At 46.4% G+C, this 72,089-nt stretch overlaps 1 protein-coding gene across 1 annotated transcript; it reads right to left on the bottom strand.

Annotated features, from left to right (window-relative positions):
• Positions 1-43,516: 43,516 nt before the first annotated feature.
• On the bottom strand, positions 43,517-44,716 carry LOC119316957 (FCS-Like Zinc finger 3-like). Its single transcript, XM_037591349.1, has 2 exons — positions 44,414-44,716; positions 43,517-44,292 (listed from the first exon to the last, which is right to left on the bottom strand). The coding sequence occupies exons 1-2, from the start codon at positions 44,620-44,622 to the stop codon at positions 44,133-44,135; spliced, it is 369 nt and encodes a 122-aa protein (XP_037447246.1). The 5' UTR covers positions 44,623-44,716; the 3' UTR covers positions 43,517-44,132.
• Between the last annotated feature and the right edge of the window lie 27,373 nt (positions 44,717-72,089).

Here is a 72,089-nt window from a genome sequence, read left to right as displayed (position 1 = left end):
TGCTAGAGTTCCAATCATAAGAGCATATGATCCAAGTAGAGAAAGTATGTTAGCTTATGCCTCTCCCTCATATAAAATTGCAATAATGATTACCGGTCTAGTTATCGATTGCCTAGGGACAAATAACTTTCTCGTAACAAAAAGCTCTTTACTAAAACTAACTTAGTTGTGTACTTACCTAAACAGCCCCTAATTTTTATTTACTTGCTCTTTATTATCTTGCAAACCTATCCAAAAACACCTACAAAGTACTTCTAGTTCCATACTTGTTCTAGGTAAAGCGAACATCAAGCGTGCGTAGAGTTGTATCGGTGGTCGATAGAACTTGAGGGAATATTTGTTCTACCTTTAGCTCCTCGTTGGGTTCGACACTCTTACTTATCGAAAACTGTTGCAATCCCCTATACTTGTGGGTTATCACAAGGCTTAAGTGATGTGTATTACCGAGTGGGCCCAGAGATACCTCTCCGACAATCGGAGTGACAAATCCTAATCTTGAAATACGCCAACCCAACAAGTACCTTAGAAGACACCTATAGAGAACCTTTATAATCACCCAGTTACATTGTGACATTTGGTAGCACACAAAGTGTTCCTCCGGTAAACGGGAGTTGCATAATCTCATAGTCATAGGAACATGTATAAGTCATGAAGAAAGCAATGGCAACATACCAAACGATCAAGTGCTAAGCTAACGAAATGGGTCAAGCCAATCACATCATTCTCCTAATGATGTGATCCCGTTAATCAAATGACAACTCTTTGTCTATGGCTAGGAAACATAACCATCTTTGATCAACGAGCTAGTCAAGTAGAGGCATACTAGTGACATAATGTTTGTCTATGTATTCACACATGTATCATGTTTCCGGTAAATACAATTCTAGCATGAATAATAAACTTTTATCATGATATAAGGAAATAAATAATAACTTTATTATTGCCTCTAGGGCATATTTCCTTCAGTCTCCCAGTTGCACTAGAGTCAATAATCTAGATTACACAGTAATGATTCTAACACCCATGGAGCCTTGGTGCTGATCATGTTTTGCTCGTGGAAGAGGCTTAGTCAACGGGTCTGCAACATTCAGATCCGTATGTATTTTGCAAATCTCTATGTCTCCTAGCTGGACTTGATCCCGGATGGAGTTGAAGCATCTCTTGATGTGCTTGGTTCTCTTGTGAAATCTGGATTCGTTTGCCAAAGCAATTGCACCAGTATTGACACAAAAGATTTTCATTGGACCCGATGCACTAGGTATGACACCTAGATCGGATATGAACTCCTTCATCCAGACTCCTTCATTTGCTGCTTCTGAAGCAACTATGTACTCCGCTTCACATGTAGATCCTGCTACGATGCTTTGTTTAGAATTGCACCAACTGACAGCTCCTCGTTCAATAAAAACACGTATCCGGTTTGCGATTTAGAATCGTCCGGATCAGTGTCCAAGCTTGCATCGACGTAACCATTTGCGACGAGCTCTTTGTCACCTCCATAAAAGAGAAACATATCCTTCGTCCTTTTCAGGTATTTCAGGATGTTCTTGACCGCTGTCTAGTGATCCACTCCTGGATTACTTTGGTACCTCCCTGCTAAACTAATAGCAAGGCACACATCAGGTCTGGTACACAACATTGCATACATGATAGAGCCTATGGCTCAAGCATAGGGAACATCTTTCATTTTCTCTCTATCTTCTGTAGTGGTCGGGCATTGAGTCTTACTCAACTTCACACCTTGTAACACAGGCAAGAACCCTTTCTTTGCTTGATCCATTTTTAACTTCTTCAAAAGTTTGTCAAGGTATGTGCTTTGTGAAAGTCCAATTAAGTGTCTCAATCTATCTCTATAGATCTTGATGCCCAATATATTAGCAGCTTCACCGAGGTCCTTCATTGAAAAACTCTTATTCAAATATCCTTTTATGCTATCCAGAAATTCTATATCATTTCCGATCAACAATATGTCATCCACATATAATATCAGAAATGCTACAGAGCTCCTACTCCCTTTCTTGTAAATACAGGCTTCTCCAAAAGTCTGTATAAAACCATATTCTTTGATCACACTATCAAAATGTTTATTCCAACTCCGAGAGGCTTGCACCAGTCCAAAAATGGGTCGCTAGAGCTTGCACACTTTGTTAGCTCCCTTTGGATCGACAAAACCTTCCGGTTGCATCATATACAACTCTTCTTCCACAAATCCATTCAGGAATGCAGTTTTGACATCCATTTGCCAAATTTCATAATCATAAAATGCGGCAATTGCTAAAATGATTCGAATAGACTTATGCATCGCTACGGGTGAGAAGGTCTCATCGTAGTCAATCCCTTGAACTTGTCGAAAACCTTTTGCAACAAGTCGAGCTTTATAGACAGTAACATTACCGTCAGTGTCAGTCTTCTTCTTGAAGATCCATTTATTCTCGATGGCTTGCCGATCATTGGGCAAGTCAACCAAAGTCCACACGTTGTTCTCATACATGGATCCCATTTAAGATTTCATGGCCTCAAGCCATTTTGCGGAATCTAGGCTCACCATCGCTTCTTCATAGTTCGTAGGTTCGTCATGGTCTAGTAACATAACCTCCAGAACAGGATTACCGTACCACTCTGGTGTGGATCTTACTCTGGTTGACCTACGAGGTTCAGAAACAACTTGATCTGAAGTTTCATGATCATCATCATTAAATTTCTCACTAATTGGTGTAGACGTCACAGGAACCGGTTTATGTGATGAAATACTTTCTAATAAGGGAGCAGGTACTGTTACCTCATCAATTTCTACTTTCCTCCCACACACTTCTTTTGAGAGAAACTCCTTCTCTAGAAAGGATCCGTTCTTAGCAATGAATGTCTTGCCTTCGGTTCTGTGATAGAAGGTGTACCCAACAGTTTCCTTTGGGTATCCTATGAAGACACATTTCTCCGATTTGGGTTTGAGCTTATCAGGTTGAAGCTTTTCACATAAGCATCGCAGCCCCAAACTTTAAGAAACGACAACTTTGGTTTCTTGCCAAACCACAGTTCATAAGGTGTCGTCTCAATGGATTTTGATGGTGCCCTATTTAACATGAATGCGGCCGTCTCTAAAGCATAACCCCAAAACGATAGCGGAAAATAAGTAAGAGACATCATAGATCACACCATATCTAGTAAAGTACGATTACGATGTTCGGACACACCATTACGCTGTGGTGTTCCTGGTGGCGTGAGTTGAGAAACTATTCCGCATTGTTTCAAATGTAGACCGAACTTGGAACTCAAATATTCTCCTCCACGATCAGATCGTAGAAACTTTATTTTCTTGTTACGATGATTTTCAACTTCACTCTGAAATTCTTTGAACTTTTCAAATGTTTAAGACTTATGTTTCATTAAGTAGATATACCCATATCTGCTTAAATCATCTATGAAGGTGAGAAAATAACGATACCCGCCGCGAGCCTCAACATTCATTGGACCACTTACATCAGTATGTATGATCTCCAACAAATCAGTTGCTCGCTCCATAGTTCCGGAGAACGGCGTTTTAGTCATCTTGCCCATGAGGCATGGTTCACAAGTACCAAGTGATTCATAATCAAGTGATTCCAAAAGTCCATCAGTATGGAGTTTCTTCATGCGCTTTACACCAATATGACCCAAACGGCAGTGCCACAAATAAGTTGCACTATCATTATCAATTCTGCATCTTTTGGCTTCAACATTATGAATATGTGCATCACTACTATCGAGATTCATCAAAAATAGACCACTCTTCAAGGGTGCATGACCATAAAAGATATTACTCATATAAATAGAACAACCATTATTCTCAGATTTAAATGAATAACCGTCTCGCATCAAACAAGATCCAGATATAATGTTCATGCTCAACGTTGGCACCAAATAACAATTATTTAGGTCTAAAATTGATCCCGAAGGTAGATGTAGAGGTAGCGTGCTGACGGCGATCACATCGACTTTGGAACCATTTCCCACGCGCATCGTCACCTCGTCCTTAGCCAGTGCTTGCTTAATCCATAGTCCCTGTTTTGAGTTGCAAATATTAGCAACAGAACCAGTATCAAATTCCCAGGTCCTACTGCGAGCTCTGGTAAGGTACACATCAATAACATGTATATCACATATACCTTTGTTCACCTTGCCATCCTTCTTATCCGCCAAATACTTGGGGCAGTTCCGCTTCAAGTGACCAGTCTGCTTGCAGTAGAAGCACTCAGTCTCAGGCTTAGGTCTAGACTTGGGTTTCTTCTCTTGAGAAGAAACTTGTTTTCTATTCTTCTTGAAGTTCAAGTTCCCTTTCTTCTTCCCTTTGCCCTTTTTCTTTAAACTGGTGGTCTTATTGACCATCAACACTAGATGCTCCTTCTTGATTTCTACCTCCGCAGCCTTTAGCATTGCGAAGAGCTCTGGAATCATCTTATCCATCCCTTGCATGTTATAGTTCATGACGAAGCTCTTGTAGCTTGGTGGCAGTGATTGAAGAATTATGTCAATGAAGCTATCATCTGGAAGATTAACTCCCAGTTGAATCAAGTGATTGTTATACCCAGACATTCTGAGTATATGCTCACTGACAGAACTATTCTCCTCCATCTTGCAGATGTAGAACTTATTGGAGACTTCATCCTCTCAATCCAGGCATTTGCTTGAAATATTAACTTCAACTCTTGGAACATCTCATATGCTCCATGACGTTCAAAACGTCGTTGAAGTCCCGGTTCTAAGCCGTAAAGCATGGCACACTAAACTATCAAGTAGTCATCAGCTTTGCTCTGCCAAATGTTCATAACATCTGGTGTTGCTCCTACAGTAGGTTTGGCACCTAGCGGTGCTTCTAGGACGTAATTCTTCTATGCAGCAATGAGGATAATCCTCAAGTTACGGACCCTGTCCGTGTAAGTGCTACCATCATCTTTCAACTTTGCTTTCTCAAGGAACGCATTAAAATTCAATGGAACAACAACACGAGCCATCTATCTGCAACAAACATGGACAAGCAAAATACTATCAGGTACTAAGTTCATGATAAATTTAAGTTCAATTAATCATATTACTTAAGAACTCCCACTTAGATAGACATCCCTCTAATCATCTAAGTGATCATGTGATCCAAATCAACTAAACCATAACCGATCATCACGTGAAATGGAGTAGTTTTCAATGGTGAACATCATTATGTTGATCATATCTACTATATGATTCACGCTCGACATTTCGGTCTCAGTGTTCCGAGGCCATATCTGCATACGCTAGGCTCATCAAGTTTAACCTGAGTATTCTGTGTGTGCAAAACTGGCTTGCACCCGTTGTAGATGGACGTAGAGCTTATCACACCCGATCATCATGTGGTCTCTGGGCACGACGAACTTTGGCAACGGTGCATACTCAGGGAGAACACTTTTATCTTGAAATTTAGTGAGAGATCATCTTATAATGCTACCATCAATCAAAGTAGAATAAGATGCATAAAAGATAAACATCACATGAGAGTTTCGTCTCGAAGCCCTCTTTCTGTTTAACCAACTTAAACAAGTTTTTGCTACTGTAAAATTTGACTTTAGTCCAAGTTAGTAAACGAAGCTTGTTTCTTTCATCGTTTGAGTTTTGTTGCTTTGTTTGATTTGATTCTTTTTGCAAACCGGAGTTCTTAAGTTGAACTTTCTGGTTAGATCTCTTATTTGAGTTTTACCCGTGCCCTTGCTTGATTGCTTATTGTATGCTTGTTTGTTTGTGATAGAGTACACGGAGTGCGAAGCGTGTTACTACGAGTCTCTAGCTTTCGCGGATCATCAGCAAGGCAAGTGACACTTTGATCATACCTCTTTACTACCCTGTTTTATTGCATTAGATCAATCCTCACACAATTGCATGGTTAGGATCTGATTTAAATTGTGGGTTTGGGAAGTAGATTAGGTAGTACCTATTCACCTGTTTATAATCAAACCCTAGGAGTTACTTCTACGTTGCTTATTTTGCTATGTTATGCACGTAGATGTGGATTGGGTTTGAGTGTATTCATGACATATGTGAGTATTCTTAATTAATGGTTAACTTAAGGTGGCAACTTAAATACACATCTGGGTGGATTGAGGCACCTGGGGAAACCAGTGATTGCCTATATTTTTTTGGAAATCCCGGGGTACCGTGTGATTCTCCTATGGACTGCCACCCAGGCTCAAAGGGATCATGAGATTATTCATGCTAGAACCTTTAGTGTGCAGCCACAAGCTATTATGGGCTCTAGCATAGTTGATTAAGTAGTGTGAACTCTTACAGTGGTAGACTAGCAGATGTAGGGGGTGTAGGTGGTACTGTCTACCCATCGTAAGGTGCTAACGCTTCTGAAAGACTGTGTCTCGGTCGTTCATTTCTCAAACACCATGTAGTGTGAGAAAACGAACGGAGGAGATCGAGTCTTGTGGGGAAAAGTGTGCAAACCTCTGCGGAGTGTACAAACTAATCATGGTTTGCCGTGTCCCCGGTTATGGACATCTTGAGTATCTGGTGTTTGGATTATCATGTGGATCTCATCACTCTTAATTATGAAATTTGATTGGGTTATTAATTACTTTTAATTGGGATTAAGATGGGGTTTACCATTCTCAGTGTTTAACAACCACCATGATAGTTAAATAAAGTTTATTCCTTTGTTGTAGGGAAAAGATGGCTTTTCGCAAAAACATATTAACCCTGCAGCCTCCACCAGCCAAATATATATGTAGTGATAGCATTATTCTGTTCATTACTCTCTTGTGTTACATTGCCAGCATATTCCATGTGCTGGCCCGTTTTCAGGATGCAAGGTATCATGTTGCAGACTTTTCAGATGACGAGTAAGGAGCCTTAGGTCGTGGTCTTTCACTCAGTGATGCCGTTGGAGTTGATCGACTCACTTTATCTTCCAAGCCTTCCGCTGTTATCGTATTAGGTGGCCTTAAGACATATTTATTGTAATAATTTCTCTTTTGAGACATTCGATGTAATAAGTGTGTGATTGCTACTATGTTATAAATCCTCAAGTGATGTGCATGTCAGCATTGTCGATCCAGGGATGACACTGATGCACAAAGATCAGACTGTCTGAGGTCTGGTCGCTACAAGATGGTATCAGAGCACACACTAACTATTGGACATGACCACAAAGCTAAAGCCCTATATGACTACTCTCTTCTCCTTTCTAACTCCTCTCCATTCTTCTACTCTTTAGGATGGCGGATGCAAGGATCAAGTTCACGCAACTTGATGAAGACATCCCTTCTGGACGCCACTTGAAGGAAGTTACTAGGTACCTGAACATTGGAATACCAAGCTTCACAGGGACTTACAATGCCACTTTACCAGAAGAGGAGTGCTGGATGATTCAAGTTCAAGTTCCAGGAAGGACATTCACGCCAGTCACTAAGCCCATAGAGTTTTCCTTTGATGCACCAACTTGGAGTCTAGGAAAGAGTATGGCAGACCACATCACCATGGGACGCATTGGAGAAGTTTACCACAAGGATCTCAAGGATACTATCTACCATATTTAAGGGCGCCGAGATGAGCAATGGGAGATGATCAGTACCAGGAAGGATAGATCCATTGCAGCTTTCATCCAGGAGTTAAACCAGCACATTCGTCGCCAGAAGAACCAGATGTGCACAGGCATGATAGATCTGAAGAAGGCGATGACCAGGATCACGGAGATGGAGGAAGAAATCAAGTCTACACGCGATGGATACGAGGAGGAAATGACGATACTAGTGGATATGAATGATGATCTGACAAGGAAGCTTGGAGTATTCATGGGAGACCCCGCGCCAGGAGGAGAAGATGACGGTTCCACTTGCCCAGAGAACTACATCATCATCGACGACACTGACTCGGACCCTGATGATAACGATGATGACTATGTTGATGAAGCTGGAGAAGATATCATGGAGTCTTCGACCGATCAATTTTTCTAGTCGATCACCATATCAGTAGTAGTATTCCACCATGTATATAGTATAGTCCGAGCACTTTTGTAACGATAGTTCTAGACCGATTGTATGCCTTTGTTTGATTTGATTGAGTGATATCTTTGTGTTTGTCTCATGTGCATATGGGTAGTGTTTCCCCCCTAGACCTCATTCTACTATGTTTTCTCATCTTTTCTAAACTCAGTAGATGCCTCCAAGACGCGACAATGGATTTGCTTTCCCACCAGAGCTCACTCAGTTGATCCAACATTAGAATGCATTGATGCAGATACTAGTCCAGAATCAGAACCAGGGGAACAACAACAACAACCCACCACCACCACCACTAGTTCATCACTTAGCCCGTTTTCTTAGGCTGAATCCGCCGGTGTTCTCCAGTAGCACCGTGCCGATTGTTGCAGATGATTGGCTCCGCAAGACTGAAAGGGAGTTGACTACTGTAGGATGCACAGATGCGGAGAGAGTGCATTTTGCCGCACATGAGCTTGATGGACCCGCAGCATCATGGTGGGAGAATTTCATAGTCACTTACCCCATTGACACTTTGACATGGGAACAGTTCCAGCAAGCTTTTTGCACTACCCATGTATCAGCAGGAGCTATGGCCATGAAGAAGTGTGAGTTTCATAACTTACGCCAAGGAGGGCGCACCGTTGGCCAGTATGTGGTTGACTTTAGTAAGCTAGCACGTTATGTCCCAGATGATGTCGCTACAAATGCAGCTACGAAGGAGAAGTTTCTGGAAGGACTGAATGATGAGTTGAGCATGCAGTTGATGGTGGAAAATTTCAATAACTACCAGGAATTGGTGGATAGAGCTCTCATGCTTGAAGGGAAGCAGCAACAGATTGACAGCCGCAAGAGGAAGTATGGACAAGGGAAGTATAATTCTGGAGCTCAGCAGAGACCTTGTTTTACCCTAAACTCGGGAGGACTTGTCCATAACCATGGAGGCCACACTCATAATGGAGGAAGTTTGCACAACCATAGTGGCTCCAAGAACGGGAATGGTAATGGAGGAAGCAGCGGATAAAACCGTTCCAACCCAGCAACACCCGCAAAGAAAGATCTAAGCCACGTTACTTGCTACAAGTGCCAGAAGACCGGACATTACGCCAATGAGTGTCCTGAAGCTAAGAATGGAAACGGCAATGGAAGCTCTGGGAAGAAGCCCAACCCTTTCACCAGGGGACAAGTGAACCACGTTAACATGGCGGAGGTTGAAGCCCAGCCAGATGCAGTAATAGGTAAGTTTTTGGTTAAGTCATTTACTGCAGTCGTACTTTTTGATACTGGTGCATCGCATTCATACATATCAAGGGGATTTGTGGATAAGTTTAAACTACCAACCCAAGCCCTTAGGTCACCCATGTTAGTAACCTCGCCAGGAGCAGAGTATATGGCTAGCCTATGGTGTGATCGGTTACCATTAAGGATTGGTAACTACCTGTTCCCCTCAGACCTAATAGTATTGGAGTCACAAGGATTGGATGTGATATTAGGCATGGATTGGTTATCGAAGTATGGAGGGAACATTGACTGCGCCAGTAAGTCGATTTTGCTCACCACCCTAGAAGGAAGAAGGATCAAGTATGTATCTTGGCATGTGCCGAATAGGACTCAAGTAAATTCCTTATCAGGAGTTGTACAGGAGGAAGTACCAGTGGTGAAGGATTTTCCAGATGTATTTCTAAAAGAGTTGCCAGGCATGCCACCGGATAGAGACATTGAGTTTCTAAATTGAGCTTTTGTCAGGCATAGGGCCCATATCTAAGAGACCGTACAGAATGACCGCAAAGGATTTGGAGGAAATTATGAAGCAGATTAAGGAGTTACTGGATAAAGGTTATATCCGCCCAAGTTCGTCACCTTGGGGATCCCCAGTACTTCTAGTGGAGAAGAAGGATGGATCATTAAGGATGGTTGTTGATTATCGAGGATTGAATGAAGTGACGATCAAGAACAAGTACCCACTGCCGATGATCAATGATTTGTTTGACCTGCTGCAAGGAGCTAAGGTATTTTCCAAGATCGATCTGCGATCAGGGTATTACTAGCTGAAGATTCGAGAGCAGGATATACCCAAGACAGCTTTTACCACGAGGTAAGGACTATATGAGTATACCGTTATGTCATTTGGCCTGACTAATGCACCTGCCTATTTTATGAACATGATGAACAAGGTGTTTATGGAGTTTTTGGATAAGTTTGTCGTGGTGTTCATTGATGATATTCTGGTCTACTCGAAGAATGAAGAAGAACATAAAGAGCATTTGCATTTGGTACTTGGGAAACTCAGAGAACATCAGCTATACGCCAAGTTCAACAAGTGTGAGTTTTGGTTGAAGGAAGTTGGATTTCTTGGACATGTTATATCCGGAAAAGGAATAGTGGTATACCCCACCAAAGTTGTCATTGTGACAAATTGGGAGTCACCCACGACAGTTGGAGAGATCCGGAGTTTTCTTGGACTCCCAGGATACTACCGGAGGTTCATTGAGAATTTCTCAAAGATTTCAAAGCCTATGACGGAGTTGTTAAAGAAGGACACTAAGTTCAAACGGACTGAGGAATGTGAGGCCAGTTTTCAGGAGTTGAAGAGACGCTTGGTTACATCACCAGTGTTGATTCTGCCAGATCAACGCAAGGATTACGAAGTGTATTGCGACGCTTCTCGTCGAGGACTTGGAGTCGTACTTATGTAGGAGGGAAGAGTTGTTTCATATGCCTCACGACAGCTTAAACCCCATGAGTTAAATTATGCCACACATGATTTGGAGTTAGCAGCCGTAGTGCATGCATTGAAGACTTGGAGACATTTTCTCATAGGAAACCATTATGAGGTATACACGGATCACAAGAATTTGAAGTATATCTTCACGCCGAAGGAGTTGAATCTCAGGCAGAGGAGATGGTTGGAGCTCATTAAGGATTATGATATGAGATTGCATTATCATCCCGCAAAAGTCATGTCAATACAATCATGACCGGAGAATTACCCAGGGAGTTGGCAGATGACCTTCGCGAGCTATGTTTGGAGATAGTTCCGAGAGGTTATGTAGCAGCTTTGGAGATTCAGTCTACTTTGATGGATAAGATCAGAGAAGCTCAGAAGACGAACAAGGAGATTGCCGAGATAAAGGAAAGAATGAGCAAAGTAAAAACTAAAGGATTTCGTGAGGATGAGCACGATACCTTATGGTTTGTGGACCGCGTATATGTGCCAAATGATCAGGAGATCAGGAAGTTGATTCTACAAGAGGCCCATGATTCGCCATATTCGATTCACCCAGGAAATACCAAGATGTATCTGGATTTGAAGGATAGTTTCTGGTGGACCAGAATGAAGAAGGATATTGTAGAGTATGTAGCAGTTTGTGATGTATGTCAGAGAGTGAAGGCAGAGCATCAGAAGCCAGCAGTATTGCTACAACCATTGCCGATACCCGAATGGAAGTGGGATAAACTAGGCATGGACTTTATCACGGGATTACCTAGGACTCATTCAGGCTATGACTTGATATGGGTTGTAGTCGATCGTTTGACGAAAGTAGCTCATTTCATCCCAGTGAAGACCACTTACACCAGTGCTAAGTTGGCAAAGATATACATGACCAGGATCGTATGTCTGCATGGAGTTCCGAGGACCATTGTATCAGATAGAGGAACCCAGTTTACCTCAAAGTTTTGGAATCAGTTGCATGAAACTTTGGGAACCAGGCTAGAGTTTAGTACAGCTTTTCACCCGCAGACAGATGGACAGACTGAGAGAGTCAATCAGATTCTGGAGGACATGTTGAGAGCTTGTGCACTAGACTATGGATCTAGTTGGGACAAAATTTTGCCTTACACAGAGTTCTCATACAACAACAGCTATCAAGCCAGTTTGAAGATGGCCCCTTTCGAAGCACTGTACAGAAGGAGGTGCAGAACACCGTTGTTGTGGGACGAGGTTGGAGACCGACAGTTGTTTGGACCAGATTTGATTAAAGAGTCTGAGGAGAAGGTTAAGCTGATTCGTGATAGAATCAAGGTAGCCCAGTCTAGGCAGAAGAGCTATGCAGATTCTAAATGCAAGGAGACAGTTTACGAAGTCGAAGACAGAGTGTTTCTTCGTGTATGCCCACTTTGAGGAGTGAAGCGCTTTGGAGTTAAGGGAAAATTAGCACCACGTTTTGTGGAACCATACAAAGTTTTGGAACGTATGGGAGAAGTTGCTTACAAGTTGGAATTACCCGAAGGATTGTCAGGAGTTCACGATGTGTTCCACGTTTCTCAGTTGAAGAAGTGCCACGCAGAGATGGCCGATATTCCTCTGAGAGATACAGTGCTGCTGGAAGCTATACAGTTGGATAGCGATTTGACCTACGAGGAGAAGCCAGTCAGAATTCTCGAGTTTGCTAGCCGAGTCACACGCAGCAAAGTAATCAAGTTCTGCAAAGTTCCGTGGAGTCACCATACTGAAGAGGAAGCCACCTGGGAACGAGAGGAAGACCTACGGAAGGATCACTCTCACCTATTTTCTAGCCAACTCGAATCTCGAGGGCGAGATTCATCTTAAGGGGGGTAGGTTTGTAACATCCCAAATTTTCAATTTGGAATGTTATACATTAGATCATCATTGCATATCATATTTTATTTGCATTTTGATTTGATCCTAGAGATTCTACGCAACTCAAGGACCCACGGAGAGAGTTGGGGATTTCATTATTTTCATATTCGAGTTTGTCTCGAATTTTGAAAAGAGTATCGTTTGATTTTAATTATTTTTCTATGTGAATATTTCTTTTATAAAAATAAAAGAGAGAGAGGATAAAATGACATCCTCAAAATAAGGAAATATCGAAGATTTAATGTTAAAATCAAATAAGATTTTTATTCGGAGTTTATCGCTATTTTATTTGAATTAGGAAAAATATGAATTTCTCAAAATTGCATTTTAGGCCCAAATAAATGTTCACCTTGTCCAGCCTGTTTTTAGAGGATGGGGAAAATATATTTCGGGATTTTTGGAGTCCGTTTAGTATTTCTTTTATTCATTTTGCCGAAGCGGAATTATTTTTTTTAAAAAGGGGACCGACCTACGGGCCGTATCCGGCCCAGACTCCTCCCAGCCCCCCCCCTTATAAGCCGATGCCCCCAGCCCCACAGCCCACCGCCGCCCCAGCCCACCCCGCGCCAAACCCTACCCGACGCCTGCAGCCGCCGCCGGAGACCGCCGCCCACCGTCGCCGGACCCGCCGCCGCCGCGCCGCCGGATCTAGTCGCCGTTGACCGTCGTTTGACCAGTTGGTTTTCTTCGGTAAACCCCGGTTTTTTATTATTTTCTGGTTTATTTCTTTAGATCGGTTTTATTTTTCCGATTTAGTTATTTAGCGGACGTTCGTCCGTACGTTCGTTTTGACAAACGGTTTTCACCATTTAGTCGCAGACAGCGAACGTTCGTTCGTTAGCCTGTTCGTCAGATTTTCTTTTTCTCGGATTTTTCCGCGATTATTTTTAATCGCGATTTCTGATCCGATTTTCATTTTAGTTTATCTTTTCGCTCGTTTATCGGAATCAGGCGATTCAAGCGCCTAGAGTTTCGTCTTGAAGCCCTCTTTCTGCTTAACCAACTTAAACAAGTTTTTGCTACTGTAAAATTTGACTTTAGTCCAAGTTAGTAAACGAAGCTTGTTTCTTTCATTGTTTGAGTTTTGTTGCTTCGTTTGATTTTATTCTTTTTGCAAACCGGAGTTCTTAAGTTGAACTTTCTAGTTAGATCTCTTATTCGAGTTTTACCCGTGCCCTTGCTTGATTGCTTATTGTATGCTTGTTTGTTTGTGATAGAGTACCCGTAGTGCGAAGCGTGTTACTACGAGTCTCTAGCTTTCGCGGATCATCAGCAAGGCAAGTGACACTTTGATCATACCTCTTCACTACCCTGTTTTATTGCATTAGATCAATCCTCACACAATTGCATGGTTAGGATCTGATTTAAATTGTGGGTTTGGGAAGTAGATTAGGTAGTACCTATTCACCTGTTTATAATCAAACCCTAGGAGTTACTTCTACGTTGCTTATTTTGCTATGTTATGCACGTTGACGTGGATTGGGTTTGAGTGTATTCATGACATATGTGAGTATTCTTAATTAATGGTTAACTTAAGGTGGCAACTTAAATACACATCTGGGTGGATTGAGGCACCTGGGGAATCCAGTGATTGCCTGTATTTTTTTGGAAATCTCGGGGTACCGTGTGATTCTCCTATGGACTGCCACCCAGGCTCAAAGGGATCATGAGATTATTCATGCTAGAAACTTTAGTGTGCAGCCACAAGCTATTATGGGCTCTAGCATAGTTGATTAAGTGGTGTGAACTCTTACAGTGGTAGACTAGCAGATGTAGGGGGTGTAGGTGGTACTGTCTACCCATCGTAAGGTGCTAACGCTTCTGAAAGACTGTGTCTCGGTCGTCCGTTTCTCAAACATCATGTAGTATGAGAAATCCAATGGAGGAGATCAAGTCTTGTGCGGAAAAGTGCGCAAACCTCTGCAGAGTGTACAAACTAATCATGGTTAGCCGTGTCCCCGGTTATGGACATTAGTATCTGGTGTTTGGATTATCATGTGGATCTCATCACTCTTAATTATAAAATTTGATTGGGTTATTAATTACTTTTAATTGGGATTGAGATGGGGTTTACAATTCTCAATGTTTAACAACCACCATGATAGTTAAATAAAGTTTATTCCTTTGTTGTAGGGAAAATTTCGCTTTTCGTAAAAACATATTAACCCTACAGCCTCCACCAGCAAAATATGCATGTAGTGATAGCATTATTCTGTTCATTACTCTCTTGTGTTACATTGCCAGCATATTCCATGTGCTGGCCCGTTTTCGGGATGCAAGGTATCATGTTGCAGACTTTTCAGACGACGAGTAAGGAGCCTTAGGTCGTGGTCTTTCACTCAGTGATGCCGTTGGAGTTGATGGACTAACTTTATCTTCCAAGCCTTCCGCTGTTATCGTATTAGATGGCCTTAAGCCATATTTATTGTAATAAGTTCTCTTTTGAGACATTCGATGTAATAAGTGTGTGATTGCTACTATGTTATAAATCCTCAAGTACTGTGCACGTCAGCATTACCGATCCAGGGATGACACTGATGCACAGAGATCAAACTGTTTGAGGTCTGGTCTCTACACCTATATATCGATATTTACATCTCGACCATTTCAAGACTCCTCGTCATGTCCGTGATCACATCCTGGACTCCGAACTACCTTCGGTACATCAAAACACATAAACTCATAATATAACCGTCATCGAACTTTAAGCGTGCGGACCCTACGGGTTCGAGAACTATGTAGACATGACCGAGACACGTCTCTGGTCAATAACCAATAGCGGAACCTGGATGCTCATATTGGCTCCTACATTTTCTATGAAGATCTTTATCGGTCAAACAGCATAACAACATACGTTGTTCCCTTTGTCATCGATATGTTACTTGCCCGAGATTCGATCGTCGGTATCTCAATACCTAGTTCAATCTCGTTACCGGCAAGTCTCTTTACTCGTTCCGTAATACATCATCCCGCAACTAACTCATTAGTTGCAGCGCTTGCAAGGCTTAAGTGATGTGTATTACCGAGTGGGCCCAGAGATATCTCTCCGACAATCGGAGTGACAAATCCTAATATCGAAATACACCAACCCGACAAGTACCTTCAGAGACACCTGTAGAGCACCTTTATAATCACCCAGTTACGTTGTGACATTTGGTAGCACACAAAGTGTTCCTCCGGTAAACGGGAGTTGTGTAATGTCATAGTCATAGGAACATGTATAAGTCATGAAGAAGGCAATAGCAACATAATAAACGATCAAGTGCTAAGCTAACAGAATTGGTCAAGTCAATCACATCATTCTGCTAATGATGTGATCCCGTTAATCAAATGACAACTCTTTGTCTATGGCTAGGAAACATAACCATCTTTGATCAAGGAGCTAGTCAAGTAGAGGCATACTAGTGACACTCTATTTGTCTATGTATTCACACATGTATCATGTTTCTGGTTAATACAATTCTAGCATGAATAATAAACTTTTATCATGATATAAGGAAATAAATAATAACTTTATTATTGCCTCTAGGGCATATTTCCTTCAGATTATTGGCTTGTTGTAATGCTTTCCATGTCTGGAGAAGTTGTATATAAAGGTGGTAATTTCACGCACATTGGAAGCCCGCATATAGTGTAATAGAATTAACTGTTCAGCTGTTACTCTTTCGACACTCTTTTTTTAGACCTTAACTATTTTCAATCTTCATTTCTATTTAGGCAACAGGACAGGGTAAGAAAGTTATAACCAATCGGTGGATTCGTAAGCATCGGGATTTTCTCACTCCTCATGAGATTCGATTGAAGACAATAACGCTAGAACGATATGTAGCCAATCATGCAAACACTAGATTTGTCACATTCTTCCTGCTGAATGCGAGGTTACTATTGTCCATCAGGCTTAAGTTTATCAGTAGCATGGTTTTGACAGATGGGTATGTGGAAGAGCAAAAAAGGATTTTCAGGTGGGCAAAAGAGCTTCTGAACGTGCCAGGCTTCTATTTACAACATATTGTGGTCATAATCCAGTAAATTTTACGACCTAGGATGTTCATTCTATGGACCTGACCGATCCATTTGACTGTGACTGTCGAAAACAGTGCTGGAGTTAGATGTTGTTGCCCTTTTCAACCTGGGTTTTTTTGTAAACCTTATGAAAAATTAACCTCGTGCTTTTGTACAGTTTGTAAGTTGGAGTTAGATGTTCTTTCCCTTTTCAACTCGGCTGTGACTGTCATATTTTCTTTGAAGCTAGGCAAATGGCTTGCCAGTCGTTTATTTTAGAGTGAAATATTGTAACAACTAACAAATCCAAACCAAGGGAAATAATATCACTCTTGTCGGCTGCTTGAGCTCATTGTGCATTACAGAAGCCAAGTGACTAGCCCCCACCAACACCCACAAACTTATTTCGAACTAGCACATCAAATGGGCTGTAAATTTTCATAGGAAAGGCTGCATGACCGTGACAGATTTGGGTTCTGAGATTTGGGACCCGCAAGGAAATAGCCTATCCAAGGTGGTGTCGACTTACTAGCCAGTCAATAAACAATTCTGCCTACCAGTCGTTGGATTAACATCCAACATTTGTCGTGTATCTTCTATCTCTTGTCTTCTTCTTCCTCTAGCCACCCAAACCAAACCACTCTGTTGGCTCCGCCTGCACCCTCCTCCCATGGCTACCTGCGCCTCTACCGCCCCATCATACGTACCCTCCAACGTTGGCCAGCAGCTCCCTCTATTCCCCCACACGAACTGTTATTCTTCGGCGACGTCAGCCCCAACATGCACCCGCACCCGAACCAGTCAACCCTCGTACTCCCCTTCGCCTGTGACTGGACCGGCGCATCTTCCACGGCTCCTGTTCGTTCCATCGAGGCCTCGCCGTCGTCCTCCACCTTGCGGCCTTGGTTCGCTCGCCATGCGCAGTGCGCCGCCCTCTTGCGTTGTCAACGTCGTCAACAACCAAGAGGAACAAGGAGATGACTGTACGTCGAGAGGATGACAGTAGGGACCCACCAGCGTCATGGCAGTACGCAAGCAAGTGCCTCTATATTACAAGCCCAAAAATATGGTTCCTCCTAATGGTTGGACATCTGGGGCTCACGCCATTGTCAACATAGTCAATAAATGAGAGAATTACACTACGAGCGGCTGACAACAGGGACCCAGCAAGTCGCGCAGTTTTTTTAGGAACAAGCAGTTGTTATTTATACTCGTTTTAGCGACGGATCAGGGTAACAACGGGGTTGTGCGGGGGCTATGGCCCGTCTAGCCAGGGTTTTATTTATGTTTACCACATCATGAGCCCAGTTGTGTTTTTTTCTTGCTGAAAATGGCTAGCCCAGTTCTATTTTTTAAAAGAAATACCCAAATGAGGCCTACTTGCTTTATCAGCCCTACTGGGCTGCAAATCTTTCAAGACGAGGAGAGTTTCATTCGGTTTGCCCAGAAATGGGTTGTACATTTTTAAAACACATCAAACCGGGAATTAGTTTCAATTTTTTCTCATTACAAGATTTTAAATTCCATTGATTTTTATGCGTGGACAATTATTGGTATTTTATATTCATATAAATTATTTTTCAAAATAGTTTGAATGTGAATCGATATTTCGGGATTAAAAACAGTTGACCGCACAGAAATATGCAAAGTTTCGTATACTTTTTAACCGTGGCCACAATATGGGGTGTAATGCTAAAAAAATAAGATGGGCTCCAAAAGAATCTTAAGAATTAGCAAATGGGTTGTACCTTATTAGAAATAATGCACACGAGAGCAGTGACTATTGGATGTCCATCCAACGGCTGTCGCGCTTCTTCAATCTCTGCTCTTCCTGCTCCAGCTGCTCACACAAGCGCCGGCGGGACTGCCTGCTCCCTCCTCCCGCGGTCGGCTATGCTGCCGCACAGGCCTCACCGCCCCATCCTACTCCCATCGCTGGCCTAGCCATCCCTCTACTCACCCACACATGTTGTTATTCTCCGGGGACAGCAGACGAACCAGTAAACCCTCGTACTCCTCCGCGTGGGAAACAACTGCCGAGTCTTCCCTAGCTCTGTATCGTTCCCTTCCTAGGCCTCGCCGTCATCCACCGCCCTGGTGCTCTCACCGCGGCCTGGTCAACGTGGTCAATGAATGACATCCATCGAAAGTGGACTGTACGTGGAGAGGCTGACAGCTGGGTCCATGGCTGCACGCAAGGAAATGTCTCCTTATTACGTGCAAAATAATGATTCCTCCACCTAACAGCTAGGACCCATGGGAAGGGCTTCTGTATTTCATGAAAAAACGTTTCCCCCGCTGACAGGTCGGACCCACCAGCTATATCTTCGCACGCAAGGAAGTGCCTCCTTATTACGCACAAAAAAATGAATACCCCCTGCTAGCTACGACCCACCATAGTGGGTGGCGAATTTGTGGGCCTACTAAGTTGAAGGGGATGGAGGGCTTTATCAACTTAGTCAATATGAACGATTCTAGCTCCAGTGACCATACATTGTCCATCCAACGGCCATAGTGCTTCTTCAACCTCTGGTCTTCTTGCTCCAGCCGCCCAAAGTAGCGCCAGTCGTGCCGCCTGCTCCTCCCTCCCGTTGCCGGCTGTGCTACCGCGGAGGCCTCACCGCCCCCATACTACTCCCACCACTGGCCAGGCCATCCCTCCACTCACCCACACCCCCTATTATTCTGCAGCGACGGCAGCCGAACCAGTGAACCCTCGTACTCCTCTCCATGTGGGCACCCACTGCCGCGTATTCCCCTGCTCCACGTCGTCCCCTTCCTAGGCCTCACCGCCGTCCACCGCCTTGGTGCTCTCGACGCGGTGTGGTCAATGTGGTCAACGACCGACTTCCATCGAAAGAGTACTGTACGTGGAGAGGCTGAGAGCAGGGTCCACGGCCGAAGCTGGGTCCACGGCCACAGCCCAGTTTTTTTTTTATTTGCCAAGTAAGTCGCCTTGTCAAGCATGTTGGGTTGCAAATCTTTCAAGACGAGGAGAGCTTCATTCGGCTGGCCGACAAAATGGCCTATCAGTAATGAGAAATGGGTTGTACATTTTAATTAGTTTAAAATTTCTTTTTTTCATTTCGAGATTTTAAATTGCATTGATTTTTACGTGTGGACAATTTGTTGGATTTTATATTGATATACATTTATTTTAAAATCAGTTTTAATGTGACACGAAATTTCGGGATTAAAAACAGTTTGCTCTGCACCGAAATATGCAAAATTTCATATAATTTTTTAACCATAGCCACAATATGGGCTGTAATGCTAACAAAAAGAATATGGGCTCCAAAAAAACCTTAAGAATTAGCAAATGGGTTGTAAATTATTAGAAATAATGGAAGATGGGTTGTATGCTATTTTCCAAAGATTTGAGGCTTTCCTAAAAAAAGGTTGACGCACAAGCAGTGACTGTTGGATGTCCATCCAACGGCCGTCGTGCTTCTTCAATCTCTGCTCTTCCTGCTCCAGCCGCTCAAATTAACAAGCGCCAGCGGGACTGCCTGCTCCCTCCTCCCCACGGCCAGCTGTGCTGCCGCGCAGGCCTCACCGCCCCACCGTACTCCCATCGGTGGCCTAGCCATCCCACTACTCACCCACACCTGCTGTTATTCTCCGGCGAGGGCAGACGAACCAGTAAACCCTCGTACAGTCGTACTCCCCTCCGCGTGGGAAACAACTGCCGAATCTTCCCTGGCTCCGTGTCGTTCCCTTCCTAGGCCTCGCCGTCGTCCACCGCCCTGGTGCTCTCGGCGCAGCCTGGTCAATGTGGTCAACTACCGACATGCATCTGAAGTGGACTGTGCGTGGAAAGGCTGTCAGCTGGGTCCACGACTGCACGCAAGGAAATGTCTGCTTATTACCCGCAAAATAATGATTCCTTCACCTGACATCTGGGACCCACCGAAAGGGCCTCTGTATTTCGCGAAAAAACGTTACCGCCGTTGACAGCTCGGACCCACCAGCTATATCTTCGCACGCAAGGAAGTGCCTCCTTATTACGCACAAAAAAATGAATACTCCCCCTGCTAGCTGGGACCCAGTATAGTGGCAGGCTAACTTGTGGGCCTACTAAGTTGACAGGGACGGAGGGCTTTGTCAACTTAGTCAATATGCACGATTCTAGATCCAGTGACCATACGATGTCCATCCAACAGTCGTAGTGCTTCTTCAACCTCTGGTCTTCTTGCTCCAGCCGCCCAAACCAGCGCCGGTCGTGCCTCGTGCTCCTGCCTCCCATGGCCGGCTGCGATGCGGCGGAGGCCTCACCGCCCCCTACTACTCCCACTGCTGGTCAAGCCCTCCCTCTACTCACCCACACCCCCTGTTACTCTGTGGCGACGGCAGCCTCACACCGCAGTGAACCAGTGAACCCTCATACTCCTCTATGCGTGGGCATCCACTGCCGCATCTCCCCCGGCTCCGCATCGTCCCCTTCCTAGGCCTCGCCGTCTTCCACTGCCCCGGTGCTCTCGGTGCAGCGTGGTCAACATGGTCAAGGAACGGCTTCCATCAGATGTGGATTGTACGTGGAGAGGCTGACAGCTGGGTCCACGACCGCAGCAAGGAAGTGCCTCCTTATTACGTGCAAAATAATTATTCCTCTACCTGACAGTGGGGACCCACCGGACGGACCACCGTTTTTTGTGAAAAAACGTTTCCCCCTGACTACTGGGACACACTAGCAACATCTTCGCACGCAAGGAAGTGCGTCCGGGCAAAAAAAACGATTCGCACCCTGACTGCTAGGACCCACCAGCTACATCTTCGCACGCAAGGAAGTGCCTGACAGTTGGGACCCACCTGGTCGAAGCGTACGTAGCGTTGTCATTCTGGTCACGAACGTGTACGTACATACTGGTCGATGCACTGGCGCACATGTGTCGTAGTAGAGGCGTGCACGTAGCATGTACACGTACGTACAACGGCCAGTGTGCAAGAAAGAAAATACGGCCACGTACGTACATATGGGTGGGGTCTCGAACGCCTACTCACGCATACGTATAGCCAGGACTCGTGTACATGGCTGGGTCAGAACGGAGAAACTGTGTCATCGTCGTGTTCATGGGGAGCCAACCGGCTGGGTCGGAACGGAATGCGTCGTCGTGTTCATCGGGAGGGCTTGGACGGAATAGCCGATGGAAACGAGGCCTGGCGTACCGCAGAACATAGGAAATGGCCTTGTGTTCGACCGGCCACGTTCGAAATGGGATCATGTTCATTGGGAGGGATCTGGCGTACCGCAAAACAAAGGAAACGGACCTCCTACGGTCGAAACGGGGTCCTGTTGATCGGGAGGGGTGTGGCGTACCGCAAAATGGAGGGAACGGACTTGTGTTGGAGTGCTACGGTCGAAACGGGGGTCCTGTTCATCAGGAGGGGTGTGGCGTACTGCAAAACGGGACTCCACGGGATATTGTTCATCTCCACCGTCGACCCCCTCCAGCCTCCACGGGCTACTACTCATCCACCGTCGACCTCCTCCAGCCTCCACATGCGACTGTTCATCCACGGGCTCCTGTTCATCCAGCCTCCACCGCGCGCTACTCCACCGACTACTGTTCAACCAGCCCTCTCTACGGGCTCCTGTCCAACCACCCCTCCACGGGCTACTGTTCATCCAGCCCTCCACCGACTACTGTTCATCCAGCCCTCCACGGGGTGGTCCAGTTCATCCAGCCCTCCACGGGGTCCTTTTCATCCAGCCCCAACCGGCTCGACCGATCGGGGTCCTGTTCATCCAGAGGCAACACCACGGGATCCTGTTCATCCACCCCCACCAGGAACTTTTCATCCAAACCCCCCTAGCAATGCTCACTGTTCATCCAGAGGCAGCATCGATCGGCTTCAGTTAGCAGCAGTAGCGAAGGAATCGCTCGGTCGGGTTCAGTTAAGAGCCATCGAAGGGTTCAGTAACGCGTAGTCTGCAGTGCAATTGCTCGGGTTTAGTAGGCGAACGCCTCGCGCGTGCGTGTATGAGAGAAATGCGCAAACCTCCTTGCATCGCTCGGCCCCGACCACCCACCGTAACTGGGAACACCCCGATATTTTCCTCGCCCTTGCTTCTACCATGATTTTTTCCGTCATGGACGGCCCTAAGAATGTCATGCAGCTGCGTCTCTAGGCAGCCCAGGACGAAAAGCCCATTTTCTGTCATGTTTTTTTGTCATAGAAGTAGGAGCCCACCACATCTATGATGATACTAGCTTTTTCACAATTATCGTCATAGAAGTGTCATAAGTATGATAGAAAAAAAATTCGTTCGTCCTAAAATGTCACGGATGTGTCTTTTTTTGTAGTGACGGTGATGGTGAAGTGATCCGCGTAGGGCTTCACCTAAGCTACGTGAATATAACCGGAGGCATAAACTATGGAGGGGGGCGCCGCACACGGCTTGGAACAATTGATGTGTGTACTAGGCGCCCCCGCCCCACGTATATAAAGGAGGGAGGGGGAGGAGACGGGCCCTAGGCGAGCCCCAAGTAGAAGGAGTCCTACTTGGGCTCCTAGTAGGATTCGTCCCCCCCCCCCTTTACTTTTACCGGAGGGGGGGAAGGGGGAAGGAGAGAGAGGGGAAGAAGGAAAGGGGGCGCCACCCCCTCTCATAGTCCTACTCGGCCTCCTTCCCTGTGAGGGGCGCGCCAACCCTATGTGGGCTGGTGTGCTTCCCTCCTATGGCCCATATATTCCCCCGGGGGGGGGTACCGGTAAACCCCCTGGTACTCCGATATGTACCCAAAACATTCCGAAACACTTCCGGTGTCCGAGTACTATCATCCAATATATAAATCTTTACCTCTTGACCATTTCGAGACTCCTCGTCATGTCCATGATCTCATCCGGGGCTCCGAACAACATTCGGTCACCAAATCACATAACTCATATAATACAAATCATCATCGAACATTAAGCGTGCGGACCCTACGGGTTCGAGAACTATGTAGACATGACCGAGACACCTCTCCGGCCAATAACCAATAGCGGAACCTGGCTGCTCATATTGGTTCCTACATATTCTACGAAGATGTTTATCGGTCAAACTGTAATGATAACATACGTCATTCCCTTTGTCATCAGTATGTTACTTGCCCGGGATTCGATCATCAGTATCTTTATACCTAGTTCAATATCGTTACCGGTGTCGGCATCCTGGGAACGGGAGTCCCCAGACTTGCCTGCCTGTAGCCCACAACATGGCCCACCAGTGGCCTTGTACGGCCCATCTTCACCAGTAAGGACTCAAGACCTTCGCGAGGGGCCAAGCCTTGCGAGGCGGATGACGCAAGACCTCCTCGGGGGCGGCCTCATCAGACTGGCTCATGAGGGGTGAACAGATCAACGCAAGGGGCACCTCGCGAGGTTCCTGTGACACAAGCCATGACGACCAAGGCCAGGCGAGCGCCAAGTGGGCGCCAGAGCGTATAGTGTCCTTGTTTCCTCTTTGGCGCTAAAGAGGCAGGCGCAGGCACGGAGTCCCGAGACGTCAAGCAAAGGTTTCCATATCGGTGCAACATGACCAAGACCAGTAGGTAGACATGACGGAGGTCACCGTGGAGCCCAAGACGGCGTCACCACCAGAGCCTTTGGCAGGCAAAGACCACCTTTAGTCAGGATAACTTGTACTCGTTCTCCCCCTTTGAATTTTGCCGTTGTCGCATCCCTTCCCGCCTAAACACTTGGGAAGAGGACCTGAGCCTCTAGATATAGGACTAGCCACCAAAGTAGGAGGGGGGATTCCAGAACCACACAAGCTCACCAAGCACAAGAACACCTCTCCTCAGGAGGTTGTTCTTCCGTTGTAACTGTCCATCCTCAGCCCAAGAGGCAATCCACCACACCACACTGGAGTAGGGTATTACACCACATCGGTGGCCCGAACCAGTATAAATCTTGTGTCCCTTTGTTCTATGAGTTCGACGCGCTGAGCCTTGAGATCACGGTGAGGGTGAGTGCTTGGGGGAGGAGAGATCTTCGTGTGCACCCCAGTGTTCGAACCTCAAGGGTTTTGCCGGAACCCGAAATCTGACATTTGGCGTGCCAGGTAGGGGTGCGCCGAAGCCCTCCTTTCGTTGATCCGCGCTCCGCCACCTCCGCACCTTGTCCTCATGGCCGGTGTTGCTCCCCATGCTAGGATGGCGAGCGCCCACGGCGGAGCCAGGGGGCTCCGAGCCTTTGCCCCCGCCCTGCGACGAGTACGGTGGCCGCTCAAGTTCAAGTCGGAGATGCCACCGTGTTACGATGGCGCGGCGGACCCGTCAGCCTTCGTGCTGGCATACGAAGAGGCCATCATGAAGGCCGGGGCGACGACAGGGTCATGGCCGACTGGCGCCCTCGTTGGTGCACCGCGCGCCTGGCTACTCACCCTCCCGGAATCCTTGCTGGAGTCTTGGGAGGAGCTGTGAGGGCTCTTCATCGCGCGCTTCGCGGCACCGGCGCCCCTCGCCGTCGTGGCCCTCCTAGGCGGCTCGCGAGCGCCCCCCTCGGACCGTCACACCAAGCAGTTCTTTCGCCGGGTCGGCACCACACCTGTGCAGCAGCCCCCCCCCCCTGGGTTGGGCGGCGCCCAAGGCCGACCTCACCTTCAACTCAGGAGATCACCCCATCACCACCGTCGGCTCAAGGGTGCTCCCAATGCTTTGCACGCCCACCATTTGCAACGTAGCCATCACCAAGACCCTCATCGATGGCGGCACCGGCCTCAACGTGCTCTCCATGGAGGCTTTTAGCCTCCTTCATGTACCGCCCGAATGGCTCCGCCCCAGCAAGCCCTTGTCCGGGGTCGGCGGAGGCTCCACTAACCCCCTGGGGCAAATCCGCCTCCCTGTGACCTTCGGCACCCGCGACAACTACCGCACCGAGCTGATCGACTTCGACATCGCCCGCATTGGCCTCCTATACAACACCATCCCCGGGTACCCGACTCTGGCTTAGTTCATGGCGGCGACCCATCCAGCCTACAACCTCATGAAGATGCCCAGGAGCAAGGATGTCCTCACCATAGTTGGTAATACCAAGGAAGCTCTGGTAGCACTCAGGCTTTCCCTCAAGACCGCCGCGCCAACACGACCGGCCGACGAGGTCATCTCCGGGGTCAAGGAGGATGCGCCAGCTAAGAAGAAGCAGTTGTTCACTCAAAATGGGCAGAAACCAAGCAGGTGCCGGTCGAGGAAGATGGGTCCTCCGGAGCCACCTTCACCTTAGGTGCCAGCCTCGACCCAGACCAAGAGGAGGCATTGGTGAAGTTCTTGCACGCAAACAAGGAAGTATTCGCATGGGAACCCAAACAGCTGGTAGGGGTCCCAAGAGGAGTGATCGAGCATCACTTGAGGGTGTGCCCCAATGTGCGCCCTGTGAGGCAGAAAGCGCGGCAACAATCCACGGAGAAGCAGTCCTTCATCATCCAGGAAACCCGCAAGCTGGAGGCGGCAGGTGTCGTTCGGGAGGTTCGGTACCCCGAGTGGCTGGCGAACCACGTCATCGTGCCAAAGAAAGGTGGGAAGGAGCGCATGTGTGTCGACTTCACCAACCTCAACAAGGCATGACCCCAAGATCCGTTCCCACTTCCACGCATCGACCAGACCGTTGACTCCACCACCGAGTGTGACCTGCTATGCTTCGTGGATGCATTCTCGGGCTATCATCAGATCAAGATGGCGGTAGAGGATGTGGAGAAGACGGCCTTCCTAATCCGTGTGGGGTGTACTTATACACTTGCATGTCATTCGGGTTGCGCAATGCAGGCACAACCTTCCAACGGTTGATGCACATCGCCCTGGGTCACCAGCTCGGGAGGAACGCCGAATCCTACGTTGACGACATTGTGGTAAAGTCTCGGGAGGCAAGAACTTTGATTCAGGACTTGGAGGAGACCTTCGTGAGCCTGCACCAGGTGGACCTGCGGCTCAACCCGGAGAAGTGCGTGTTTGTTGTCCCTTCCGACAAGCTGCTGGGCTTCTGTCGGTGTCAAAACCGGTGGATCTCAGGTAGGGGGTCCCGAACTGTGCGTCTAAGGTCGATGGTAACACGATACAAGGGACATGATGTTTACCCAGGTTCGGGCCCTCTCTATGGAGGTAATACCCTACGTCCTACTTGATTGATATTGATGAATACGAGTATTACAAGAGTTGATCTACCTCGAGATCATAATGGCTAAACCCTAGAGGCCTAGCTTGTATGGCTATGATAATAAGTCTCCTATCCGGACTAAGTCCTCCGGTTTATATAGACACCCGGAGGATCTAGAGTTACACATGTCGGTTACAAAGAAAGCAATCTACATATTCGACGCCAAGCTTGCCTTCCACGCCAAGGAGAGTCCCCATCCGGACACGGGTGCAGTCTTCGGTCTTCGTATCTTCACAACCCATCAGTCCGGCCCATGGCTAACAGGCCAGACGCCCGAGGACCCCTTAGTCCAGGACTCCCTTAGCTTCCTCGTGTCCCACTGGGGGATCGAGGCCAACCCGGAGAAAGTCAAGGCGATCGAAGACATGAGTCCCCCGCAAACCCTCAAGGAGATGCAGAAGCTTGCCGGCTGCGTGACTTCACTAGGGCGCTTCATCTCCAAGATGTGAGAGCGAGCCCTACGATTCTTCAAGCTGATGAAGAAGAAGGGCCCGTTCGAGTGGACCCCGGAGGCTGACCAAGCGTTTCAAGACCTCAAGAGATACCTGACCAGCCCCCGGTGATGGTGGCGCCTCGCCCTCTCGAGCCCCTGGTGCTTTACCTTGCCACCACTCCCTCCTCCGCTAGCGCAGCTCTTGTGTCGGTTCGGGAGGAGCGCCAGGCCAAGGGGCTGCTGCACCGTGCCATGCCCCCAGCCGATGCGATACAGGACCCAAAGGGCACCGCAAAAGTTGTAGTGACACCAGTGAGTGATCAGGCCCAACAAGGCGGTGTTCATGGGCCGGCAGAGGGCCCAGTGGGCGACCAAGCTTTTGGAGTCCCGTCTCCTCAGGAGATGCCCCAACTTCTGGCAGGTGCAGGCTCTGCCGACATTCCCACCCTCGTCGAGCACCCAGTGTATTTCGTCAGCGCGGTACTGCGGGATGCAAGGGCACGGTACCCCATGCCTCAGAAGCTCTTGCTCACGCTTTTGGTGGCCTCGCGTAAACTGCGCCACTACTTCCAAGGTCACCCAATCAAGGTCGTCTCGGCCTACCCGCTGGAGAGGGTACTCAGAAGCCTCAATGCTGCTGGAAGAGTCCCTGAATGGAACATCGAGCTGCAAGCATTCCAACTGGAGTTCAGCACAACTAGTGTCATCAAGGTAGCCGCCCTCGCCGACTTCGTGGTAGAATGGACTGACGCCCCAGGGTTTGAAGCAGGCGAGGACCGATCCCTCTCGCCAGGAAGTGAAGCACCGGATGGCTGGGTCATGTATTTTGATGGCGCGTTCGCACGGCAGGGCGCGGGGGCTGGAGCAGTGCTCATCTCGCCCACTCAGGACAAGCTCTATTACGCCGTACAGCTCTGCTTCCAGCAAGGCGGGAAGGTCTCGAACAACATCGCGGAGTATGAGGGCCTCATCGCTGGCCTCTAGGCCACGGTGGCCCTGGGGGTGAAGCGTCTTACCATCAGGGGTGACTCGCAGCTCCTCGTCAACTTCTCCAATAAGGTATACGAGCCGAAGGACGAGCACATGGAGGCATGCCTCGCGGAGGTACGCAGAATGAAAAGGCATTTCCTGGGTCTAGAGTTGCAGCACGTGCCCCATGGCACCAACAAGGAGGCTGACGACATCGCCAAAAGGGCGCCCAAGCGACAACCTCAACAGCCTGGCGTCTTTGAGGAGCAGCTTTTCAAGCCGTCGGCAGTACCTCCACTTTCGGGGCCGACGCCGCCTTAGGAGGAGCTCCCCCAGCCACCTGCCTCGGGAGCCCTGGCCTGCGGCCCAACCTCAGGAGCGCGCGCACTCCTGGCGCTCGAGCCTCAGGAGGGATGTTGGACCAAGGAGTTCAAGGAATACCTTACGCAAGGGATGCTGCCGGAGAAAGAGGAGGACGCGGAGCGCGTGGCCCGATATGCTACGGCATACTGCATCCAGGACGGTGAGTTATACAGGAAGCGACCAAATGATGTTTCCTTGTGATGCATCTCTAGGGAACAGGGGAACGAGTTGTTGGCTGACATACACGGCGGAGACTGTGGGCACCACTCGCCGTCACGAACCCTCGTCGGCAAGGCATTCTGCAGCGGGTTCTACTGGCCCACGGCGCTCAATGATGCAACTGAGCTAGTGAAGTCCTGCGAGGCCTGCCAATTCCACACCAAGCAAATCCATCAGCCAGCTCAAGGCCTCCAGACTATCCTGCTCTCGTGGCCATTCGCAGTCTGGGGGCTGGATATCTTAGGCCCATTCCCTCGAGCGCCTGGGGGCTATCGCTACCTCTATGTCGCCATCGACAAGTTCACCAAATGGGCGGAGGTGGAAGCTGTCCACACCATCCTGGCTGGATCCGCGGTCAAGTTCATCAAGGGTCTCGTGAGCCGGTTCAGGGTCCCTGATCGCATCATCACCAACAACGGCTCGTAGTTCACTAGCAATCTCTTCAAGACATATTGTGCTAACCTTGGAACGCAAATCTGCTATGCCTCGGTGGAACGCCCTAGGAGCAATGGTCAAGCCGAACGCACCAACGCGGAGGTCCTCAAGGGCCTCAAGACCAGGACCTTCAAGAAGAAGCTTGAAGCCTGCGGCAGGGGTTGGCACGACGAGCTCCAGTCGGTGCTGTGGTCCATCCGCACCACCACCACCAAGCCAACAGGTGAGACCCCGTTCTTCCTCGTCTACGGAGCAGAAGTGGTTCTCCCTCACGAGGTCAAGCATCGCTCCACGTGGGTCCTGGCGTTCGATGAGATGCAGCGGGACACCATGCGGGGGATGGACCTTGTGCTAGGGGAGGAACGCCGCTGCGAAGCCACGCTCCGAAAGGCAAGATACCAGCAGGCGTTGTGGTGGTACCACTGCCGTAGCGTCCGCTCCAGGACGGTCGAGGTGGGCGACCTCGTCCTAAGGCGGGTGCTCTCCAGGGAAGGGTTGCATAAGCTTTTGCCCATGTGGGAGGGTCCGTTTAGGGTTGCCCGCATCTCTAGGCCTGGCGTCGTGCGCCTGGAGACATAGGACGGGGTCCCCATCCAGAACGCCTGGAATATCCAGCACCTCCGGAGGTTCTACCCATGAAGCAAGGCCCAGCGCCTGTGAAGCAAGGCCCCGTGCCTGTGAAGGTCTCCGCTCGTGACACTCTCACATAATAATGTATGGGGCTGTACACGCCCTAGAGTCTCAGGAGCCCTCGGCCCTCGAGGGCTTCCTCCCACGTCCTAGTGGTAGCACTTAGCTCCACGCTAGTGAGAAGACTCGAAGACAAGAAGACTGGACTAGGTGCCGGACGCGGCTTTTCATTTGCTTTCCGTAGTTGGCTTGCCCCTTTTCTTAATGAAAGTTTGCATTCTAGTGTTTCTTGTCGCCTTGGTTTGATCGCCTCTTCCTCTGTTCTTCCCTCGTTTCTTTGTTTTGGATTGTCCTCTCCCTCACACGCCTTGCGAGGGGGCTGGACGGGTGCACTCGTGAGTGTTTTTCATGTTCTTCGCAAGGCACCTTTGCTCGAGCTCGCAAGCTAGCGCACCTCTCTCAATCTGTGCCCCTCGGGTACCGCGATGCGGACGCTGGGTCATGGTCGGCTGCACTTGCGACCAGGGCTCAGAAGAATAAGAGTTTCCTAGTGTATTTGTGCAGTTCCCCAACGCCTCCCAAGCCAACGGCCAGTAGATCTCACCAGGTATAGGGAGAAGCGCGCCTCACGAGGTGGAAACTACTTCAGACACATCAAGCTAAGTTATCTCTACACGCCAACATAAAACGCTGATACTGCAACATGACGCGGGAATGATAAACATAGCATAGCAACATGGAAATCATGGTTCATTGCACGCCCCCATGGGGCCCCATACTTGTCTCTCTCTTAATGCAGGAAGAAAAGGAAGAACGAAACAAAAGTGGCGCGTGCCCCTGTAGCCGTTCGCGAGGATAGGCTCATGGGGTTCAGCCAGACCTCTCCTCGCGCTTCACTAGGGCGCGGCGACGAGACGACCCACTGCCACCCTCGAAGTGGGCGCAGCGGCGTGGTGGACGGTCATAACCGCCACTGCTGGAGCTGTCACCGAACGAAGAGTCGCTCTAGCTGGATAAGCCGTGGCCGGCGCCGGAGACAAGTCCACCTTCACCCTCGTCACGACCATCGCCAAGGCCGAGCACCTCGTCGCCGTCGTTGTCCTCAGGGCAGCACCCTACGCAACGACCATCTTCCCTGAACACCCTCACGTAGAGGGTCGCATCGCCGCCATACTTGAAGTGGAGGGTACACCGTCTGCCCAGGCCGCGCGCGCGGGCAAACGTCTGCCAGCCGCGGGCTAAGGCAGCGTTGCCCGCTACGGAGACCTTCACCGCGACCCACGAAGCCTTGCTGCAGCAGCCATCTGCCTGCAGCCAGAGACCGCCTGGACCCGCGGCTGGCAGTTCACCGGCGAAGAAGCGTGGGAGCTGAAGCCAGGTGCCGGCCGGGTTCTCCGACCACACAACGAACTCCGGCAGCACCTCCACCAAATGGAAGCGTGACCGGGGAGGCTGTACAACCATGGTGCGCCTCACTTCATCAACAGGGCTGCCGCGACCTGGGCGACCCCCACCGCGCGAGGAGGCTCCGCCGCGGCCACAAGGGGCCACGCCGGGGGTTGCGGCGTGCTTACGCGGCCGCCCGCGCCCCCTCTTGGGTGGCGGTGAGCCGGGTTCCTCCTGACGGGCCTTCCCCTTTTCTGCGGCCGAAAACCTCTTTGCAGGTGCCATGAGTGCCGCCGCTAGCGATGAAGCAAGGGAGAAGAAGCGAGCGAAGAAGGAAGAGATGGCAACGGGGACTCCGCCCACGCCCCCATTTATAGGAGGAGAAGGGCCAACCGGCGACCCCCACGATCACTGGTAATGATGATCTTTCTCTGCATGTATCAGGGACTTCTCAAGTCAGGCGGTTACCGAGGCAGCATGGGGAAGCGGAGGCGCCCACGTCCAATCAATCGCCACGCGTCAAACGAGCCACAGGTTGTTGGGGCCCATGGCGCTCGGCACTTTCCCCTCGGCTTCACCTAGAAGCCAAGTCCGAGCGCACCTTGGGCCCGGGGGCTACTATTGACATCCTGGGAATGGGCGTCCCCAGACTCACCTGCCTGCGGCCCATGGCATGGCCCCACCAGCACCCCAGTACGGCACATCTTCACCAGCAAGCACTCAAGACCCTCGTATCTATGCTTGAGTTTGTCCAAATCATGTTAGTAATTTCCGCATTTTATGAAATCTGGCAAATGGATAAACAAAACTGCATTCCTTAATGGATTTATTAAAGAAGATTTGTATATGATGCAACCAAAAGGTTTTGTCAATCCGAAAGGTGCTAACAAAATGTGCAAGCTCCAGCGATCCATCTGTGGACTGGTGCAAGCATCTCGGAGTTGGAATATACGCTTTGATGAGTTGATCAAAGCATATAGTTTTATACAGACTTACGGTGAAGCCCGTATTTGCAAGAAAGTGAGTGGGAGCACTACAACATTTCTGATAAGTATATGTGAATGACATATTGTTGATCGGAAATAATGTAGAATTATTCTGTAAAGCATAAAGGAGTGTTTGAAAGGAGTTTTTCAAAGAAAGACTTCGGTGAAGCTGCTTACATATTGAGCTCCAAGATCTATAGAGATAGATCAAGACGCTTGATAAGTTTTTTCAATGAGTACATACCTTGACAAGATTTTGAAGTAGTTCAAAATGGAGCAGTCAAAGAAAGAGTTCTTGCTTGTATTACAAGGTGTAAAGTTGAGTAAGACTCAAAGCCCGACCACGGCAGAAGATAGAAAGAGAATGAAAGTCATTCCCTATGCCTTGGCCATAGGTTCTATAAAGTATGTCATGCTGTATACCAGATCTATTGTATACCCTGCACTGATTAAGCAAGGGAGTACGATAGTGATCTAGGAGTAGATCACTGGACAGCGGTCAGAATTATCTTAGTGAAATAAGGATATGTTTCTCGATTATGGACATGACAAAAAGGTTCGTCGTAAAAGGTTACGTCGATGCAAGTTTTGACACAGATCTGGATGACTCTAAGTCTTGATCTAGATACATATTGAAAGTGGGAGCAATTAGCTAGAGTAGCTCCATGCAGGGCATTGTAGACATAGAATTCGCAAAATACTTATGGATCTGTATGTGACAGACCCGTTGACTAATATTATCTCACAAGCAAAACATGATCACACCTTAGTACTCTTTGGGTGTTAATCACATAAACGATGTGAACTAGATTATTGACTCTAGTAAACCCTTTGGGTGTTGGTCACATATCGATGTGGACTATGGGTGCAAATCACATGGTGATGTGAACTATTGCTGTTAAATCACATGGCGATGTGAACTAGATTATTGACTCTAGTGCAAGTGGGAGACTGAAGGAAATATGCCCTAGAGGCAATAATAAAGTTATTATTTATTTCCTTATATCATGATAAATGTTTATTATTCATGCTAGAATTGTATTAACCGGAAACATAATACATGTGTGAATACATAGACAAAAGGAGTGTCACTAGTATGCCTCTACTTGACTAGCTCGTTAATCAAAGATGGTTATGTTTCCTAACCATAAACAAGGAGTTGTTATTTGATTAATGGGATCACATCATTAAGTGAATGATCTGATTGACATGACCCATTCCATTAGCTTAGCACCCGATCGTTTAGTATGTTGCTATTGCTTTCTTCATGACTTATACATGTTCCTATAACTATGAGATTATGCAACTCCCGTTTACCGGAGGAACACTTTGGGTGCTACCAAACGTTACAACGTAACTGGGTGATTATAAAGGAGTACTACAGGTGTCTCCAAAGGTACATGTTGGGTTGGCGTATTTCAAGATTAGGTTTTGTCACTCCGATTTTTGGAGAGGTATCTCTGGGCCCTCTCGGTAATGCACATCACATAAGCCTTGCAAGCATTACAACTAATAAGTTAGTTGTGAGATGATGTATTACGGAACGAGTAAAGAGACTTGCCGATAACGAGATTGAACTAGGTATTGAGATACCGACGATCGAATCTCGGGCAAGTAACATACCGATGACAAAGGGAACAACGTATGTTGTTATGCGGTCTGACCGATAAAGATCTTTGTAGAATATGTAGGAGCCAATATGGGCATCCAGGTCCCGCTATTGGTTATTGACCGGAGACGTGTCTCGGTCATGTCTACATTGTTCTCGAACCCGTAGGGTCCGCACGCTTAAGGTTTCGATGACAGTTATATTATGAGTTTATGAGTTTTGATGTACCGAAGGAGTTTGGAGTCCCGGATGAGATCGGGGACATGACGAGGAGTCTCGAAATGGTCGAGACATAAAGATCAATATATTGGACGACTATATTCGGACATCGGAAAGGTTCCGAGTGATTCGGGTATTTTTCGGAGTACCGGGTAGTTACGGGAGAATCAATGGGCCTTGATGGGCTTTAGTGGGAAGAGGAGAAAGGGCCAAGGGGCTGCTGCGCCCCCCCCCTCCCCTCTAGTCTGAATTGTACTAGGGAAAAGGGGGCCGGCCACCTCTCCTTCTCCTCCACTTCCTTCTCCCTTCCTCCCCTCTTGGTGGACTCCTACTAGGACTTGGAGTCCTAGTAGGACTCCACATCCTGGCCGCACCTAGCCTTGGCCGGCCTCCTCCTCCTCCATCCTTTATATACTGAGGCAAGGGGCACCCCATGAACACAAGTTGATCCACGTGATCTATTCCTTAGCCGTGTGCGGCGCCCCCAGCCACCATAGTCCTCGATAATATTGCAGCGGTGCTTAGGCGAAGCCCTGCAGCAGTAGTACGTCAAGATCGTCACCACGCCGTCGTGCTCACGGGACTCTTCCCCGACACTTTGCTGGATCGGAGTCTGGGGATCGTCATCGAGCTGAACGTGTGCTAGAACTCGGAGGTGCCGTAGTTTCGGTGCTTGATCGGTCGGATCGTGGAGACGTACGACTACATCAACCAAACACTTCCGTTGTCGATCTACTAGGTATGTAGATCATACTCCCCCTCTCGTTGCTATGCATCACAATGATCTTGCATGTGCGTAGGAAATTTTTGAAATTACTACGTTCCCCAACACAAACACCTTCGGAGATACCTGTAGAGCATCTTTACACCCAGTTATGTTGTGACGTTTGATAGCACACAAGGCATTCCTCTGGTATCCGGGAGTTGCATAATCTCATAGTCAAAGGAATATGTATAAGTCATGAAGAAAGCAATATCAATAAAACTTAACGATCATTATGCTAAGCTAACGGATGGGTCTTGTCCATCACATCATTCTCCTAATGATGTGATCTCGTTCATCAAATGACAACACGTGTCTATGGTTAGGAAACTTAACCATCTTTGATTAACGAGCTAGTCTAGTAGAGGCATACTAGGGACACTGTGTTTTGTCTATGTATCCACACATGTACCAAGTTTCCTGTTAATACAATTCTAGCTTGAATAATAAGCATTTATCATGATATAAGGAAATATAAATAACAACTTTATTATTGCCTCTAGGGCATCTTTCCTTCATGCGCTAATATCAGTAACAGATTTAAATTCATCGTTCAATTCATTATAAATATATGAAGTATTACGTGATTTGGGAAAAGATTGATAGGTTTAGTAAATCTCCTCTCAACTTTAGATAAGCATTATCCGGGCTGTTGAGCGAAAGTTGCCATCTCTTGTCGAGTTGAGCCATTTGGAGAAAGGAGATAATTTATGCATAAATCTATACTTCCAACTGGTTATGCGGAAGCCCATCGAACCAATTCCTTGGATGTATCCTTCAATAACTACCTACAAAATTTCAATGGGACAAATTGGAATAGCAATGATGTCGTACCAATAGGAGACGGGGAGGGGGGAGTTGCCTCTCCTTATGTTGGGGCACGAGGTTGAGTTACATTAGTCTGAATCGATTATGATATAATTTTTTTTTGAATTAAAACAAGATTTTATTCATTAGCAATAACCAATACATCGTTTGTGAGAAACGTTACAATTTCACTAATAGGCTCCTCAAACCAATTCGAAGTTGAAAAAAATCTAGCTAATCTAGCAAGTTCATGTGCTACTTTATTTGCCTCTCTATTACAATGTTCGAATTTAGTCATGATAAAATCACAAGCATAGTGATAGCAGTCATCAAAGATTGTCGCCGCCGCTCCCGCTGACTGTCCTCCGTCCTGCATGGACTCAATCACCTCCAGATTGTCAGAGTTGATGATTAGGCGATTACATCCCGCCCTTTGCGCTAAATTTAGGCAAAATTTGAGAGCTAAGGCCTCTGCCATGAGAACATCCGCACAGTAGTCTATCTCTCCATTCCCTCCTGCAATAAACCTACCTTTGTCGTCTCTCAGTACTGCCCCATCGTACCCTCCAACAAGTCATGGTCAAAAGAGGCGTCAACATTGAGTTTCACAAAGCCCCTAGAAGGACATTGCCAACCCCCATTTTTCATGGACACCTTTGAAGATGATGCATTTACAAAATTATATGTAAGAGCTATGATCCCCATTGAGATCTGAGTCGCATTTTGAGTTAATTCCTTGTGCACTAATCTCCGTTTTTCCCACCATAGATACCAAGCTGAGATAGGTATCATTTCTCGAACATTTTCATACCCCATAATGCACAGATGTTGATCTGGAAGGAGTAATAGGTATTCCAATGTTACCTCTCCAGCACGATCAATCTCACAAGCTCTCTCAATAATCATATCCAACCCTAGCCTTTTCCAAACCTCCTTCGCTTTTCTACAGAGGGAAAGCAAGTGTTTCATATCTTCTACACCCTGAGAGCAGGTAGGGCAAGAGGGCGAGACCTTCATGTGTCTATTAGTGAGTGTTGCCTGACATGGGATAGTGCCATGTAGTGTCCGCCATAAAAAAATTGACCTTAGCCGGACAAGATAACTTCCATATCTGACACCATATAGGGTTAGGTGTGCTCCGTCCCATCCCATTGGAATATTTTAGTTTGCTCCCATACTAATAGTTCCACTCCACAGAGTAAGCAGACCGTACCGAAAACATACCATTTTTCATATAACTCCAGGCAATAAAATCTGTCATATTATGTTGCGAAATTGGGATTGAAAGAATCCGTTGTGCGTCAATGGTCCACATAGTTTGTCTAATCAGGTCCTCATCCCAATTATTGGAGACCGGGTCAATCAAATCTACGACTTTTGGTAACAAGTGCCCCCCTCTAGGGGTCACAATCTTCCTAGTGGCACAATTTGGGATCCAAGCATCTTCCCAAATGTTGATGTTATGTCCACCCCCCACTCACCAAATATAACCTCGCTTGAGAGTAGTGATGTCTGCCATAATACTTTGCCATGTGAAGGAAGCACCATGCTTTGGCTTGGAGTTCAGCAAATCACCATTAGGATAGTACTTGGCCCTTAGAATAATAGCACACAAGGAGTCAGGATTATCAAGGAGACGCCATGCCTGTTTTGCAAGCAGATCCAGGTTGAAACAGTGGATGTCACGGAATCCCATTCCACCTTGGTTTTTTGGTACACACATTTTCCACCAAGCCATCCAATGCATCCTCTTCTGGTTCTCCTTGTCTCCCCACCAGTAATGCGACATCGCGTCAATGATTCCTTTACAATTTTTTTAGGAATTTTAAAGACCGACATTTCATAGGTAGGTATGGCTTGGATCACCGCCTTTAATAGGATCTCCTTCCCCCCGGCAGATAGTAATTTTTCCTTCCAACCACTAATTCTCTTAACTATATGTTCAATCAGAAAACTAAAGCAGTCTGTTTTATCAACACCCACATTTGCTGGTAAGCCCAAATATTTATCAGTGAGAGCCTCTGTCATTATATTTAGCGTTGTACACAATTGTTCTCTGATCTCTACCTTTGTATTAGGGCTGAAGAAAATACTAGATTTTTCAACGCTTACCAGCTATCCCGACGCCGCACAATATAAATCTAGTGTTGATTTCAGGTTTTCCACATTATGTTGGTTGGCTTTCATTAATACCAATGAGTCATCCGCAAAGATAAGATTTGTGACTGGCGGGGCGTCTCTACAAACTTTAACTCCTGATATGTTTCCATTCTCCTCAGCATGCGCAAGCAAGGCATTCAATCCTTCTGTGCACAGAAAAAAAAGGTATGGTGATAGCGGGTCCCCCTGTCTCAACCCTCTCGTGGGCTTAAATCTCTCACTTTCCTCTTCATTGATCCTTACTTTGTATTCTACGGTTGAGACGCATTGCATAATCAAGTTAATCCACTCACGACGAAAACCCAATTTCAACATAATCTCCTTCAAAAAAAGTCCACTCAACTCTATCATAGGCTTTGTGCATATCAAGTTTTATAGCACACAAGCCCTCTCTACCCTCTCTTTTGTTCTTGATTGTGTGAAAACATTTGTAGGCCACTAAAATATTATCCGTTATCAATCTACCCGGTACAAATGCACTCTGTGTTGGGCTAATAATTTCTGGTAAAAAAAGCCTTCAATCGAGAAGCCACCATTTTTGCAATTATTTTATATAGCACATTACATAAGCTGATCGACCTAAATTGGGTTACCTTCTCTGGTGTATTAATTTTAGGAATCATCACGATCGCCATATCATTCCAACCCTTTGGTATAGTGCATGTGTTGATTGCTGTCAGAACCTCCTCAATTAAGTCTTCCCCCAGCATGGGCCAAAACCTTTTATAGAAGATAGCATGGAGTCCATCCGGCCCTGGAGCTTTCAAGTCCCCAATATCGAATAAAGCCTTGCGATCATCTTCCGCTGTATAAGGGGCGAGTAGAGCAACATTCATTTTGTTTGACACTCTCCTTTGAACAAGTGATAAAACATCTTGATTCAGGTGTTGAACTTCCGATGTAAAAAGCTTTGTAAAATATCCAGTAATATGATTCGTCAAATCCTTATCCGTTAACCAGTTTCCAGACTTGTCTAATAGTTTCTTTACATTATTTCTTTTTTCCTGGTTGTGGCAGCATTATGAAAGAATGACGTATTACGATCCCCGTGCATCAACCAATTTGCCCATCCTCTCTGTAACCAAAATATTTCTTCTTTCTCCAAAATATTTTCAATTACCACAATAATATCCTTCGGACAACATCGAGATTCTGTATTCAATGGGCCACGCCTTAGTCTCTCCAACTATTTTTTTAATTTTCTAATTCTCACCTTTGGTCCCTTTAGCGTTTCCTGGTCCCAAGTATGTAGATCAGCGTGCACTGCTCTCGTACGGTTAGCAAGTGAGGGTCCAATACCTGCTAGCTTTGCTTTCTCCCAAGATGCCTTAACGATTTCAGTGACCGTCTCTTCCTTCAACCATCTCGCCTCAAATTGTTTAACACGCCCCTCTGGGCATTTAAAGATTTTTTTCATCCCAGTACTCCATATCCAGTACAATTGGGCGATGGTCAGAATGGACATGTTCTTCATTGATAACTTCCGCTCGTGGAAATTTGTTTGCCCATGCTAAGTTACAGACTGCCCGATCAAGGCGCTCACGTATTTCGCCTCTCCTCCAAGTGAACATGTCCCCCTTATAGCCTAGATCTTCCAGCCCACAATCCATTAGGCATTACCGGAACTCTCTCATCATACCAAGTGGTCTAGCTACACCACCCTCTTTTTCCGAGGGATATAAAATTTCATTAAAATCCCCCCAAAACCACCCAAGGATGGTTGTTCTTACTATGTAAATTGCGAATGTCATCCCAAGATAGATTGTGTTCACTCCATTTCGGATGACCATAGAAGCCCATGAACTGCCACTGAACCACATTCTCATACATAAAAACAATATCAATAAAATGGGGCGAGACATAGTCAACTCAATTTTATTGGACTCATGATAAAACAAAGAGAGGCCACCGGCCTTACCATCACTTTTCACTACAAACATAGAATCAAAACCTAATACGCGACGAAGCTCATCGGCTTTACAATTATTCAAATGGGATTCAGAAAGGAAAATTAAATCTGCCCTTGTATGCTTCTGTAGATCCAGAAGCTCCCGAACTGTCGTGTTGGAGAGCATACCACGGCAGTTCCAGCCTAGGATTTTCATTTGGCCCGGTGGTCCTCCTCCTAAGAGGCCGCCGATGTGCCAATCTCATCTTTGTCTTCGCTTACTGATTCCCCACCTCGCGGCGCGTACTCTTCCTTCTTCTCATCAGTCTCCTTTGCAACATGTGTAACCCCGCCCTCCTCATCCTGGACTGCTACAACTCTACCCGCGCACACCCGTTTGGATGTGGTGTTTACATCACCATATAAGATGCGCTCATAACTATCCATCTCTTTCTCAAAAGAAAACTCTAAGTCATTGCCCGTTGGATGAGCCCCAAAATAATGCCCCCTTTTTTCCCTAGCACTTGCTTGCGCGCATCTTCAGCTCTGTTTGACGCCCCTTTCTTTTTATCTTTCTTTTTGAATTGCCCCGCATAGGATTTTTTGCTGCACTGAATTTAAATGGTAGAGCATTCTTCTCTGTATCACCCCCGGCCATAGCGATTCTTGCTGCAACAGCGCTAGAGAGCGCCTCCAGCATCCCCGGCTGAAAAAGAAGCTCGCCAGCACCATCTCCATGCGGTGGAGTTTTCCTCGGCTTCACCTGTGCATGAGAAATCACAGCCGAGTGACCTGCATGTGTACTTTGGGCATGTACAGCGTCATAACAAAGTTGACTTTGGTCAACCTCTGCATTCTGGCGTGACTCCAGCATGGTCACGCGGCCCTGGACCTCCTGGCCCCGCCTGGCCGAATCAGCTAGCGCGCCCGCCTGGTCCTCTTGACCAAGCAGCGCACCCGCCGGGGTAGGCGCCATGATCCCCTGCGTCCGGCCCTCCTGGCTAGTGTTCATCTTGACGGAAGTAGCGGCCCCCTTATCAGAGACCGTGATCCTGCTCATGGTAGTGGCCACCTTGACGACATCAGTGGCCTTGGCGATGTTCTTGTTGACGATGTCTGTAGTCGAGTTGTTGCCGCCGCGAACGTAGTTCCCGAAGAGGAGACCCCTCCTGCTAGCACCTTGGCTCTTCCGGTAGGACTCAACACTAAGGTTTCTAGGAAAACAAACTACTCTCTCCTCTCTTCGAATTTTACAAAACCTCTCTGATGTATGACCCACTATCCCACAACACTCACAGTACAAAGGTAGTTTCTCATACTTTACATCATATTTAAAGATCTTTCAACTACCTAAAGGGGTAATCTCTACAGAGCATTTCAGAGGCTCATGCAATAATATCTTCACACGCACACGCAGATATTTCTCAACAATTACATGGTTTCAGTGCGAAACCTCCAGCACCTCTCCCAGTTGATCCTCGAGAGACCACCCTACACTCTCCGTCTTAAACTCGAACGGGAGATCGCATACCTGGACCCAAATGATCATGACGCCAAGGTCGACCTCCGCCTGGTCGCCCTTGCTCTCGGACTCAGTGAAAATGAGGCCGTACCGCTTGAAATGCCATGGCTACGCCTTAAGCACAAACCGACAGTCACTCTCAGCGGCAATATTGAGGATGAACCTCCCGTCGTCGCTGGCCACCTCCTGGATGGTGACCACACCCTGGTTCTTCCAAGCCGTGCTCCGGAGGTCATCGACTATGACCCTCGGGTTGACCTGGAAAGGGGATAGAAGGCGCCCTACCACCAGGAGCCCGCTGATAGCCTTGCGGGCAGCCTCCATGTCAATGACAAGAGGTCGGTGAAGAGAGGAGCCAGCTTGGTCGATGGCCGGTGAAGAGCGCATTCCCGTCGCTGCATCCGTTACCCCCCTGGAGCTCACACCACTCACAACTTTCTTCCCCAAAGCACTACTCACAAACCCTCCCTGACCCACCATGGACCACCTCTCTAAGCCGCCGCAAGGGATGGAAGGATCAGAGAAAGGATGAGTGTGCAGTGGTAGGATAGGTGAAGAAGCCCGATCTTTCCCGTGCCCATAGATATAGTAGGCCAAGGTTCCCTTCCAAACGACCTCTCCCATATCAAAAACAGAATCGATGCTAATAACCATGAGTAATAAGCCATAAATGTTCAGTTTCCTAATAACTACAGCAAAAATAGCTTCCTTTCCCTCATACGGATCATAAACGCCAACAGCAAAAAACTACAATCGGTGCATCAATCAGCTCACGCTGATGACTCCTACTGTCATCTGGTAGGATGAAAAAATGTTCATTTCTACAAATACTGCCTTAGAATCATGAATGTATATTACTCTATTCCCCCCTATTATAAGGAAAACACCATCAGATTCCAAAGAAATAATCGAAGGCATGGCTACTCCATGCTGAAATTTCTCGCTGATTCCTACTGCACTTGATTGCCCTTCCAAATTAACAAGCTCAGTATCCAAATCCCCATTACATTCAACACAAATTCCGGAACCAGAGCCAGCCAAATCCGCGGAAACCGGATCAACAAAAGATCCAGAAGATCGCCTCGATCCTCCCCCGAAAGGATTAGAGAGGATCACCTTCCAAATTACCAAACAACTCCGACGCTCTTCTCCTCGAAATCTTCAGGCAGTTTCTTCGATCCGCCGCCCCCGTAGAATCCGCCGCGATCTTGCTCGAATCTCCTCCCAATCACTCGCGCTGAAGAGGCCCCCGATGAGGCCCACTGTAGGAGGATCGGCCCCTCCTCCCGGCTTCGCCGGCGCTGTCGCCGCCATCACACGCGCTCTCTTGCCACCGCCGCCAGATCGCCTTCACGATCGTGGGAGCCCATGGGTTTTTTTGTTGTAAAATGGCTACGGGGCGTTTTGCATTTCGATTATGATATAATTAATCTAAGGTGGTTGCGCCCAATATGCACAAACTCCTTGTCTTGTACTCCACACCGATGATGCGTTCTGGGATAGTCGTGGGCCACCCTGTGGCCTCTCGGCCGAGTCTTCCCTCTGTTGCTATGCCCCGTGGATGTGGCATTGTCATTGGTGGTTGTTTGTTGGATTTTATGGATTTTGCCAAACAAGGTTACTTTTTATCACCCTGACATGTGCTCATCCTTTGAAAGTGGTGTTCTATGCTTGTTCGTTGCCCTTGTATTGGACATATTTGCACAAGAAAGTGGACTGTGACACATTGAAGTGGTTGTCATAGAAGGTCTTAGAGCTGGCTCGTGTGCACTTGGGTGCGGTGCTTGTGATAATGTTGATGGAGCTTGGTTGCTACTTCTATTTTGCTTGTTCCTATTATCTTTCCATACCGCCTGTAATGATGGCAGTGGTAGCGGGGTTTTGTCGCGTAGCAAGTGTTTCGAGTGCGAGCACTTTAGAACGTGTTTCCTGATAGTGTTTCAAACTTGTTGTTTCTCTTTCACATAACCTTTATCTTGTACTTCCTCCGTTCTTAAATATAAGTCTTTTTAGATATTTCAATATGGACTAGATACGAATGTATATGTCCGAGCGCGAGCACTTTAGAACGTATTTCCTGATAGTGTTTCGAACTTGTTGTTTCTCTTTCACATAACATTTATCTTCTACTTTCTTCGTTTCTAAATATAAGTCTTTTTAGATATTTCAATATGGACTAGATACGGATGCATATAGACATAGTTTAAAATGTAGATTCACTCATTTTACTCCGTATGTAGTCCATATTGAAATCTCTAAAAAACTTATATTTAGGAACGAAGGGAGTAATAGACATACTATTTTTGTTGCCCAATAGAAAGAGGGAAGGCTCAATGGAAAACTTTCCAATTAGAAAAGCTTACGGTCCAACAAACTATAGAAAGCATGAAAAAGAGGGAGTTGCCATTATTAACGCAAAATTCTTATCCAAAGCTTCAAACCACATACACCAATTAATGCCGGCTAGCACTGTTACACCCAGAAATAGAATACACCAATTAACGCAAAATTCTTATCCAAGGCATGTCAAACTCTCTATCCCAATCACTCCATCCTTGTACGTATCACACAACCACATCCACAGCCGCCTCAGTCAGCCACCAAGCGGCTGACGTGGTAAGCTACCAACAAAAAGATTGCAAGCTGCCTCAGTCAGCTCATCCTCTCACCATGATTAACAGTAAGTTCTAGTTGATCTTCGCGCAGAAGCTAATCCCCACCGAAGAGAGGAGAGACGTGATATGATAATAAAAGAATAAAAAAAGTGTCGTCAGTTTACTGGATCCTGATCCGCGTCAGGTGGGGCCAGCTGTCCGGCCATCTTATCCGTTAGGTACGGCCATGAGACACGTACGCTCCCCGTCGCCTGTGGGCCCCTGCCGACGAGCTGTCACATAACGGTGGTAGTACTTAACTCCATTCTTTAAACCGCTCTCTTTTCTTTTCTTCTTGCTTTTGCACACGTACGTTACGTGCTAGCACTAAGTGCATCCGGTTGCTTGGTGTTGGAGGCAGCATATCAGAACGCGAAGCTCACGCCGCCGCCGGTGGCACTGGCGCGGCGGCCGGACCGCACGGCGGCGGTGGAGGCGCCCTTGGCGCAGAAGCTGCTGCCGGCGTCCTCGTCCATGAAGATCTGCCTGCACCGGCACTCCACGCTGCAGAACGCCTTGTCACCTCTGCAGTAGTACCATGGATCTACATCAGACATGAACGAACAAACTAGCTAGATCGGTTGTGCATCGATTATATAGGAGGTAGCTTCTTGATGCAGCTGCACGCGCAATCTAGCTAGCTAACCTGTACATGTAGATGTCATTGTTCTCGGCTAGATCCTTGTGGCACAGCAAGCAGCGCTGCAAGAAGGAACCCGTGCTTGCGGTGGGCCTCGCTGCCGGCGACCAAGGGGACGAGGAGATCTTGGGGCTATGGAGAGTGGCCTTGCTGATGATCTTGGCCTTGATGGAGTTGCTCTCGTGGGTCTCTAGGAGAACGCTCAGGCCAGCCATGAAGGGGATGCCTATCTTCTCGCTAGCTAATCAAACTCTCTCCTAGCTCCTCTCTACTTCGAGTGCGAGATCTTTTCTTTCAAGGGAGGGGGTTGGTGCTTATAAAGAGTGAGGAGTGTGTGTGCTGCGGTATTGAACATGTAGAGGAAGCGTTTGATTTTTTGGGAAAATCTATACGGGGACCTTCCCTGACGTGTCTACCCGTGCGATCTTTCAACGGCCTCCCTTCTATAACATGTACCCTCAAAATGTCCGCGAATCGTTCGGACCAACATGTCCGGACGCTGCAAGTCATCCGACAGGATACCACATCGGTCTATGGACGTGTTTGGTTTTTCGAAATTCTGCAAGCAAGACACAAATTAGGCGGAGCTTTGATGGCGTTGGGACCACCGACACGTACACGCCTGACCACCAGGTCCCACCCTAAAACCCTCTCCGCGCGAAGTGATCGTCGTGCATTCATGCCGGTCAGCCTGTTCCAGTGCGAACGTGATTCCTACACAACATTGATGTCGGTCAGAGCGAGAAGACCGGACGGGCGGGCGAGGCCGCTTTAATGTCGACGGGGCAATCGAGAAGCCTACTCCAGCTGGTGTGCCATATTGAAGCCAGCTTCCCGTCCGTTTGTCCGGTCGCGTCTATTTAAGCACGGTTCCAATGCCGTCTACACCACACCACCTCTCCTCTCCGCTCACATTATGGCTACTCCTCTCGGTCTTCGCTCATAGATGTTGACGATGCCGAAGTCGTAGTTCTTCGCGCCGGCAGGTGGTGGCTCCGGACCTTGGTGTCATAGCCATCGCTCTCAGGGCCATCGACCTCCACGATTAAGGGTCGGCTCCTCCGAGAAGGAGGGGGTTCGTCATCTTGTCCGGCGACGAGGAGCAGCATCAGACGTGCCTCCGTAGATGGAGTTCATGATCAAGTGATCGCTCTAGTACCACAATCCGGCGCCGCCTTCACCACCACGAGCCGCGTCAAGGAGGATTCGGCGTCTCCACCTCGCCACCGCGTCAAGACAGAATCGGCGTCGCTATCGCGTCAGGCGAAGCCGGTGCCCCTCGCATAACCGTGGCTTCCAAATTGGATATTGCGTGAAGGATGAGCCAGCGTCGCCGCAGCGCCAGGTGTGGCACGACAAGGCCGTCAAGGAGGAGGTGTCCCCCCCACAATCTCGAAGGTGTGTGGGCGCCTCCTCCACTGCCTCGGTGGGGTGGTAGCGGCGAATCCTCATTGTAGAGCATCGTTTCGGCGGAGGAGAAGATTACCATAGAGGCAGCATGGAGAGATCGGCGCAATGCGGCGTGCCGGGTGACGTTCACAAAGTCAGACGCGACATTGGCCAGGATCCTCCCAGACCTCGGCCTACTTCATGTATGACTATACGGTCATGTCATTTGGATTTACCAATGCCCCCAATGAGGGAGTCCTGGACTAAGGGGTCCTCGGGCGTCCAGTCTGTTAGCCATGGGCCGGACTGATGGGCTCTGAAGATACGAAGACTGAAGATTGCACCTGTGTCCGGATAGGACTCACCTTGGAGTGGAAGGCAAGCTTGGCGATCAAATATGTAGATTCCTTTCTTTGTAACCGACCCTGTGTAACCCTAGATCCTCTCGGTGTCTATATAAACCGGAGGACTTAGTCCGGAGAGGAGGATATACATTATCATAGCCATACGAGCTAGGCCTTTAGGGTTTAGCCAATACGATCTCGTGGTAGATCAACTCTTGTAATACTCATATTCATCAAGATCAATCAAGCATGACGTAGGGTATTACCTCCATAGAGAGGGCCCGAACCTGGGTAAAACATTGTGTCCCCTGTCTCCTGTTACCATCGACCTTAGACGGACAGTTCGGGACCCCCTACCCGAGATCCGCCGGTTTTGACACCGACATTGGTGCTTTCATTGAGAGTTCCACTGTGCTGTCGTCAGGAGGCTCGATGGATCCTTCAATCATCTACAACGATGCTGCCCAGGGGGAGTTTTCCTCCCCGGACAGATCTTCGTGTTCGGCGGCTTCGCTCTGCGGGCCAACTCGCTTGGCCATCTGGAGCTGATCGAAAACTACGTCACTGGCCATCAGGTCAGATTTGGGAGCTTGAACTACGTTGCGGACATCCGTGGAGACTTGGTCTTTGCCGGATTCGAGACCGCGGCTACCACTCCAGGTCACCCCGAGGGACGTGACCTATATCCGGCATTGGACTGCATCCAGGAGACAACTCCTGTAACCGCTTTGGTCTTAGATCTGGAGCGGATTGCGCCATCCAAGGACAGGAAGCTCGACCTTGCCATGGAGGCCACAGATTCCCCGGCGTTGGAGCCGCACATAGACTTGACCTCACACGATACCGGTGCCACCGGAACTTCGGACTCGCCGCCGGTCATAAGCTCCGAACCATGTGAGCTCGCAGACGCCGAACTTGATCGTTTATCGATCTTCGAATTCAGCGCCGCAAACATCTTCCAGCACTCCCCTTTAGGAGACATGTTAAACTCATTAAAAAGCCCGTCCTTGGCGGAGGACTCACAGTCAAACTATATCCGGTTCGAACTAGGGGCTGACGATGGAGAATTTTGCTTCCCACCCGCCACCCACTTCATAGCCACGGTCGAGGATTTAACCGACGCGCTTGATTATGACTCCGAAGACATCGATGGTATGGACGACGATACCGGAGAAGAGGAGGCCCCGAACCCGCCGTTCACCGGGTGCTGGACGGCCACTTCCTCATATGATGTATACGTGGTGGATGCACCAGGGGAGAAAAGCGGCGATGACAAGGAAGACCCAGCTGAGGATAAACCTTTCGAAATACAATCAAAGCGCCGGCATCAGCGGTGCCGCTCTAAATCACGCCGTAGTAAAGACAGCAATACCGGCACGGGAGAAGATAACACTCCGGAAGGTGCCGAAGACAACGAAGACCCTGTTGACGCAGCTACGGAACAGGATGAACGAGAAGATGGGCAGGTTAGCCCTGGTAAACAGGCCACACACGAAGACTCGGAGGACGATAATTATCTTTCGCTCTCCGAGGATGAGGTGAACCTCGGCACTGACGATTTCACCGTGCCTTAGGAACCTCTCGAGCAGGAGTGCTTCAAGCGCCAGCTAATAGCCACCGCAAGGAGCCTGAAAAGGAAGCAGCACCAGCTTCAAGCTGACCAAGATATGCTCAATGATAAATGGACCGATGTCCTAGCAGCCGAAGAATACGGTCTCAAGCGCCCAACCAAAAGCTACCCAAAGCGCAAATTGCTACCTCAGTTCGACGAGGAGGCGCCGGAATACATACCACCATCGTACAATGCTACTGACCGACCACCACATGGTCGGGACAAAATGGCAACTCAAGCTGAACACCAGCCCGCCCCACCTCATCGCAAAGGTAGAGGTAAATCAGCCCACGGCCATACATATGACCTGCGGCCGGACCTGAACAATAAAGCGGGACATACCAGATCGATCTACGGATCGCGCGGACGTGCTTCGACACGCGACAATGGCCACATCTTCGGACGTGGCAAACCTTGTCATGCGCGGGCTGAAAGCTGCAGACAGACTCCATCAGAGCTACGTCGCAATACGACCCAATATAGAGGCGCCGCACACCCTCATTGCTTCACCGATGAAGTCATGGATCATGAATTCCCAGAAGGGTTCAAACCCGTGAATATAGAATCATAGGATGGAACCACGGACCCTGCGGTGTGGATTGAGGACTTCATTCTCCATATACATATGGCCCGCGGCGACGACCTTCATGCCATTAAATACCTCCCCTGAAGCTTAAAGGACCAGCTCGGCACTGGTTACACAGCCTGCCTGAAAGTTCTATCGGCAGCTAGGAGGACTTGGAAGAAGCCTTCCTTGACAACTTCCAGGGTACATATGTCCATCCACCAGACGCCGATGACTTAAGCCACATAGTTCAACAACCTGGAGAGTCAGCCAGGAAATTTTGGACTAGGTTCCTAACCAAAAAGAACCAGTTCGTCGACTCTCCGGATGCCAAAGCCCTAGCGGCCTTCAAACATAGCATCTGTGACGAATGGCTTGCTCGCCACCTCAGCCAAGAAAAGCTAAAATCAATGGCGGCCCTCACGGCACTCATGACCCGCTTTTGTGTGGGCGAGGACAGTTGGCTGGCCCGTAGCAAAAACAATGCAAGCGACGCCGGCACCCCAGAAGTTAAAAATAACAAAGACAAGTCTCGATGCAACAGATACAAGCATCGAAACAACAATGACAACACCGAGGATACGGTGTTCAATGCCGGATTCAGTGGCTCTAAGTCCGGTCAGCGGAAGAAGCCGTTCCAAAAGAACAATTCAGGCCCATCCAGCTTGGACAGCATACTTGATCGTCCGTGCTAGATTCATGGCACCCCAGACAAACCACCCAATCATACAAATAGAGATTGCTGAGTTTTTAAACAGGGCGGCAAATTAACACACCGAGAACAGGGAGAAGGGATCGCAAAGCGAGGACGATGACGAGGAGCCCCGGCAACTGAACACAGGGGGACAGAAGAAGTTTCCCTCTCAGGTCAAAATGGTGAACATGATATACGCTACCCACATCCCCAAGAAGGAGCACAAGTGCGCGCTTAGGGACGTCTACGTGATAGAGCCAGTTGCCCCAAAATTTAATCGACGGTCGTCATGCCCGATCACTTTTGATCGCCGGGAGCATTCGACCAGTATCCGTCACGGTGGTTTGGCCGCACTAGTCCTGGACCCAATAGTTGATGGGTTCCACCTGACTCGCGTCCTTATGGACGGAGGTAGCAGCCTCAATCTGCTCTATCAGGATACAACATGAAAAATGGGCATTAACCCATCACGGATCAAGCCTACCAGGACTACCTTCAAAGGAGTCATACCAGGTGTAGAAGCCAGCTGTACGGGCTCAATCACGCTAGAGGTTGTCTTCGGATCTCCGGACAACTTTCGAAGCGAGGAGTTAATCTTCGATATCGTCCCCTTCCGCAGCGGCTATCATGCACTGCTCGGACGAACTGCATTTGCTTGATTCAACGCAGTACCACACTATGCTTATCTCAAGCTCAAGATGCCCAGTCCACGCGGCGTCATAACGGTCAATGGAAATACGGAACGCTCCCTCCGTATAGAAGAGCACACAGCTGCCTTAGCAGCAGAAGTACAGAGCGGCCTTCTCAAGTAGAACCTTAATTCGGCTGCCGAGCCCACGGACACCGTTAAGAGGGTCCGAACTACTCTGCAACAGGACGGCTTGGCTCGTCAGGAGCTCGACTAGCAATCCGACATGCGTCTCAGTCCCGATCAAATGGCGGCATTCGTGCCATGCGTACATAAATACACACTTAAAATTCCATGGGCATCGACGGAGGCATAGCTAGCTTCCGATCCACAGTACGGCTCAACTGACACCAGATACACACATACTTTCACTTTTACTTGTTTCCTTTTCAGGTCTCAATCCCACAGGCCCCATCTGGTCGCCTGGTCCTTGGTCCTCTCGAAGGATAAACATACCAAGACGGCGAGAAACGCAGATGTATGAGGAATTTTCAAGGTGGTTTCGCTAACAACCACTCTACCTATTTTTCAGGACCCACATGCGGCTTTCCCTTGGTTTTTGGCATGTCAAATAGCATGCCGCTCATCGCACTACTTGTATCAATGCGCCTTGACATACTAATTAAATTATAATGAAAACAGTTTGCGGTTGGAGCCTTAGGTCCCTCGCTTATTATCTTTGCACCTTGTCTATTTTCCCTTCTTCTCCTTTTTTTCTCTTTTCTTTCTTTACCTTCTATGGGTAACCCTATCAGGTAGCACCCGTACACTTTGGTACGTTTGATGTTTGCCAGGGGCTTCATAGCACCCTGCACTACGGCAACAAAAGTCCGAACACTTTTCATAGCATAGTTCGGCACCCTGAATTTAGCATTATATGCATTGGCTCTGAATCATGTCTTTGGTCAATAGTTGGGTTGCCCGGCCCCTGTGCTTGCTACCTTACGTTCCGCTATATCGTCTAAGGTAGTAAAGGGAGAACTACTGCGATTGTGCCTTGGTTTATCCAAAGGAGCACCTCAGTAGAGAAAGCCGAAAATTGACTGTCATGATGCGGCGAGAGCCGGTCAGCTGTTCGGAGGTTGCAAATCATTGGAGATTTCTTCCGCATTACGCAAAGGATTGGTACTTCCCGAGCAGACGCTTATAGCACTCTATTTCGGATACTAGGGGTTGCACCTATGTTTTTATTGTCGAACTCCTATGGCTAAGTGAGGGCGTTACAGCCGCATAGTCTGGTTGCGTGGTTCGTTGCGCTAAACAACTCCTTCAAGGACCATGTAATTGGATCAAAATTGTTTAGATTCCATCCCGAACACCCTCGTACTACCTACATGGGGCCAGAAGCCGACGACTGGTTAACCCTCAGATTTCATACAACACGGCCGCACAGGAAGTAAAATTTAAAAACATAACAAGCATTATATTGCAAAATCACTTTGTTTTATCATACAAGGTAGAGGGAACTCGAATACATTCATTCAAAGATAGTGTCTTTCGCACAATGATCCGCAATAATGCGGGACCCCTCCAAGACATCGTCGAAGTATCGCTCGGGTGTGCGGTGCTCCTTGCCCTCCGGCGGCCCCTCGGTCGCTAACTTGACAGCGTCCAGCTTCACCCACCAGACCGTGCAATAGGAGAAGGCCAGACGCGCGCCCTCGATGCAGACAGACCTCTTGATGATGTCCAGCCGAGGATAGGCATCCACCAGCTTCTTCACGAGGCCGAAGTAGCTGCTGGGTATAGCTTCGGCTGGCCACATCCGTATTATCATATCTTTCATGGCCAGTTCGGCCACCCTTTGAAGTTCGACCAGATGTTTTAGATGATCGCCGAAGGGCACCGGATGTTCTGGCGCGAGATGTTACGACCAGAACAGCTTCTCCGTGGAGCTCCCTTCTTTGGCTCGGAAGAACTCCGCGGCATCGGTGACACTGCGTGGCAGATCAGCAAAAGCCCCTGGAGAACTCCGAATCTGGGTTAGTAAAAGATATTTTCTCTTCACATTTTTGCTTTACATACTGAATACCTTACCCGCCGCGATCTTCCTGGCCTCCTGGATCTCCTGGAGGGTGCCCTGGGCCTCAATCCAGGCTGTCTCCGCACTCTGATGAGCCTTGGCGAGTTCGGTTTCTTGAATCAACGCATCGCGCTCCAAGGTCTCACACTTCTTCACCGTGTCCTCGAGCTCCTGTTGGACCTCGTTGACTCGGGCCTTGAGCTTCTTACGGGCAGACTGCTCCTTGACAGCCTTCCCCTCGCCTTCGGCCAGGGCCTCGACCTCGGTAATCGCTTCTGTACAAATCATGGCATTTCGGTCAATGCATATCATTTTACCTTTTTTCGAATACATAACAGGTTCTTACTTACCTTGTTTTTCCTGGAGCTGCCTCTTCAACTGGCCCAGCTCCTGCTCGGCCTCCGCCAGTTTCCGCTTCAGTCCGGAGACTTCGGCAGTATGCGAGGCTGCGGCCAACAGCGACGCCTGCATATTGATTTTAGACAAATTTAGTTAGTTTCCTGCAATAGGAGATTGATCCTCTGTCCGGCTTTTTCTTTCCGAACACCGGACAACGTCTCATGGGCTACTGTCTATATTGGGATTTTCTCCTTTTTGCGTCGCTTACCTCAAAACCTGTTAACAGACTATTGCAGACTTCGGTTAGTCCGCTCTTGGCAGACTAAACCCTTTCAATTACCGTGCCCATAAGGACACGATGCTCATCCACAATGGAAGCGCCTCGCAATGCTTCCAGCAGATTATCTGGTGCCCCTGGTTGGGCAGGGGTCACCGCCGGAATAGGCATACCCCCTTCTTTTGAAGGAAGTTGCGTGCCGGATTCCGGAGCCGCATCGGTCTCCGGAATCGAGTCTGGCTGAGGGCCGAACTGAACACGACCCTCCTCACCACCAGTCCATGTGAGGATTGGCTCCCCCTGGTGTCCCGTGATGGAGGCATTGCCTTCTGGCACCTCCTGAGCCTCTCCCCGGCCTAGGAAGGTCCTTCGGGACAGCACCTCTGCGTCGTCCTTGGCCTTGGGAGAATGAGCGGCCGGCGGCGACTCGCTGGCCATCGCCTTGGAATCCAACGAACCTCCCGAAGAGGATCGCTGGGAGCTGTTGTGGGCCGGACTGCAATAAGTACAACCAATCGCATCAATACAACAAATAGGAGAGGCCAGATTTATGGGCATGTATGAGTTCTAGCACTTACGATGCAGCCCGAGGCTTAGTGCGGGGGCGTCTCTTTGGACTGCTGTCGACGTCCCATGCGGAGTTATCCGCAAGAGAGCCCTTCCCTTTCTTGGACGTCTCCGCCTCCAGATTCGTGGAAGCCGCCCTTTTCTTCCACCCCTCATCAGGGGGAGGGTTGTTCTCCTCCTTCTCCTCATCGTCGTCGTCTTCGGTGGCAGAGGAGTGCCCTTGTGGCGGGGGCCACTCTGGACCCCCTTGGCCTTCCATGTGGCCTTCTTCTCCGGCACCTTTAGGGCACCGACACGAGCATCTTCGCTAAACGCGGGATGACTGGTTCTTTAGGCAGCGGAGCCGGACATTGGACCTGCTTCGCCTTTTCCATCCATTACTGAAGAAGCCATGATAATAAAGGCTTAGATATCATCCTTGAAACAAGCAAGTAAAGTATGTGGTAAAGATTTACCTTGCTGGCGGGGCGACTGATGATGTACCCGCGGTCCGAGGTTGTGGCCGACGGTGTCTCGTTGCCCTTGAAGAGCAACTTCTAGGCATCTTCGTGGGTTGTTTCGAAGAGCCTCTCCATGGTTTGGTGCTTCTTCGGATTAAACTCCCACATATAGTGACTTCGGCTTTGGTAGGAGAGAATTCAGCAAACTAGCATCACCTGAATTACATCGACAAGTTTGACATCTTTTTCCACCGTGCTTTGAATGCGTGTTTGCAGCGCTATCAGCTCGTCTGACGAGCACCAGTTCGGGCTCTTCTCAACCCAGTAGGTGAGTCGCATGGGAGCTCCGGAGTTGAATTCGGCAATTGTGGTCCAGGTGGCATCACGGGGCTCTGTGATATAGAACCATTATTTCTGTCATTCCTTGACAGACTCCATGAAAGTGCCTTTTGGCTAGGAGACATTGGCCAGCTTGCTCACCATGGCGCCTCCGCACTCCGCGTGCTGGCCATCCACCACCTTCGGCTTCACATTGAATATTTTGAGCCACAGCCCGAAGTGGGTTTGGATGCGGAGGAAGGCTTCACACATGATGATGAACGCCGAGATATTGAGGAAGGAGTTCGGGGATAGATCGTGGATGTCTATCCCGTAGTAGAACATCAGCCCGCGGACAAAAGGGTTGAGTGGAAACCCTAGCCCGTGGAGGAAATGAGGGAGGAATACTACCCTCTCGTCGGGCTTCGGTGTGGGGACGATTTGACCCTGGGCTAGAAGGCGGTGGGCGATTCCCTTCGCCAAGTACCCAGCCGCCCGAAGCTCAGCAATATCCTACTCCTTGACGGAGGAGGTCATCCACTTGCCTTGACTGCCGGATCCGGACATGGTTGAGTGTTTGCTCGAGTGGGACACAGATGAGAACTTGGGAGCTGGAGCTCAAGAGTTGGAAGGCAGAGGAAGAGAGAAGGCCTGGGAGAAGAAGGGGGAATTATTATCTCCTTATAAAGGCAGTGAATATTGAAGGCCTCCCCACTCACCTTGAAATTCGCCTACTCCCAAGGGCTGTGTAAATGGCATGGTTGGGTTACCCACGCCCGTATTGATGAGGATCCCGCAATAAGGGGACAGAATCTCTGCTTTGACAAGACGTGCCAATGGAAACCACATATCGAAGCGCGGGACGGCAGACAAATCAGTTTGATATAGTGACCGGGCAGATGTGATGTCATGTTGTAAGAAAGTTGTCAGCAGATGGGACTCGTGGAATATTATATTCCCTCTGCGGTTGTGTGTGGTGCGTGTGTTACACATCCGAACACATTCAATACGTCCGAAGACTCTCTTGGAGTTCGGAAGGAGGAACCCGCCTTGCAATGCCGAAGACAGATCTATGCGTCGGATACCTTGTCATTGAAGCCAGGTTTAGGGGCTACTGAGGGAGTCCTGGACTAAGGGGTCCTCGGGCGTCCGGCCTGTTAGCCATGGGCCGGACTGATGGGATGTGGATATACGAAGACTGAAGACTGCACCTGTGTTCGGATAGGACTCACCTTGGCGTGGAAGGCAAGCTTGGCGATCAAATATGTAGATTCCTTTCTTTGTAACCGACCCTGTGTAACCCTAGATCCTCTCGGTGTCTATATAAACCGGAGGACTTAGTCTGGAGAGGAGGATATACATTATCATAGCCATACAAGCTGCCTTTAGGGTTTAGCCAATACGATCTCGTGGTAGATCAACTCTTGTAATACTCATATTCATCAAGATCAATCAAGCAGGACGTAGGGTATTACCTCCATAGAGAGGGCCCAAACCTGGGTAAAACATTGTGTCCCCCGTCTCCTGTTACCATCGACCTTAGACGCACAATTCGGGACCCCCTACCCGAGATCCGCTGGTTTTGACACCGACACCCAACCTACTTCATGTATCTAATGAACAAGGTTTTCATGGAATCTCTAGATAAGTTTGTTATGATCTTCATCAATGATATACTTATCTACTCCAAGACAGAAGAAGAGCCTGAGCATCATCTGATGATGGTTTTGGGAAAACTTCGAGCGCGTCACCTTTAAACCAAGTTCAACAAGTATGAATTTTGTCTAAAGGAAGTTGCATTTTTGGGACATGCCCTAACTATTAGCAGTCGATCCCAAGAAGATAGAAGCCATAACGAGATGGGAATCACCAACCAACGTCACTGAAGTCAGAAGCTTCTCGAACTCTCTAGATATTATCACAAGTTCATCGAAGGATTCTCTAGCATCGCAAAGCTGATGATCTAACTTCTGTAGAAGGATGAAAAGTTTGATTGCACATCCAAGAGTGAAGAAAAGTTTCCCAGAGTTGAAGAGAGGTTAATCATCACCCCAGTGTTAGCCACCCCGGATATTCACAAGGAGTTCATAGTCTATCGCGATGCATCTAAGCAAGGACTAGGTTTGGTATTGATGCAGGAAGGAAGGGCCATGACTTCCTTGGCAAGGTAGATGTGACCTTATATGCAGAACTACCCTACTCATGATATGGAACTAGCAGCCATAGTACATGCCCTTAAGACATGGTGACACTTCCTAATTGGTCATTGTTGTGAAATCTACACGGACCATAAGAGCCTAAAGTACATCTTCACTTAGAAGAAAATAAACATGAGGGAAAGCCGATGGCTTAAGTTAATTGATACGCCTCCAATGTATATATAATTTTTTATTGTTCCATGTTGTTATACTATCATTCTTGGATGTTTTATAATCATTTTATATTCATTTTATATCATTTTTTATACTAACCCATTGACATAGTGCCAAGTGCTAGTTGTTGTTTTTTGCATGTTTTTACATCGCAAGAAATCAATACCAAACAGAGTCCAAACGCAACGAAGCTTTTTGTGGATTTTTGATGGACCAGAAGACACCCAATGGGCCAGAGAAGCACCTGGGGGGTGCCCCGAGGGGGGAACAACCCACCAGGGCACGCCTGGGCCCCCAGGTGCGCCCAGGTGGGTTGTGCCCACCTTAGTGGCCTCCCGAACCGCCTCTTTGCTCTATAAATACCCCAATATTCCAGAAACCCTAGGGGAGTCGACGAAAATCAATTCCAGCCGCCGCAAGTTCCAGAAACACCAGATCCAATCTAGACACCATCTCGGAGGGGTTCATCATGTCCATTGGTGCCTCTCCGATGATGCATGAGTAGTTCATTGTAGACCTTCGGGCCCTTAGTTAGTAGTTAGATGGATTTCTCTCTCTCGTTTAATTCTCAATACAATGTTCTCTTGAAGATCCATATGATGTAACTCTTTTTGCGGTGTGTTTGTTGGGATCCGATGAACTTTGAGTTTATGATCAGATCTATCTCTTTTTATCCATGAAAGTTATTTGAGTCTTTTGATCTCTTATATGCATGCTTTCTTATAGCCTCGTATTTCTTCTCCGATATTTGGGTTTTGTTTGGCCAACTTTATCTATTTATCTTGCAATGGGAAGAGGTGCTTTGTGATGGGTTCATTCTTATGGTGGTTCATCCTAGTGACAAAAGGGGAACCGACATGTATGTATCGTTGCCATTAAGGATAACAAGATGGAGTCTATTTCTACATAAATAGATCTTGTCTACATCATGTCATCGTTCTTATTGCATTATGTTTCTCCATGAACTTAATACACTAGATGCATGCTGGATAGCGGTTGATGTGTGGAGTAATAGTAGAAGATGCAGGCAGGAGTCGGTCTACTAATCTTGGACATGATGCCTATATAATGATCATTGCCTAGATATCGTCGTGATTATTTGAAGTTCTATCAATTGCCCAACAGTAATTCGCTTACCCACCGTTTGCTATTTTTCTCGAGAGAAGCCACTAGTGAAACCTACGGCCCCCAGGTCTCTTCTTTATCATATTTGCCGTTGCGATCTATTTTCCTTTGCTTTTATTTTCAGATGTATTAAACAAAAAATACAAAAATACCTTACTGCAATTTATTTTATTCTAGATCTATTTATCTCATCTATCATATTTTTATCACGTCCGTTTGCCAATTTCTGGCGCCGTTACCCGAAAGGGATTGACAACCCCTTTAACACATCGGGTTGCTAGAATTTGTTATTTGTGTGCAGGTGTCGTTCACGTAGTGTTGCGTGGTTCTCCTACTGGTTCGATAACCTTGGTCTCATCACTGAGGGAAATACCTACCGTTGTTGTGTTGCATCATCCCTTCCTCTTTGGGGAAATACAAACATAGTTCTAGCAGACATCATTAATCAAGGATTATGATCTTGGCATTAATTTCCACCCCAAAAAATCAAATTCCATAGCAGATGCACTTAGTCAAAAGCCATGTAGCATGAATGCCTTAATCAAAGCAGCATAGCCAGCCCTATATGCAGAGCTTGAAGAGGTCGGCTTAGAGATAGTTAGTACTGGCTACGAGGTTAGACCCACCCTAGTGGATCGAACCAAGGAAGTCAACTAGCGGATCTTTACATATCTCGGATAGTAAGTTTGCGTGGTCTGTTATATCGGATAGAGGAACCGAATTCACCTCTAGATTTTGCACAAGAAGGTTTGGGAACGATCACTGGTACAGCGAGGTGCTATACGCGGGTTTTAACCCCTTTCCGCGACGGCGTTCTGAACCATCACCTAGTGAGTGACTACGATAGGGGGGTCCACTACTAGGGAAAACCTTATACACAGAATCTTACCAGCAGCACGGTTTAAAATAAGGTGTTGCTGCTACTTAGCAGTAGCGCGCGTAAAAAACCGCGCTGCTACTACCCACGTAGCAGTAGCGTGTTAGAAAAAACAGCACTACTACTACAAATTCCACGACGTTGCCGCGGGAGTAGGTTTAGTAGTAGCACTGGTTCTCTAGCAACTCTACTGCTATTGAACTCAGCAGCAGCGCTTTTCGCCCACCCTCGCTGCTGCTAAGTTTAGTCCACTCGTTTGCAACTAATTTAGTCCCACCTCGCTCTGCAAACAGGGTGTTTATCACCTTAAATACGTTACTTCTCAAACCATCACAGCCACTTGGTCTTCATTGAACTCTGTGTGTAGAATTTGTGGTCGCAATAGGAATCTTCGCTGGTTCTTAAAGCGGGGAAGATTCCTATTGACAATTTAGATTCTACACAAAAAGATCACTGATGACCAATGTATTTTTGAATTTTTTTTGTATGCTTAGCCTTAGCAGTAGCGTGTTTTCCCACAAGGCGCTGCTACTACTCGGATAGCAGTAGCACTTCTCTGGTAAAAGGCGCTACTGCTATGGCGTTTAGCGGTAGCACTTAATCCCAAAGCGCGATGCTGCTAAGCCCATCCTATCTTCTCCAACCGGCCGCCCCTCACCCTCCCATCTCCACTTAGTCTCACTCTCCCATGCGTTCCGCCACCGCCGATGTTCGGCCCTCCCCCGCCGCCACATTGTCGTCACCCCCAAGGTATCCTCTCTCTCTCTCTCCTCCCTTCGACGGCCCTCCTCCCTCTTTCCTTCCTCCGGCAGCCCTCCTCCCTCCTCCCACCACCACCTCCTCCCTCCCTCCTCCTCTCTCCTCCCCCCTCCTCTCTCCCTCCTCCTTCCTCCTCCACCCCCTCCAGTCACTGCCCCACCTCCATATGCCACCCTCCTCCCTCCTTTCCTTCCCTCCATCTGCCGCCATCTCAGCCTCCTCCCTCTCTCCTCCCTTCCTCCCTCCTCCCTTCCTCTACAAGTTTGTAATTATGTATAGAAATAGTTTTAGTAATAGAAAGTTTTTAGTAATAGAGAATTTTAATAATATAATTAGGTATAGAAATAGTTTGTAATTTTAGTAATATAAATATTTTTTTAGTAATAGAATTTTTTTCGTACACAGAATATTACTAAAATTTAGAAAAGTAGTGAATAGGCATTTGATGATCTAATTAAAATTTTACTATAGAACTAGTTTATTTTTAGTAAGAAAATTAAAAGAACTAGTTTATTTTTAGTAAGTGCTTAGTTGAACTAGTTGAATTAATAGAACTAGTTGAATTTATGTCATTATCACTTTGTCATCAAAGAATGCTATATGAGATTTGATGATCTAATTAAAATTTTACTCGATGGAATATGCAGGCTTTGGAGAGTCATGTCTCCTTGAAGTGGTCGTCATCCGAGCTACCTCTACTTCCTCTACACCCGAGTCAGTGAGCTAAAAGTCCACCTCCTCCTTCTCTACTCCTCGGTGTTGAATAGAGTAGAACTAGGGTATTTAGTTATGCTTCTTAACCAAATGAAATGTTTAGGTTATAAGATATATTGAAATGTTTGGGTGTGAATGCTTATGATAATTGATTCGGACATATGAGAGAAGGGACATCTTTGTATCGCAGGGAAAATCCGAGTGGCCTATGTTTTGCCGGAGTGTAGATTCATTTCCGTTCCAGCAAATTTCAGGTGCTCGATATGTCCAATTTTAGCAAAGGTCATGCCAAATTTTTCCATGAATTTAAGCATGACTTGTGCTAGAATATGTAGGAAATATCGAGTGCCCCGGATTTGCTAGAAAGAGAATTAAACGACATTTCGAGTTGACTTTAAGTCTGTCAGAGCTCCATACATGACAGTCAAAATATCGGTGAGGGAGAGTCTCCACCATATATGAGAGAAGAAGAATGCCGACTGTTGTCTTGGGGATCACTTATCCTTCTTCTCTTTGTGCTAGACCTTTGTTATGCACCAGGGGAAGAAGGAGTAGCGACCATCATCGACGGTCGAAAAATCGGTGACGGAGTGTCCACCATATATGAGAGAAGAAGAATGCCGACTATTGTCGTGGGGGTCGCTTCTCTTCCTTTTCCGTGTGCTAAATATTTGTAATGCAGTAGGGAAAGTAAGAGTAGCGACCATCACCGACGGTCGCAATATCAGAGAGGGAGTGCCCACCATATACGTGAGATGAGAGTTTAAGAAGGAAGACTCGACAGACCTAAAGTCAACCTGTTGCATATTGAGTAATAGTGATCTGTGTGTTCAGTTTCCTGGTAGTTGCCTTCGATCGATTTTTAATTAACGTTTCAACTATGAACATAGGAAATGTCTTAAGACGAAAAGATTTTCGGTATGTGCGAATACTGCGAAGACGAGCGCGGCCTGTGCGACAAAAATTTCTTAGTTGGTGGTAGGCGCTTCAGCATCAAGCTGGATGAGACCTTCGAAGTGGATACAGTAAGTCACAACGACAAGTATTTTTCATAATTAAGCATGACTTCTGCTTCTTTTGCTTCAACTCATAATTTCTTTTTTTACTATTCTACCAGTGTATCCCCTGCCATACAAGAATTTATGTCTTAGATAAGATTGGTTTTAGTCATATGGAAACTATGGAGGTTAAGAGAGTTCACTTGAGGACCGAGCATGGTTATACTTTTGCCGCAAAATTATACAATGCAGACACATACACCTATTTTGAATGCAAAAATTGGAGATAACTATGCAAGGCTTATGCATTTGAGCCTGATATGCTTATCACCTTTAATATTCATCCGGAATATGATATTGAAGGTAATATCGACATCTGGGTCGATGTGCAGACACATCCAGTTCTACCAATATGTGAGTTTCTCAACCATATTTATGTCTTGGATATTGTTTATTCAAAAATATTTGACAACTAATTTCTATTGACAACTTATTTCAATTCAAGCAAACATGTCCGACGCTTGGTACACATGACCTACTACTATCCCGGGGCTAAACTAAACTATGAGGAGATAAGTTATTATGTTTCATGGCTTGAGGATCTTGATACTATCAAGACAAATTATTTTCCTGGACTTCAAAATCTTAGTACTCAAAACGTGCGACCACTAGTGTGGGTATTGAACTACGGTCACATCTATTTAGGAAAGATGGTAACATTTTTACTATTTGTCCTCAGTGCATCTTTTGCATACATTATTTTTTTAAGCTAAACTTCATTGATAAGTATGTTATTATGATGTTCTTCTACATGGACTCCCGATGATAGTTGTGCCTCATTGGATCGAGGCTAAAGGTCACATGAAAATGGTTAGCTTACGACCAAGACATCCTACATTGCACATGAGTGCATTCAGGATTTCTAAAAGTGAGCAAGTCTTAATAGTCAAAGACTGGAGCAAAATTGTGAAGGATCGCAGAGAAGTACTAGGGGGTAGCAATCAGAAGCGTAGCCCACAATTAGGAGACAGGTTCATTTGCATGCTACAATATGATGAATCAGGAGTGCTACATATGTTCTATGCTATTTTACCTGAGAGAGAGCATCATGAGTGATTAGCTAGATATAAGGAGTGATTAGCTAGCCATCTTGCCGCTCAGATTGGGTGATCAGCAGATATAGCTAGACGCCTGATCACAGATTGCAACCCCAGGTGCTATTGGGTCATGGGCATGCGAAAACTTATGGTTAATGCTCTGATTCCTAGTTTCACACGATTTTGTTTTCATAATGCACTAGTTTTTCGCTAAAAGACCAATGCACCTTCAAACCCGGGCGAGGCGTTGGTTCCCTTTTCTCCGGTCGGCGGTCTATCTTCCAATTTAAGCTCATGTTTGTTGTAGGTCTTCCACTCCTTTGTGAGTATTGACGTCAAATACTTAATTTCATAAGACCATTTCAAAGTATGCATTTCACATTTATGGCCGTTGAGTTATCCTAAAATTCATGTAAAAATATGGTTGATATGATATTCACTACAACCATACCGAAAATAGTTTGGTATTTACCAACCAAACTGTATTGAGTTTTCATAACATATTACCAAAGAATGAAAACACTATTTACCAAAACAAGAACGTATTATCATGTTGACACATGGGCCCTATGTGTAAGGTATTTGTGCTCTATGTATGTTGTTGATTTTAGTTTTTCTAGTCCCCACTATAATAGAGCCTGTAATACTATGTATCGACCATGATTATGTGTTACTACTGTCGAACTACGTAACACATTTCGGTAACAATATTTATATGTTACCACGTCAAAATCTATGTAACACACTCGACCAACATATATTTATATGTTACTATTACAATATCGCTGTAACACATTTTGAGGCCTAGTATAGTATGTGTTACTATCGGTCGTTCGACACAAAATGTTGTGTTACAGTAATTTCCCTTATGACACATTTTTCTATCTGTTACATGATTGTGATATTTAAAGTATGTTTTGTTGTAGTGGCTACACAATGACTATGATGATTAAATAGCTAGTGTTTGTGGTAATGACTATGATGATTATTATTAGCTAGTGTTGGTGGTGATTAGATAGCTACACTATGACTATGATGATTAAATAGTGTTGGTGGTAATGACTATGATGATTATTAGCTACTGTTGTTGGTGATGATATGATGCAAGAGTTTTATATTAATATGATGATGATGAGTTATTATATCTTTGGGTGAAAGAACTGCGGATTAGTTTCAAGTGGATGGATCCTAAGTGACCAAGTCATGGATTATTGTGATAATCCATGACTTGGTCACTTAGGATCCATCCACTTGAAACTAGTCCAAGGTTCTTTCACCCAATGATGTAATAACTCATTATGATGTAAAAACAATCCCTAAATTGCTACTGTATGAAAACTTGTATAAAGGTGTATGAATACGATAAAAGAATACAGAATAATAGTAGTAGCGCGGGCAAAAAGATGCGCTACTACTAATTACCAGTAGTGCCTGATACGTCTCCAACGTATCTATAATTTTTGATTGCTCCATGCTATATTATCTACTGTTTTGAACATTATTGGGCTTTATTATCCACTTTTATATTATTTTTGGGACTAACCTATTAACCGGAGGCCCAGCCTAGAATTGTTGTTTTTTGCCTGCTTTAGGGCTTCGAAGAAAAGGAATATCAAACGGAGTCCAAACAGAATGAAACCTTCGGAAACATGATTTTCTCATCAGATAAGGTCCAAGGGACTTGGACCCTCCGTCAAGAAAGCCACGAGGCGGTCACGAGGGTGGAGGGGCCCCCCTAGGGCGCCCCCCCTTCCTCGTGGGCCCCTCGAAGCTCCACCGACGTACTTCTTCCTCCTATGTATATCCACGTACCCCCAAACAATCGGGGACGGAGCCAAAAACCTAATTCCACCGCCGCAACTTTCTGTATCCATGAGATCCTATCTTGGGGCCTGTTCCGGAGCTCCGTCGGAGGGGGCATCGATCACGGAGGGCTTCTACATCATCATCCAAGCCCCTCCGATGAAGTGTGAGTAGTTTACCTCAGACCTACGGATCCATAGTTAGTAGCTAGATGGCTTCTTCTCTCTTTTTGGATCTCAGTACAATGTTCTCCCCCTCTCTCGTCGAGATCTATTCGATGTAATCTTCTTTTTGTGGTGTGTTTGTTGAGACGATGAATTGTGGGTTTATGATCAAGTCTATATATGAATAATATTTGAATCTTCTCTGAATTCTTTTATGTATGATTGGTTATCTTTGCAAGTCTCTTCGAATTATCAGTTTGGTTTGGCCTACTAGATTGGTTGTTCTTGCCATGGGAGAATTGCTTAGCTTTGGGTTCGATCTTGCGGTGTCCTTTCCCAGTGACAGAAGGGGCAGCAAGGCACGTATTGTATCGTTTCCATCGAGGATAACAAGATGGGGTTTTTATCACATTGCATGAAACTATCCCTCTACATCATGTCATCTTGCTTAAGGTGTTACTCTGTTTTTAACTGAATACTCTAGATGCATGCTGGATAGCGGTCGATGAGTGGAGTAATAGTAGTAGATGCAGAATCGTTTCGGTCTACTTGTCTCGGACGTGATGCCTATATACATGATCATACCTAGATATTCTCATAACTATGCTCAATTCTGTCAATTGCTCAACAGTAATTTGTTCACTCACCGTAGAATACTTATGCTCTTGAGAGAAGCCACTAGTGAAACCTATGTCCCCCGGGTCTCTTTCTCATCATATCAATCTCCATCACTTTATTATTGCTTTGCTTTTACTTTGCCTTTTACTTTTTACTTTGCATATCTATACCAAAAATACCAAAAATATTATTTATCAACTCTATCAGATCTCACTTTCGTAAGTGACCGCGAAGGGATTGACAACCCCTAAGCGCGTTGGTTGCGTTGAGCTATTGTTTTTGTGTAGGTACGAGGGACTCGCGCGTAGCCTCCTACTGGATTGATACCTTGGTTCTCAGAAACTAAGGGAAATACTTACGCTACTTTGCTGCATCATCCTCTCCTCTTCGGGGAAATCCAACGCAGTGCTCAAGAGGTAGCAGTGCCTTTTGCTGGAAGCGCTACTACTAAGTGGATATAGCAGTAGTGCGTGTAAACCCACGCTACTGCTAACCTTTAGTTGTAGCGTCGTACCAGTCGCTACTGCTAGGATTTTCCCTAGTAGTGGTCCTTCCCACACGATCCAGAAACCGTCGGGGATATGCCCTCCTGGCACACACACTCGGCAAAATGAGGTCGTGTGCGACCGGCAAGCGATCAAATATGGTTATACGTATAGTAGTGCTAAGAAATACAATTATACAGGCAAAATCATTTCCGGTCGTAAGTACATCCCACACAGTCAGTCCCTGCTAAACATTTTTGTTCGTATATACATCCCACACAGTCGCCCCAAGGAAAATGTTTCCGTTCGCAGGTACATCACACACAATTTTTCCCCTTAAATCATTTGTGATAGCGTTGCCATTGCACACGATATTAAAAATTTTATCGTTTGCATTATTGAATGCATCACACACGGTGCGTAGAGGAAATTGTGTGGCAATGGCTGTCCATCACACACAGTTTTTATGTCGTAAACGTTTGCGCAAGGTGGCCTAACGCAAACAGTTTTCAAGAGGATGTCGTGTGTGATTGTTCATTGATCCAACACGGTTTATTCCTAGAAACCGTGTGCCTTGCCTGAGGTCATTTCCCATGATGTTTTCTCAATAACCGTTCGCAATAGAAAAACCCAAGTAGCAGGCCAATTGCCCTATTATTAATAATCCATTTATTAATCTAATTGACATCCATATTAAGCACATAATTGATGACCCACAAGTATAGGGGATCTATTGTAGTCCTTTCGATAAGTAAGAGTGTCGAACCCAATGAGGAGCGGAAGGAAATGATAAGCGGTTTCCAACAAGGTATTCTCTGCAAGTACTGAAATAAGTGGTAACAGATAGTTTTGTGATCAGATAATTTGTAACGAGCAACAAGTAACAAAAGTAAATAAGGTGCAGCAAGGTGGCCCAATCCTTTTTGTAGCAAAGGACAAGCCTGGACAAACTCTTATATGATGTAAAGCGCTCCCGAGGACACATGGGAATATCGTCAAGCTAGTTTTCATCACGCTCATATGTTTCACGTTCGGTACTTTGATAATTTGGTATGTGGGTGGACCGGTGCTTGGGTACTGCCCTTACTTGGACAAGCATCCCACTTATGATTAACCTCTATTGCAAGCATCCGCAACTACAACAAAAGTATTAAGGTAAACCTAACCATAGCATGAAACATATGGATCCAAATCAGCCCCTTACGAAGCAACACATAAACTAGGGTTTAAGCTTCTGTCACTCTAGCAACCCATCATCTACTTATTACTTCCCAATGCCTTCCTCTAGGCCCAAATAATGGTGAAGTGTCATGTAGTCGACATTCACATAACACCACTAGAGGAGAGACAACATACATCTCATCAAAATATCGAACGAATACCAAATTCACATCACTGCTAATAGCAAGACTTCTCCCATGTCCTCAGGAACGAAAGTAACTACTCACAAAGCATAAACATGTTCATAATCAAAGGGGTATTAATATGCATATAGGATCTGAACATATGATCTTCCACCAATTAAACCAACTAGTATCAACTACAAGGAGTAATTAGCACTACTAGCAACGTACTAGCACCAATCCCGGACTTGGAGACAAGAATTGGATACAAGAGATGAACTAGGGTTTTGAGATGAGATGGTGTTGATGAAGATGTTGATAGAGATTGCCCTCTCCCGATGAGAGGAGTGTTGGTGATGACGATGGTGATGATTCCCCCCTCCGCAAGGGAAGTTTCCCCGGCAGAACAGCTCCGCCAGAGCCCTAGATTGGTTCCGCCAAGGTTCCGCCTCGTGGCGGCGGAGTTTCGTCCGAGAAGATGTCTTATGATTTTTTTCCCATCGAAAGACTCCATATAGAAGAAGATGGCCACCGGAGGGCCACCAGAGGGCCCACGAGGTAGGGGGGCGCGCCTAGGGGGTAGGGCGCGCCCCACCCTTGTGGGCAGGGTGTGGCCCCCTGGTGAAGTTCTTGCTCTCAGTATTTTTTATATATTTGGGAAACATCTTCCGTGAAGTTTCCGAACTTTTGGAGTTGTGCAGAATAGGTCTCTAATATTTGCTCCTTTTCTAGCCCAGAATCCCAGCTACCGGCATTCTCCCTCTTTATGTAAACCTTGTAAGATAAGAGAGAATAGGCATAAATATTGTGACATAATGCAATAAATATCAATATAAAAGCATGATGCAAAATGGACGTATCAACTCCCCCAAGCTTAGACCTCGCTTGTCCTCAAGCGAAAAGCCGAAATCGAAAAATATGTCCACATGTTTAGAGATAGAGGTGTCGATAAAAATAAAATACGGACATGAGGGCATCATGATCATTCTTAGAACAACAACTTATATAATTCTTGTCATATGATCTCTAATGCTAGAGTACTAATGCAATCACAATATCAAGTATGAATCGTAAACTTCATTGAAAACTAACAAACTACAATCTCAGTCATTGAAGCAATTGCAATTTATCATAACATAGGAAAGAGTCAATGTATAAGAGCTTTTCAGCATGTCCACATACTCAACTATCATATAATCTTCCACAATTGCTGACACTCACGCAATACTTATGGGTATGGGGTTTTAATCGGACACAAAGAAAGATAGGGGCTTATAGTTTTGCCTCCCAACGTTTTACCTCAAGGGTAAAGTCAACAGTAATAGTTCATGAAAACTCACATCCAATTAGCCATATATACCAGGATCTTTCCAACATATTGTGCTTGCCAAAGGATAAAATGTAAAAAGGAAGGGTGAAGATCACCATGACTCTTATGCAAGGTAGGATATAAAACTAAAAGATAGGCCCTTCACAGAGGGAAGCAGAGGTTGTCATGCGCTTTTATGGTTGGATGCACAAAATCTTAATGTGAAAGAACGTCACTTTATATTGCCACTTGTGATATGAACCTTTATTATGCAGTCTGTCGCTTTTATTACTTCCATATCACACGATCATATAAAGCGTATTTCCTCCACACCAATCAATCATACATATTTAGAGAGCAATTTTTATTGCTTGCACCGATGACAACTTACTTGATGGATCTTACTCAATCCATAGGTAGATATGGTGGACTCTTATGGCAAGACAGGTTTGAGGGTGTTTGGAAGCACAAGTAGTATCTCTACTTGGTGCAATGAATTTGGCTAGCATGAGGGGGAAAGGCAAGCTCATCATGTTGGAAGATCCAAGACAATATAATTCATCTCAGATGTAAGAAAACATAACCCATTACGTTGTCTTTCTTGTCCAATGTCAACTCTTTAGCATGTCATATTTTAATGAGTGCTCAGAATCATAAAAGGTGTCCAAGATAGTATATTTATATGTGAAGACCTCTCTTTATTTATTACTTCCTATTAATTGCAACGATGACCAAAACTATGTTTGTCAACCCTCAACAACTTTTATTCATCATACTCATTCTATGTGAGCTCATTACTCTCCATAAGACTCACATGATCTCTTTGTTTCTTTTTATTTCTTTCTCTTTTCTTTTATTCACTTAGGATCATGGCAAAATAATCAAGCCCTTGACTCAACACTAATCTTTATTATATAGCTTACGGACTCGATTACATAGAAGGATAATAAAGCAAAACTCATGACTAGATCATACTAAGAAATTTTATTCTACTAGATCAAGATATTACCAAAAGGATAGAACTAAGAAAAACAGTAAAGACAAAAGTGACAGTGATACGATACCGGGGCACTCCCCCAAGCTTGGCAGTTGCCAAGTGGAGTGCCCATACCCAGGTGATTATGTCTCCTTTGTTGGTGAATAAGGTGGAGTTGTTGATGATGGATAGTTGCACGTCGAGCGTAGGAGGTATTCTAACTTGCGGATAATGCCCTTGAGTGTGATGATATGCTCCTTCAACAAAATATTTTCACGTGTGAGATACTTATTTTGTATACGAGCCAACTCAATCATCTTGAAAGCTTAGATTTTTGTTGGGGTAAGAAGATTGTGATCCAGTTGAAGGGTGTCTTCTGTTGCTGGAACTTGGTCCTCCATGGTCTTCTTGATCCCTTCATCCTTGTTGATCTCCATAGGTTCTTCTCTCTTCAGCTCTATCTTCATTAGCCAAGCATCATTGCCCTCATGGTTGGAGGAGGGAGATGACATAGTGCCTGGCCTTGACAACCCTGACAGAAAACAGCTCGAAACAAAGACAGGAGATTTTTGCGTGATACGGGAGTCAAAACCCCCGGGAGATTATATAATGAATTTTTACCGACCAAAATATGTGTCGTGTACGAAAACGGAGTCCGGAGAGCACACAAGGTGCCCACAAGGTAGGGGGCGTGCCCAGTAGGGTAGGGCGCGCCCTCATGGAGCCCTCGTGTCCTTCCCGGACTGCTGCTTAATTTTCTATTTTTCTAAATATTCCAAAACGGAGAAATATTGCCTTAAAAACTGTTTTGGAGTCGGTTTACTTACCGTACCACATACCTATTCCTTTTCGAAGTCTGAAACGTTCTGGAAAGTGACCCTTATGTATTCCTCTGGGGATACGGTTTCAATAACATTGGTTTCAACATTTATGGAATTACCTGAGATATATTGTTTGATTCTTTGACCGTTCACCACCTTCGGATTTGTGCCTTCGAAGTTGTTGATTTTTATGGCACTGGAACGGTAGACCTGATAACGTAAGGACCTTCCCATTTAGAGAGAAGTTTTCCTGCAAAAAATCTTAAATGAGAGTTGTATAGCAATACATAATCACCTACATTAAACTCATGCTTTTGTATCCTTTCGTCATGCCATCTTTTAACTTTTTCTTTAAACAACTTGGCATTTTCGTAGGCTTGGGTTCTCCATTCATCAAGTGAGCTAATATCGAATAACCTCTTCTCACCGGCAAGTTTAAAATCATAATTAAGTTCTTTAATAGCCCAATAAGCGTTGTGTTCTAGTTCGAGAGGTAAGTGACATGCTTTTCCATAGACCATTTTATACGAAGACATACCCATAGGATTTTTATATGCAGTTCTATAGGCCCATAATGCATCATCAAGTTTCTTGGACCAATTCTTTCTAGACCTATTAATAGTCTTTTGCAAAATTAATTTGAGTTCTTATTACTCAACTCTACTTGACCACTAGACTGAGGGTGATAAGGAGATGCAATTCTATGATTAACATCATATTTAGCAAGCATTTTACGGAAAGCACCATGAATAAAATGTGAACCACTATCAGTCATTAAATATCTAGGGACTCCAAATCTTGGAAAAATAACTTCTTTAAGCATTTTAATAGAAGTGTTATGATCAGCACTACTAGTTGGAATAGCTTCTACCCACTTAGTAACGTAATCAACAGCAACTAAAATATGTGTATAACCATTAGAGGAAGGAAAAGGTCCCATATAGTCAAAGCCCCAAACATCAAATGGTTCAATAACAAGTGAATAATTCATAGGCATTTCTTGACGTCTACTAATATTACCAATTATTTGACATTCATCACAAGATAAGACAAACTTACGGGCATCCTTGAAGAGAGTAGGCCAATAAAAACCAAATTGTAGTACCTTATGTGCAGTTCTATCTCCAGCATGGTGTCCTCCATAAGCTTCAGAGTGACACTTGCGTAGGATCTGTTCATGTTCATTCTCAGGTACACAACGTCTAATAACACCATCTACTCCTTTATAAAGATGTGGGTCATTCCACAAGTAATGCCTCAAATCATAGAAGAACTTTTTCTTTTGCTGGTATGTGAAACTAGGTGGTATAAACTTAGCAACAATGTAATTAGCATAATCAGCATACCATGGAGCAGTATGAGAAGCATTTATGACATTTAATTGCTCATCAGGAAAGCTATCATCAATAGGTAGTGGGTCATCAAGCACATTTTCTAACCTAGACAAGTTGTCTGCAACGGGGTTCTCAGCTCCTTTTCTATCAACAATATGCAAATCAAATTCTTGTAGCAAGAGAACCCATCTAATAAGTCTAGGTTTAGCATCTTTCTTTTCCATAAGATATTCAATAGCAGCCTGATTAGTTTGAATAGTTACTTTATAATCAACAATATAAGGTCTAAACTTATCACAAGCAAATACAACTGCTAAGAATTCTTTTTCAGTGGTAGCATAATTTCTTTGAGCATTGTCTAGAGTTTTACTAGCATATTGAATAACATTTAGTTTCTTATCAACTCTTTTTCCTAGAACAGCACCTATAGTATAATCACTAGCATCACACATTATTTCAAAGGGTAAATTCCAATCAGGTGGCTGAAAAATAGGTGCAGAGATCAATGCTTTCTTAAGTATTTCAAATGCTTCTACACAATCATCATCAAAGACAAATGGTATATCTTTTTGTAATAAATTAGTCAGAGGCCGAGAAAATTTTGAGAAGTCCTTAATGAACCTCCTATAAAAACTGGCATGACTGAGGAAACTTCTTATACCTTTAATGTCCTTGGGACATGGCATCTTTTCAATAGCATCAACCTTGGCTTTATCAACTTCAATACCTCTTTCAGAAACTTTATGCCCCAAGACAATACCTTCATTAACCATAAAGTGGCACTTTTCCCAATTCAAGACAAGATTAGTTTCTTCACATCTCTACAAAACTTGATCAAGGTTGCTCAAGCAATCATCAAAAGAAGATCCATAGACAGAAAAGTCATCCATGAAAACCTCACAAATCTTTTCACAAAAGTCAGAGCATATAGCCATCATGCATCTTTGAAAGGTAGCAGGTGCATTACATAAACCAAAAGGCATACGTCTATAAGCAAAAGTACCAAAAGGGCATGTAAAAGTAGTCTTTGATTGATCTTTGGCTGACACGGGTATTTGAGAGAAACCAGAATAACCATCTAGAAAGCAAAAATGTGCATGTTTGGACAATCTTTCTAGCATTCGATCAATAAAAGTTAAGGGGTAATGATCCTTTTTAGTAGCCTTATTTAATTTGCGGAAATCAATTACCATCCTATAACCTGTAATAATTCTTTGAGGAATCAATTCATCTTTATCATTATGAACAACAGTAATACCTCCCTTCTTAGGGACACAATGGACATGGCTTACCCACTGACTATCAACAACGGGATAAATTATACCTGCCTCAAGTAACTTTAGTATCTCCTTTCTTACCACTTCTTTCATTTTAGGATTCAGCCGGCGTTGATGATCATGAACTGGTTTAGCATCTTCTTCCAAATTAATTTTATGTTGACATAGAGTGGGACTAATGCCCTTAAGATCATCAAGAGTATACCCAATAGCAGCGCGGTGCTTCTTCAGAGTTTTCAATAATCTCTCTTCCTCATGCTATGAAAGGTTAGCACTAATAATAACAGGATATATCTTTTTCTCATCAAGATAATGTAACGCGCTCGATGCGGCTATATCTCCCATGTGTCGAAG

This window comes from Triticum dicoccoides, chromosome 6A (assembly GCF_002162155.2).
Source record: "Triticum dicoccoides isolate Atlit2015 ecotype Zavitan chromosome 6A, WEW_v2.0, whole genome shotgun sequence".
NCBI lineage: Eukaryota > Viridiplantae > Streptophyta > Magnoliopsida > Poales > Poaceae > Triticum > Triticum dicoccoides.
The sequence above is the reverse complement of the archived record's forward strand: the minus strand, read 5'-3'. Positions and strand labels throughout refer to the sequence as shown.

Bases quoted from the DNA above. Each gene is read 5' to 3' on its own strand.
- LOC119316957 (XM_037591349.1), bottom strand. From the start codon at position 44,622: ATGGCTGGCCTGAGCGTTCTCCTAGAGACCCACGAGAGCAACTCCATC. The intron at 44,293-44,413 runs GTTAGCTAGCTA...GTACTACTGCAG, and splicing joins AATGACATCTACATGTACAG to AGGTGACAAGGCGTTCTGCA.